Raw genomic sequence first — 60,951 nt, 5'->3', positions numbered from 1 at the left:
TGTGGGACACCCAGGTTCAAATCCCTCCTGTGCCTACTTTGGAGTAGGGACTTGAACCCGGTCTCCCATGTTTTAGGTAAGGTCCCTACCCACTAGACTATTGGCTATTCTAGGGTGGAGGGGTTCTCTCTTTCTCTCATTTTTTTTTCATGAAAAATTTCAAACATCTCAGTTTTGTCATGATGCAGAATGGGAACCGTTTTCAAGATCTCAAAAAAGTTTGCGATGGGAAAACCACTTCTTGCTCAGCTTTAAAGAGGAACATTGGCTGGCCCTACTGAATCTCACGATAATGGAACTTTTCCCAGTAAATACCTCTATCCGTTACTATAGAGACATGTCCATTTCCGTGCGGGAGTTTTGTTTTCGTTTTGTATCTGTAATTTAATGGATTGAAGAAGAAACAGGATCTTACATCAGTGTTTTGTTTTGCTCAATAGATTCTTGGCTTCTTCCTGCCTTTGAACTCTTCTGTCCATTGATCTGAATTGCCATGTAGAATTTTTCAGAGACGGGCTCATCTGTTAGGGCTGCTTGAAATTATTCATTGTGAATCACTCATCTGATAAATTCAACCCTTCCTTCTGCTGGAAAATATCTACAAACGGTAGTTATGATTGCCATGAATGTCTTCATTATACATGATTATTTGGCAAATGGACATATTTTACTCTGTGGGTTGATGATTGTGAATTGGTCTCTGTGAGTATTAGCTATTTGGGCTCTACAGGTGGTTGGTTAAATCACCTAGCTTCTGTGCACTTTTGTTTCTGGATGTATTAGCTGATGGGAAGAAGGATGGTCTAGTGAGTAGCACATTGGACTGGGCCTGGGTTTAACTCCTGGCTCAGACACATACTCAGTGTGTGACAATCTTGGGTAAATCACTTTATCTACCCTATGCCTCAGTTACCCATCAGTAAAATGGGGATAGTACTTCCCCACCTCAGAAGGGTGTTGGAAAGATAAACTCTATTGATGGGTGTATGGCTTTCAGAGATGAGTAGACAGGTGTTGACCTAAGCTCTGTAAATGGAAGGAGTCCACTTTTCTGTTTGCAAATGATCTGCAAAGATTCATAGTTGTCAGTCAGTCTGTCTAAATAATAAGACCTTTTCCCAATGGTGATGAGGACACTGCTGATGGGAACATTCTCACAACGATTTTTTTTTTTTATGATATCCTCATTCTCAATTGTGGATCTGTTGTAATAGCTGGGCCTACAAAATTATCCTGATGGTAAGATCAACTGTAAAAAGTATGTAAAAGTTCATAAAATGTCACAACCACCTATAACAGCAAATGTTGATGGAGAAAAGGTTAGACAGGGAGACCAATACTGAAATAGTCTAAACAAAAAGGCTTCCAGATATGATATTAACATAGATCTTGAGTTATGTTTGGTAAAAACAGAAGACATGGCTCTGCAAATTAAGGAACCCAAACTGGTGTGTCAGATATTAGGCCTTAGTGGTGGACAAAACAAGGGTTGGGCTATCCCACCCACCGTTCCCTTTGCAAGTCCTTAAAGAAAGAGTCTTTGAGAAGAACATATGGAAGAACAGACGGATACTACTGGAGCAAACTTCACCATCATGGCTGCCATCCCCACCATCTCCTGGGACCCACAACCTTCTTTGTCTTAATCTCGAGGGATGTCCTGACCAGCTCAGACCAGAGAGAGGGACTCAGATGACATCACTAACTACCAACTCCAGCTATGTCCCGAACACCACCTGTGATGCAACAGGATTGGACTTCAACAACAGCAGCAACAACAGTTCATCTCAACTAACTTCTCTCTTCCCCAAACAACAGGTATTACTATCCCAGATGCCATCTAAGAGACTGTCAAACAAGGGGTTTTGGTCTTCCTAAAATTCTCTCCTGCTAAAGGGAACAAGAGATGTTGTTAAAATGAAAACCTTATTTAATACTTTACATTTCAAACACTCTAACTGTTTTCCCTTCTTTTCTGTATCTTTAATAAAAGGTTAAAAGGATTTTGAATGGTGTATTTGCCATGATCCTAAGCAGTTTGAGGTCCCTGTATAACAAACCCCACACCTTGTTTAACTCTGTTTAATGTTGGACAGCGACTGCATTACGTTAACACGTTAGGCCCATATAGTCCATCTACATGAATACAACAGTAACTCAACCCCTTTTTAGGCACCTGAGTGAGAGTGACCTAACGCTTAGAGATGCTGGGCACTTTCCGCTCCCACAGAAGTCAGTGCAGTTTTATACCCAAGATTAATCTGGTCCCTCACATTCAACTCTCTGCATATGAGCTCCAGTATCACTGGTCCTTTTGACTAGACACTCATTTCAGAAGCAGTATTTAACACCATAGCCCTTAAAGCATATGAAATTATTCTGAATGTCTGAATGTGAAAGGCACTATGTGTGTCTCTAAATATGAATAAATGACTGCATTCTGTCTGTCTTGTCTGTCTGGGATGTGAGCAAACTAAAGAGCATTCCTGTCTTCATCGCTAATATATCAATCTAGGCTCACTGATGGCAAACAGCAAGAAGTGACAGGCTTACAGGGGAAGAAAAAAGCAACTGAATCAGATCTCATTACCTTGCCATCAGCATCATTGGCTCCCCTTGTCTGTGAGGTTGGGGTTTTTCATCAGGCTACTCAATAAAAACGGACCCTGTAATAGCGGACCTCTTCTATCGCTATAGCACATTTCAGCCCAAAGCTCTATAGAATCCAAACTATACCCAGGGATCACTTCCTCCACCATTGAAACTGCACACTGGGAATGACATCATCTGGTTTAATGAGTTTGTAGGTCACTCTCTGTGACGAGAGCTGCTGTACAAATGTCACATTAATTGTAGCAAGAGAAGGAATCCAGCAACAAACCCTTTCGGTGACACAGTCCACTCTCCACATCCTCCCTGTTGAAATTACTCCTCAGAAACTCTTCCAGGGAAGCCTATGAATGTAATTAATAAGCTCAAATTGGGTCAGTGGCATACTGAAAGCAATGTTTAAGGTGTGATGCGTTCGGCTATGTAGCTGTTGTGATTGTGTTTTCTGTGTACTGCACCTTTAAAGTTCTAGAAGTTGGCTATCTCAGGGAATAGCTGCCCTTCTGCATTCACATGAACTATGTTGCTGAGGGAGAGACACTGTGCTCTCTCCAGGAAACTTTTCTTTTTCACTTTCAATTAAGGGAAAATCAATATAACAAGCACATTAAAAAGATTTTCAAAGGGGAAATTATATGTATAGAAAAACATACCATTGGTTAATTATGTAAAACCAAAGCCTCAGAAGTGTTGAGGTCCCATCAGTGTCAGTGGTGTCCCAGTATCTCTCAGAAAAGGACCCTTTGCGTTCAGAAGAAGCCGTTTGGCTGATGAGAACAGCCAGTATCCTCTGTAAATCTTTCAGTGACCTGCTGAATTCCTAAGATACTGCTGATGCAAGAGGCAAAAGCCAAGGATTCCTCTGGCATTGCATGTCCACATTTGTTCTCTTCCTGTAGGCTTGCCAGCCTTTTATTCTTCAGGAGTACATCACAGAGATGAGGGAGGGAGCGGGCAGAGCTCTCGACTCTGATTAGGAACAGGGCCTAGACAAAGCAGGAACTGCCTCTTCTCTCTGGGCATGTGGCCAGCCCATCGCTGAGATTTCCCACTTGCTGCATCTCTAACTCACCGCAGCCTCTGTCAAGGATGAGTGATTTCTGAGCTTGGGTTCTGGCCAAACCACCCTAGGCAGCTCACTACACTAATTCAAAACTGTAATTGGGAGGCAGGTGGGGGCAGCAGGGGGAATATTTTATCCTCATCATAGACCTGAGTTTTTGTTAACCTAAGATTATAAGAATAATGAACAAAAGCAGAAGCCTGGGTTTTTTTTTTAATTTATTTATTGTTGTGGTTGTAGCTAGTAATCCATTATTGTCTCCTTCATGTATTCCCAGTCCAGCAATTTATCTGAGGTGCTTTGCTATGCAGCCAACATAGGAGTGCCCAAGGGTATTGCTACAGAGATTCCCAGCACATCTATTGTGTTTTATATTCCTTGCAATTAGCTTTAACTTTATCTCTTGTGCGCTTACCTAACTGCCTGCATGCCGGGGAGGGGAAACCAGAGCAACAATGGGAGGAGATCAGAAGACCTGTTTGAAAGGAGGGGAGAGCAATTTGCATTCCGAGTAATAAGACCCAGGACGTTATCCTGTGGAGATTGATGAGGGAGAGAGGGGATGAGCTACCTCAACCCCATTCAGGATTGGGATCATGATTACTAAATAATGGGAGCTCAGTGGTCTCTAAATTAAGCCGAGCTTGGAGTGAGATGACAGGAGTGCAGGATGAGCAATGGGGTGTAGACACACCCTGCCATTGCCTGATGTGATGGGAAGATCTGTGGACCAGGAGGTGAAGGTTCCACTGCGTGCTAGGGAGAGGGGTATGGTTGTTATACCAGCTGCTGGCCAATGCAGAGCACTAGATGGGGCATTTCAATCTACTTTGGCTGAACATCTCACAGTCATAATGCAGTGTGTCTCTGTTATACTCAGAGTCCAGTCCACAATGGGCCATGGACAGTTTTCAGAGGGCTCAGCGGCAGCCAGGGAGGGCAGCACATCAATCATGATGTATTGTGTCAGCACCAGCTCTTTCTGCAGGGACATTGCGGAGTTCATCTCTGACCTGGATTCTCTCCCCCAGTCACATACGCACCCAGGTGAGGTACTAGCTGCGGCTCTGATCTTTGTTCTCCCACAGCACGTTCTTTGCTGTGAGCCCTCCACCCACAAGTTCTCTTTCCCTCTGCATGGGTGTACTCTCAAGGGCACAGCCAGCCCAGTCATGGGCTCTAGCCCATGCTGCTTGTGCACTTACCATGCACTCTCCATATGCATCCTATCCCATCAACCTGTCTCATGCTTTCTGGGCGAGAGCTCCCCAACAACACAGATGAATGCACTTGGTGTCACTCCACAGAATCCAGACCATGCCTTTCCTTTGGAGAGTCCGTATCTAGTGGCAGGGCCTGCAGCACAGCCAGTCTCTGGGCATGCTAACAGGCACAGCTAGTCTGTAGTAGGCTACCTAACTGGCTACACCGCCTGATTGGTGGGAAGGGTCTTAAGCACAGGAGCAGCAGTAGTTCAGTGGCTGCTTAAAGCATTTGCCCATAGCTGTGATAGCTCCTGCCTTAGACCCAAACTTGTCCCTGTGTCGCCTCACTCCGGGGAACCTAGTTCTGAGCCGCAGCTTGGATTCTCTGACTTTGACCCTGGACTTCAATTCCTGACTATCGACTCCTGCTCTGACATCTAAGCAGGATGGACCAGGTCCTGGTCACTGACAGTCAGATTCTTACCTTATTTACACTGTTGTAGATCCAGCATCTCTCTAATAGCTGGTGTAATACCACATAGCTCCACTGGCTTCAATGGAGCCATCCTGTTTTATCCAAGCAGAGGATCAGACAGCTGCAGCGGCACAGGAGCTAGCAAACAGAGCTCTAAACAGGGGAGTTTGAGTGGGAGTTTGTATTGTGCTTGTTTGGGGTTTGCTTTTGCTGGGGGGGTGGTCTTTTTGGTGTGGCTTGTGTTTCCCAGATTAACAGGATTTAGGTGGGAAGGAGATGACAGATACAGAGGAAGCTGTGGGAGTGACTCCTGCAGTGAAAGACACATTGAGGATGACTGGATGTGGAAGCTGTGGTATGTACATGATCCTGGAGGGGGGAACCGGTAAGAGTTTTGTCTGCATGAAATGCCGTCTGATAGAGCTGATGGAGGAAAAGATCCGAGGTTTGGAGATGCAGGTGGAAAGTCTGGTTGAGTTTAGGAAGGGGTTTGAGCAGATGATGGAGCAAAGATATGAGGTATCTGAAGGGAAAAGCTCAGACTCACGGATGGAAGCAGGGCTGGGGAATTTTGAGGAGAGACTGGATGAGGAAAGTGGTCAGTGGAAACATGTGACTCAAAGAACCAGGCAGAGAAAAAGACGGGCTAGTGAAGGAGAAATAGAGCTTAGGAACAGGTTTGCAGAGTTGGAAAATGAAGAAGGGGCTCAGCAGGTAGTCGCTGAAGGTGGAAGGGTAAGGAAGAAGAGAAGAGAGGCTAGCCCTATAGAAAAAGGGGAAGAGTCAAGGGAGACTACACCAAATATGAGCCCCAGGAGGATACAGGATGGGTTGAAGAGAATTGTAAGGGAAAATAGGAATGGAAAGAACTTGCAGCCAGAGGGAGCAGGGGAGAGACTGGAGAATAGCACTGTCACCAGGAAAAGGCAGGTCTATGTGATCGGGGACTCTTTATTGAGAAGAATAGACAGGCCTGTAACTAGAGCTGATCCTGAGAATAGAAGGGTGTGCTGTCTTCCGGGTGCTAAGATACGGGATGTAGACCTGAGGTTGAAAAGGATCCTCAAGGGAGCGGGAAAGAATCCCCTAATTATCCTTCATGTGGGAACAAATGATACAGCCAGATTCTCGCTGGAAAGTATCAAGGGAGACTATGCTAGGCTGGGGAAGACGCTTAAGGAAATTGAGGCTCAGGTGATCTTTAGCGGGATCCTTCCTGTTCCTAGAGAAGGGCAACAAAGGTGTGACAAGATTATGACTGTCAACAGATGGCTTAGGCAGTGGTGCTATAAGGAGGCTTTGGGATGTATGGCCACTGGGAGGCATTCACGGACAGAGGTCAGTTCTCTCGGGATGGACTTCATCTGAGTAGGGAAGGAAATAGACTTCTAGGATCGAGGCTGGCACAACTGATAAAGAGAGCTTTAAACTAGGAATTGGGGGGAGATGGATGGGAGATGTCCAGAAAATCTCCACGCCAGATTTTAGCTTTGAGAGGGAAGAAGATGAAGTAAGAAAGGATACAGCCATGGGTAGGAGAATGTATATAAGGAGCGAGGGCGGTGTGGATACTAGTCTAATAGGTTATACTGGCTGTAGAATGACTGTGCCTAATAGGGTACAAAATGTGAGCGAGGCCAAACAGCAAAAATTAAGATGTTTATACACCAATGCGAGGAGTCTAGGTAACAAAATGGAGGAACTAGAGCTACTGGTGCAGGAAGTGAAACCAGATATTATAGGGATAACAGAAACATGGTGGAATAGTAGTCATGACTGGACTACAGGTATTGAAGGGTATGTGCTGTTTAGGAAAGACAGAAACAAAGGTAAAGGGGGTGGAGTAGCATTGTATATCAACGATGAGTTAGAATGTAAAGAAATAAGAAGCGATGCAATGGATAAGACAGAGTCTGTCTGGGCAAAAATTACATTGGGGAAGAAAACTAGTAAAGCCTCTCCTGCGATAGTGCTTGGGGTGTGCTATAGACCTCCGGGATCTAATTTGGTTATGGATAGAGCCCTTTTTAATGTCTTTAATAAAGTAAATACTAATGGAAACTGCGTGATCATGGGAGACTTTAACTTCCCAGATATAGACTGGAGGACCAGTGCTAGTAATAATAATAGGGCTCAGATTTTCCTAGATGCGATAGCTGATGGATTCCTTCATCAAGTAGTTGCTGAACCGACTAGAGGGGATGCCATTTTAGATTTAATTTTGGTGAGTAGCGAGGACCTCATAGAAGAAATGGTTGTAGGGGACAATCTTGGCTCAAGTGATCATGAGCTAATTCAGTTCAAACTAAATGGAAGGATTAACAAAAATAAATCTGCAACTAGGGTTTTTGATTTCAAAAGGGCTGACTTTCAAAAATTAAGGCAATTAGTTAGGGAAGTGGATTGGACTGAAGAACTTATGGATCTAAAGGCAGTTGAGGCCTGGGATTACTTTAAATCAAAACTGCAGAAGCTATCGGAAGCCTGTATCCCAAGAAAGGGGAAAAAATTCATAGGAAGGAGTTGTAGACCAAGCTGGATGAGCAAGCATCTTAGAGAGGTGATTACGAAGAAGCAGAAAGCATACAGGGAGTGGAAGATGGGAGGGATCAGCAAGGAAAGCTACCTAATTGAGGTCAGAAGATGTAGGGATAAAGTCAGAGAGGCTAAAAGTCGAGTAGAGTTGGACCTTGCAAAGGGAATTAAAACCAATAGTAAAAGGTTCTATAGCCATATAAATAAGAAGAAAACTAAGAAGGAAGAAGTGGGGCCGCTTAACACTGAGGATGGAGCGGAGGTTAAAGATAATCTAGGCATGGCCCAATATCTAAACAAATACTTTGCCTCAGTCTTTAAGGCTAAAGAGGATCTTGGGGATAATGGTAGCATGACAAATGGGAAGGAGGATATAGAGGTAGATATTACCATATCAGAGGTAGAAGCAAAACTGAAACAGCTTAATGGGACTAAATCGGGGGGCCCAGATAATCTTCATCCAAGAATATTAAAGGAATTGGCACCTGAAATTGCAAGCCCATTAGCGAGAATTTTTAATGAATCTGTAAACTCAGGAATAGTACCGAATGATTGGAGAATTGCTAATATAGTTCCTATTTTTAAGAAAGGAAAAAAAAGTGATCCAGGTAACTACAGGAGAGTTAGTTTGACATCTGTAGTATGCAAGGTCCTGGAAAAAATTTTGAAGGAGAAATTAGTTAATTACATTGAAGTCAATGGTAAATGGGACAAAATACAACATGGTTTTACAAAAGGTAGATCGTGCCAAACCAACCTAATCTCCTTTTTTGAAAAAGTAACAGATTTTTTAGATAAAGGAAATGCAGTGGATCTAATTTACCTAGATTTCAGTAAGGCATTTGATACCGTGCCACAAGGGGAATTATTAGTTAAATTGGAGAAGATGGGGATCAATATGAACATCAGAAGGTGGATAAGGAATTGGTTAAAGGGGAGACTGCAACGGGTCCTACTGAAAGGCGAACTGTCAGGTTGGAGGGAGGTTACCAGTGGAGTTCCTCAGGGATCGGTTTTGGGACCAATCTTATTTAATCTTTTTGTTACTGACCTTGGCACAAAAAGTGGGAGTGTGCTAATAAAGTTTGCAGATGATACAAAGCTGGGAGGTATTGCCAATTCGGAGAAGGATCAGGATATTATACAGGAGGATCTGGATGACCTTGTAAACTGGAGTAATAGTAATAGGATGAAATTTAATAGTGAGAAGTGTAAGGTTATGCATTTAGGGATTAATAACAAGAATTTTAGTTATAAGTTGGGGACGCATCAATTAGAAGTAACGGAAGAGGAGAAGGACCTTGGAGTATTGGTTGATCATAGGATGACTATGAGCTGCCAATGTGATATGGCTGTGAAAAAAGCTAATGCGGTTTTGGGATGCATCAGGAGAGGCATTTCCAGTAGGGATAAGGAGGTTTTAGTACCGTTATACAAGGCACTGGTGAGACCTCACCTAGAATACTGTGTGCAGTTCTGGTCTCCCATGTTTAAAAAGGATGAATTCAAACTGGAGCAGGTACAGAGAAGGGCTACTAGGATGATGCGAGGAATGGAAAACTTGTCTTATGAAAGGAGACTTAAGGAGCTTGGCTTGTTTAGCCTAACTAAAAGAAGGTTGAGGGGAGATATGATTGCTCTCTATAAATATATCAGAGGGATAAATATAGGAGAGGGAGAGGAATTATTTAAGCTCAGCACCAATGTGGACACAAGAACAAATGGGTATAAACTGGCCACCAGGAAGTTTAGACTTGAAATCAGACGAAGGTTTTTGACCATCAGAGGAGTGAAGTTTTGGAATAACCTTCCAAGGGAAGCAGTGGGGGCAAAAGATCTATCTGGTTTTAAGATTCTACTCGATAAGTTTATGGAGGAGATGGTATGATGGGATAATGGGATTTTGGTAAGTAATTGATCTTTAAATATTCAGGGTAAATAGGCCAAATCCCCTGAGATGGGATATTAGATGGATGGGATCTGATTTACTATAGAAAATTCTTTCCTGGGTATCTGGCTGGTGAATCTTGCCCATGTGCTCAGGATTTGGCTGATTGCCATGTTTGGGGTCGGGAGGGAGTTTTCCTCCAGGGCAGATTGGAGAGGCCCTGGAGGTTTTTTTGCCTTCCTCTGTAGCATGGGGCATGGTTGACTGGAGGGAGGCTTCTCTGCTCCTTGAAGTTTTGAACCATGATTTGAAGACTTCAATAGCTCAGACATGGGTGAGGTTTTTCATAGGAGTGGTGGGTGACATTCTGTGGCCTGCGCTGTGCAGGAGGTCGGACTAGATGATCAGAGTGGTCCCTTCTGACCTTAGTATCTATGAATCTATGAATCTATGATCTGGCCCCCAGAATGGAGCCCACTGTCTACAACATTCCCTGATTTGCTCAAGTGCCTCCTGCCCTGTACTTAGCAGCAAATTTATTATGAACTGTATCTCCATGTTATTTGGCCATTTCTGCTTATCCCTGTCACCCATTCCCAGCTTCTGGCAAACAGAAGCCATTTGGCCATTTCTGACACCATCCCTGCCCATCCTGGCTAATAGCCATTGATGGAGCTATCCTCCATGAATTTATTTAGTTCTTTTTTGAACCCAGTTATAGGCTTGCCCTTCACAATCTCCTCGGGCAAAGAGTTTCACAGGTTGACTGTGCATTGTGTGAAGAAATACTTTTTTGTTTGTTTTTAAACCTGCTGCCTATTAATTTCATTTGATGACCCGTAGTTCTTGTGTTATGAGAAGGAGTAAATAACACTTATTTATCAGAGGGGTAGCTGTGTTAGTCTGTATCCACAAAAACAACGAGGAGTCCGATGGCACCTCAAAGACTACCAGATTTATTTGGGCATAAGCTTTTGTGGCTAAAGAACCCACTTCTTCAGATGCATGGAGTGAAAATTACAGATACAGGCATAAATATACTGACACATGAAGAGAAGGGAGTTACCTTACAAGTGGAGAACCAGTGCTGACAGGGCCAATTCAATCAGGGTGGATGTGGTCCACTCCCAATAATTGATGAGGAGGTGTCAGTACCAAGAGAGGGAAAATTGCTTTTGTAGTGAGCCAGCCACTCCCAGTCCCTATTCAAGCCCACATTAGTGGTGTTAAATTTGCAAATGAATTGTAGCTTTGCAGTTTCTCTTTGAAGTTTGTTTTTGAAGTTTTTTTTATTGAAGTATGGCTACTTTTAAATCTGTTATAGAATGTCCAGGGAGATTGAAGTGTTCTCCTACTGGCTTTTGTATGTTACCATTCCTGATGTCTGATTTATGTCCATTTATTTTTTTACGTAGAGACTGTCTGGTTTGGCCAATGTACATTGCAGAGGGGCGTTGCTGGCACATGATGGCATATATCACATTAGTAGATGTGCAGATGAATGAGCCCCTGATGGTGTGGCTCATGTGGTTGGGTCCTCTGATGGTGTCACTAGAGTAGATATGGGGACAGAGTAGGCAGCGGAGTTTGTTACAGGGATTGGTTCCTGGATTAGTGTTTCTGTGATGTGGTGTGTAGTTGCTGGTGAGTATTTGCTTCTGGTTGGGGGGCTGTCTGTAAGTGAGGACTGGCCTACCTCACAAGGTCTGTGAGAGTGAGGGATTGTTTTCCAGGATAGGTTGTAGATTGTTGATGATGTGCTGGAGAGGTTTTAGCTGGGGGCTGTACATGATGGCCAGTCATGCTGTTTTCCTTGTTGGGCCTGGCCTATAGTAGGTGACTTCTGGTACCCATCTCACTCTGTCAATCTGTTTCTTCACTTCCCCAGGTGGGTATTTTAGTTTTAAGAATGCTTGATGAAGATCTTGTTAGGTGTTTGTCTCTGTCTGAGGGATTGGAGCAAATGCGGTTGTATCTTAGGGCTTGGCTGTAGACAATGGATTGTGTGATGTGACCTGGATGGAAGCTGGAGGCATGTAGGTAAATATAGTGGTCAGTAGGTTTCTGGTATAGGGTGGTATTTATGTGACCATCACTTATTTGCACTATAGTGTCCAGGAAATGGATCTCTTGTGTAGACTGGTCCAGGCTGAGGTTGATGGTGGAGTGGAAATTGTTGAAATCCAGGTGGAATTCTTCAAGGGCCTCCTTCCCGTGGGTCCATATTGATGAAGATGTCATCAATGTAGCACAAGTAGAGGAGGGGCACTAGTGGACAAGAGCTGAGGAAGCGTTGTTCTAAGTCAGCCATAAAAATGTTGGCATACTGTGGGGCCATGCGGGTACCCATAGTAGTACCACTGATTTGAAGGTATAAATTGTCCCCAAATCTGAAATGGTTGTGAGTGAGGACAAAGTCCAGCCACCAGGTGTGGCGTGGCCTCAGCAGGGACACTGTTCCTGACAGCTTGTAGTCCATCCTCATGTGGAATATTGATATAAAGAACTTCTACATCCAGGGTGTCCAGGATGGTGTTTTCAGGAAGCTCACCAATGCATTGTAGTTTCCTCAGGAAGTTGGTGGCGTCTTGAAGATAGCTAGGAGTGCTGGTAGTATAGGGTCTGAGGAGAGAGTCCAAATAGCCAGATAATCCTGCTGTAAGATTGCCAATGCCTGAGATGATGGGGTGTCCAGGGTTTCCAGCTTTATGGATCTTGGGTAGCAGATAGAATACCCCTGGTTGGGGCTCTACGGGTGTGTCTGTGTGGATTTGTTCCTGTGCTATAGCAGGGAGTTTATTGAGCAGATGGTGTAGTTTCTTTTGTTACCCCTCAGTGAGATTGGAGGATAGTGGTCTGTAGAATGTGGTGTTGGAGAGTTTCCTGGCAGGCTCCTGTTCATAATCTGACCTGTTCATTATGACTACAGCACCTCCTTTGTCAGCTCCTTTGATTATAATGAGTTGTTTCTGAGGCTGTGGATGGTGTTGCATTCTGTACGGATGAGGTTATGGGGCAAGTGATGCTGTTTATTCACAATTTCAGTCTGTGCACGTCTGCGGAAGCACTCTGTGTAGAAGTCCAGTCTGTTATTTCAACCATCAGGAGGAGTCCATACAGAATTCTTCTACTTGTAGTGTTGGTAGGAGGGTTCCTGTGGGTCAGTACATTGTTCAGTGGTGTGCTGAAAACATTCCTTGAGTCAGAGTTGGCGAAAGTAAGCTTCCAGATCACTGCAGAACTGTATCATGTTTGTGGGGGTGGTGGGGCAGAAAGAGAGTCCCCAAGATAGGACAGACTCTTCCACTGGGCTAATTGTGTGGTTGGATAGATTAACAATGTTGTTGGGTAAGTTAAGGGTACCACTGTTGTAGCCCCCGGTGGCATATAGGAGTTTAGATAGTTTACTGTCCTTTTTCCTCTGTAGAGAAGTAAAGTGTGTGTTGTAAAGGGCTTGTCTCTTTTTTGTAAAGTCCAGCCACGTGGAAGTTTGTGTGGAAGATTGGCTTTGTATGAGAGTCTCCAATTTTGAGAGCTCATTCTTGATCTCCTGTCTGCTGTACAGGATGCTGATCAGGTGGTTCCTCAGTTTCTTTGAGAGTTTGTGGCACAATCTCTCCCCATAGTCAGTGTAGGATGTCAATTGCAATGAATTTTTTACCTTCAGTCCATGTGGTATGATGTCCATCTGTTTGCACTTGGAGAGGAAGATGATGTCTGTCTGTATCTATGAGAGTTTTTTGATGAGGTTGATGGATTTCTACTTCATACGGCTAAATTCAGTGTCTTGTATGGGACCAAGTATCAGAGGGGTAGCCGTGTTAGTCTGTATCCACAAAAACAACGAGGGGTCCGGTGGCACTTTAAAGACTACCAGATTTATTTGGGCATAAACTTTCATGAGTAAAAAAGCTTATGCACAAATAAATCTGTTAGTCTTTAAGGTGCCACTGGACTCCTCACTTCCTTATTTACTTTCTTTACACTGAGCATGATTGTAGAGACTTCTTTCATATACCACCACCCCCACCCAATCATCTCTTTTGCAAGCTGAAATCTTATTATTCTCTCCTCATATGGAAGATGTTCCATATCCCTAATAATGTTTGTTTGCCCTTTTCTGAACCTTTTCAGATTCCAAAATATCTTTTTTAAGATGGGGTGACCACATCTGCATGCAGAATTCAAGATGTGGGAGTACCATGAACTTATATAAAGGCAATATGATATTTTATGTCTTATTATCTATCCCTTTCCTAATGATTCCCAATATTCTGTTAACGTTTTTGACTGCCGCTGTACGGCATGTTTTCAGAGAACTATCCACAATGACTCCAAGATCTCTCTCTTGAGTGGTAAGGCTCAGATGTTCAATATTCCTAAGGGTTATGGATGCCTGACTCCTATAGGGTCCTGGGCCTTGGCTAAGGCTCCTAGGCATTATGATCCTATAGTAAAAATAGGGCAACCAAATCCCCTATCTGGCTTTGAAAAAGCTCAGCCTAATTAAACTCTGTGAGCCAGATGTTGAACCAATTGGGTTAGTAAGGATGGGCCAGAGGTTGGGGTGCTAGCCTGCCCCTTGGAGAACTGAAATTCATGTATCTGCTTAACCACAGACTTCCTGTGTGACCTTGGGAAAGGCATTTAATCTTTCTGTGCCTCTCTTCCCTAACTGCACAATAGCACTGCCCTACCTCAGAGTGGTGTTGTTTGGATAATTACATTAAAACTTGCGAGGTGCTCAGAGACTAAAGTGATGGGAACCTTAGCTGGGTTTCTGGAGTGCAGCAAGAAAAGCATTACATTCACAGGAGGTATCTCTTTGTCTGAATCTCTTTTTGTGTCACCAATGCATATTTTTACATTGCCAAAACCTCATTTAAATATGATTGTAAGATGTCAAGGCCCAGAGAAAAAGGCATCTCAGCAGAGCTAATTAAAAGGAAATTAACAAAATGCAAGCTATTATATTCAGGAGACACTTTAAAGTTTCCAACTTGAGGTCTGACAACCAAGTTAATGCTTGCTGGTGGTTCCTGTCTTCTCCAAAGGTATTGTTGAAAGGAATATTTAATCCATAAAGCCACAGCTGACTTCAAAAGTCTAGTTGACAAATATTTATATGTAAAGAAACTTGGTTTATTATTTCACTTAAAGAAAAAATGCAGCTTCCTAATGGCCTGGAATACTGGAGAACTTTGTACTCAGATCTGAACGTTGCACTGCTAGTCTGTGAAAACAGGCTCATGTTGTTACCTTGTCCTCCTTTTCCCTAAACGAGGGGTTCTCTACCTTTTTCTTTCTGAGCCTCCCCCTCCACCCTGCATGGTATAAAAACTCCACAGCTTACCTGTACCACAACAATTGTTTTTCTGCATATAAAAGCCAGGGCCAGAGTTAGGGGATAGCAAGCAGGGCAATTGCTTGGGGCCCCACACCACAGGGGGCACTGCAAAGCTAAGTTGCTCAGGCTTTGACATCAGCCCCCGGTGGTGGGGCTTGGTACCCCAGGCTGTAATCCAGTGCAGCGGGACTTCATCCTTCTGCCCTGAGCCCTACTGAGTCTAATGGCCATGCTTGGTGGACCCCCTGAAACCTGTTCATCCCTGGTTGAGAACCACTGCCCTAAACCACCATACGCATTTCTTTGTTTCATCCACATATTCAGTAGTCATTAACCTGGGCCCTGATCCAGCCAATAGAACTTTGCCTGGTGCCTGTGTTGCTCCCCACTGAATTAAGTGGCACTCCATGAAGGTCCACGCATGTGGATCTAACTGTAGGACCATGATTCTTGATTGTAAACTCTTTGGGGGCAGGGACTGTCTTTGGATTACATGTGTATACCAAGCCCAGAACAGTGCAACCCTGATCCTTACTGAGGCCTCTAGGCAGTACTGTAGTATAAATAATACAATCAGGACCTATTGCAGTTAGGCACACGGTCTGATTATTATTTACACTTAAGCCCCTTTACATCACTCGAGCAGCGTATAGGGCTTTACAGGATGTGGGAATTAGTTTTACACACTTTCAGCCCCCTTTTCCCTGCCAGAGTGGTGTGAAAAAGAGACAGTGTAAATGAGAATCAGGCCCTCTGTGTTTTACCTAGAAAATGGAGGATTTATGATCCACATAATAATTTGTGAGGGAAAGAACAAAATACTTAGGAGGTTAGCTGTGAGAGAGAGCTGAGAAAATGGTTTATGAGAAAGGGGAAAAGGAAGCTGGCTTTGAAGGAAGACAGTAAGATAAGGGGCTTCTAAGGAATTTGTCATGTAGAAAGACAATTTTACAAAATCTAATCTGAATTTTTTTCACAATTCATGGAACATCTCAGTGACAACTGCCGATGGGTTTAGACAGAAGTGGTTTGGAGTCATCCCAATCATTACTTTTTGCTTGACCAATGGTCCTTAGTTTTGGATTCACAGCTGATAGGACTGTGACAAATTTGACATTTCCCAAGTTTTCACAGCTCACTGACATTATCGAGCTGATATCAATCTCATTGTTGCCCTTTAAAATTTCTTGCTTTGCTTCTAGGACTAGGAAGGGAATAAAATTAGTGTAAAAACTGCCAGGCTCCATATTACACGTCTACATACTGTAGCCAGCCTCCTTTGAGGTGTTGGTTGTGTATTTTACCAGGGGGCAGTGGGCTCATTTGGATGCTGGTCAGAAAACTCTCTAATGGGACATTGTGCAGGAGAATTGTGGGACTGTGGCCTTTCTAGGTTAGAATTCCTGTCCCCTTGGGTACTAGAGCCTGGGGAGTCTGAGGTGCCCATGTCGCCTTCTGCTCAGGGTTCTTGCCTGGTCCTTGAATCTTGAGAATCAGATCCATTGTCCCCAGAACCAATGTGGGAGACTGTTCCTTCCATTGCCCCTACCATGGGAGAGGAGATTCAGAGGCACAGTGGAGATGCTGGTCCATCCCCAGAGCTTCCAGGGGGAGCAGATGGGTTGTATGTACATCTTCAGATTTGGACACGAGTGAATGCTCACACACACAGAGGGATTGTGTGTTCCTCCCTTCCCATGACTGGCTCCCTACCTGGAAAGGGCTCTGGTCTCAGCAGGTTTGGGAAGGGGCAGGAGGTTGCACACCTGTACTGAGCCAGTTCCCAAGCCTGGGGTGATCTGTTGGCTGGAGCAAGGGGAGAAGCTGTGGGTCTCAGATCTCTGGGGAAAGAGATCCTGAGGGATAGCTGCACAAGTCAGGAATGGGTTGAATGGATGCAGAGGCCATCAGTCATTGATGCAGATGGCAGGGATTCCTGTGGGTGCTCCCCCAGTCCTGTCTCACATCACCCAGGTCAGGATTGTCCCCAGCGGAGGTCATTGGTCTCATAGCAGCCATTTCTCATAGATTCCCATCCATCCTGGCTGACATGGCCCTGGTTCCCTTTCCCCAGAACTTTCAGATGAAATGTGGGGATGTAGGTGGTCCCTCCTCTCTCTCCTCTGGGGAGGAGCTTTGGGGGGTATTCAGCCCCTGAGTATTGAACCTCCCCTTTGGTTATCTTGTCACCCCCCATTTCCCATTCTTCTTTCTGAGGTTGCCTTTCCCCTTACATGGGGTATGGCATGTGTCTGGATTCTCTCCCTCTATCCCAGTGGGCAACAGGATAGTGAGTGAGAACTAGGAGGAGTATCCTCAGCTGGAAGGTCCTGAGCAATTGGAACCATGACCTATGAGGAAAGGTTAAAAAAAAACTGGGTATGTTTAGTCTTGAGAAAAGACGACTGGGGGTGGGGGAGAACCTGATAATAGTTTTCAAATATGTTAAGGGCCGTTATCAAGAAGACAGTGATCAATTTCCACTGATGGTAGGGCAAGAAGTAATGGGCTTAATCTGCAGCAAGGGAAATTTAGGTTAAATATTAGGAAAACTTTCTATCTGTAAGGATAGTTAAGCTCTGGAACAGATTATCATGGGAGGCTGTGGAATCCCCAACACTGGAGGGTTTTTTTTTGAATGGTTTAGTTTGACAAGCACCTCTCAAGGATGGTCTAGGCTTACTTAGTCCAGTCTCAGCTTCGGGAACTGGACTAGATGATGTCTTGAGGTCCCTTCCATCCCTATGTTTCTACCATTTCTGTGATAGAAACCTCTAGCATTACCAACATTAATATTGAAGCATGGGGTAAATAATTTTCTAGCATTTCCCAAATTAATGGAGGACTATGCAATTAGCTGTCATGTGACTTTTTTATAGCTGTGATGGGTTAGATCACAGAAACTCCCTTGGGAACTGCCAACTGATGTGCCAAGACTACTTCTGCCCCTGCTTTCCCTACCAGTTTGGAACTCTAGCACCCTGTCTTGCTGAGCCAGACACACCAGTCTGCTCCAACACAGACCCAGGGTCTGAACCATGTGCCCCAAAGTTTCAGACTTAACCGAAAGCAACTTAGGAAGTGTTCCTTTCTTTAACACTCAGATGCCCAACTCCTAATGGGGTCCAAACCCCAATAAATCCATTTTACCCTGTATAAAGCTTATACAGGGTAAACTCATAAATTGTTCACTCTCTATAACACTGATGGAGAGATATACGCAGCCCTTGTTTGCCACCACCCCAGGTATTAATACATACTCTGGGTTAATTAATAAGTAAAAAGTGATTTTAATAAATACAGAAAGTAGGATTTAAGTGGTTCCAAGTAATAACAGACAGAACGAAGTGAATTACCAATCAAAATAAAATAGAACACGCAAGTCTATGTCTAAGAAAACGGAATACAGATAAAACCTCACCAGTTCCAGTAAGCTTCCTTTTACAGACTAGTCTCCTTCTAGTCTGGGTCCAGCAATCACTCACACTCCCTGTAGTTACTGTCCTTTGTTCCAGTTTCTTTTAGGTATCGTTGGGGGTGGAGAGGCTCTCTCTTTAGCCAGCTGAAGACAAAACAGAAGGGTCTCCCATGGGCTTAAATAGACTTTCGCTTGTGGATGGAGACCCCCTGCTCTCTCCTATGTAAAGCCCAGCTCAAGATGGAGTTTTGGAGTCACATGGGCAAGTCACACGTCCATGCATGACTCAGAACCTACAGGTGGCAGCCATGGTTCACATGCTGCCTTGAATGTCTTCAGGTAGACTTTTTATGTGGATTGGAGTTTTACAAGATTCATTGTCCTTTAAGTGTTTCTTGATTGGGCACCTAATTTGCACATTCCTTTCTCAAGGAACTGACCAAATGCTCTACTAAGGTTACTGAGAAATCAAGCCAGTACACAGACAATATTCATAACTTTGAATACAGAAATGATACATGCATACAAATAGGATTAATAGATTCAGTAGATCATAACCTTTACATAGATATGTTACATAGCATATGTAGAATAAAACATATTCCAGTTATGTCATATATATATATATATAAGCATATTTCCATAATCCTTATGGGGGGCCCATCGCAATAGTATTGGTAGTAAGCTTGTAAGGAGAATGATTGGAAATCTGGTGAAAAAACCTGAGGTTCCCAGCCTCATTTTGCTGACCTAAAAAGTTTAGATACACTTTTGGGTTCTTATCTGAACCAACGCTCCAGATTTCTGTGGTTCAACAAGACTAGAGAGGCTGTGTAGCTTAGTGACCTGATCACTGGCATGTGAGGTAGGAGCTTCTGAGCAGAGCTGGGTGAATTTTTTTTTTTTTTTGGACTAATAGTTTATTTACTGAAAAATGCAGTTTCAGGTCAACTGAAACTATTTGAAAATTCAGGTGGAATCTGGCAAATACTTTTGACCAAACAAAACAACAACAAATCAAATAAAGCCAACTTGAGTCAGAAAGTTTCACTTTGATATTTTCATAATGTCAAAATGTAAATTTTATTTATTTTGTTTTGAAAAGACATTTCATTTCCAAATTTAGCTAGGTTTATTTTAATAATATACAACCAAAAAAAAAAAAAAGAAGAAGAAGAAGGATTAAAAGCATCCCAAAATGACTGACAAAGATAAAGAAAAAAACAAAAACAAAAATCATTCTGAGTTGATTTTAGATGAACCTCCCCCCTTTTCTGCCCCCTCCATAACACCAGCTGATGTCTTACTCATATCTGCCCTGGTGTGGCCTACTCTCATTCAGTCCATGGCTTCTCTCCTCAGACTGCCAAGAAAGAGGCCAATTAGTTTTCATGTGGTGGTAATTTTTGTTTCACGGGACACCTATCTACTGGGAAGTGAATGGAGACTCACCAACTCATTTCACACAGGCCACCAACTTTCATTCACTTCCAGTCTGGGCCTGTAGCTGCCTAGAAGAGAAAAACTCCACATTTCATAAGCAGTCCCTTATCCTAGCTAACTCCCCGAGTCAACAAAGTAATCTTTACTCTTCCTGAGATATTTATGGCATAGCCCAGACTCCCTGAGCATAGATTCCACATTGTGGAGCTGTTCTTCACTTGCTGCTATTTAAAGGCATTTCCAATAGGGATTTTTGCACACCATTTTCCCCATGAAGCCACCTTGTTCCTCCTCATGACCTCCCATTATCTTTCAGTCTTAGCATGGACAGTAGGAGGAAAAGTATTCCCTGAAGCTCATCCAATCTCTAATGAGTCTCCAGTTTCAGGCTGTCACTTGATAATTATACCCACGTATTGGAACCTCATTGCTGGGAGTGAGTTGTGCAGATAATGTTAACCAGACTCATGAATGTGACCTCCGCATGAGGAAACTAACTCAAGAAAGTGCCCATAGGGTAGAGTAAAAGGGTGGAAAGTGCTTGAGATGGAGAGCTCGGGAGGGCTTGTGCAGAGACTGCAGCGGAAAAGAGTGCATATGTGGAGAGCATGTCCTCCCAGTGACTGGGAGATTCTGGAGAAGGCCTATATTTGCTGAGCATCCACCACTCCCATAGAAGTCAATGGCAGAATGCTAGGCACATCCCTAAGAGAGGCTGAAGAACAGGGGCCAAGGAGGAAATGGAGGAGTGCCTGAAAGAAATGCATTTCTTACTGTTCTGAGGGATCTGTACCTGGGAACAGCACTGATTCAACAGTTGGTGTAGCTGCACTGGTTCTTACCCTGAAGTGCAGACTAAGGCAAGCAAGACTACGCATCCACTGAAGTAACAGAGGTTGCTCCCATTGAGCTACATGAGGTTTACTTCTGCATGTCCTTTTCTACATTGGAGCTTTATACTGATGTAGGTACACCAATTGCTGAATCAGGACTATTCCAGAATGTGGACAACAACTGGAGGTCCTTTATAACGCACAGGATTGTTGAGGTTAGAATTCAACCCACTGCAGTGGTGTTTTTTAGTCCTGTATCGGATGGACAAGATCCAAGCTGCTTATCCATTTGGAGCTTTTCTGTGATTCCAAAAGTTTGCTCTCTTTGTTCTCTGAAAAATTAGCAGGGAGTTTTTGCTGAGGAGTCAGACCATTTTCAGCACTTAAATTCCAGAGTTACTGAGCTGTGACAATTTAAATGAGTGAGATTTTAACTGTCTCATTGAAACAAGTTACCAAATCTTCCTTAAAGCTGCCTGCATGACTGTTGTTTGTCTTTGCAGCTGTACTGGCATTGATTTCATTATAAGGAACCATATTAATTCCCAATAGCAGTGGCCTTCTGTTCACAGTGGCCATATATTATAATTAGGACTGACTGGAAAACAACAATTCCATTTTGTGAAAGGTTTTGGTTTCAACAAAACAGCATCTTTTTGTCAGAAAAGTTTCAAAGAATTTTTTTTGGCCAGGTTTATAATGGCTCTTCCATGGCACATGTTTCAGAGTAGCAGCCGTGTTAGTCTGTATTTGCAAAAAGAAAAGGAGTACTTGTGGCACCTTAGAGACTAACAAATTTATTTGAGCATAAGCTTTCGTAGTGAGCTGTAGCTCACGAAAGCTTATGCTCAAATAAATTTGTTAGTCTCTAAGGTGCCACAAGTACTCCTTTTCTTTTTCCATGGCACATGCTATCCATGGCATTTATAGATTTGCATTTTAGATGGGTTCAAATCACAAAACCTGGGTCCATATTTCAAACATCCCTTAAGTCTGAGCTGTGCAGGTGTGGTGGCTTAGATTGGTTTATTATTATTTTTTCATTGTTTGTATTTCACTAGTCCCTAGAGACCCCAGCTTTGATCAGGGCCGCCTTGTGCAAGGTGCTGTACACAACGTCTGAGAATCTCTACCCCAAAGAGCTTATAATCTAAATGGATAAGACACAGGGTGGAAGGAAGGCAGTACTATTATCCCCATTTTAACAAGTGCAAAACTGAGCTCAGAGATTAAGTGTCTTGTTTAAGGTCATTCAAAAAGCCTGTGTCAGAGCCAAGAACTGAAACCAGATTTCCTGAGTTCCATTCCAGTACCTTTTCTGAAGGCAAATGCCAGAAACAAAATTCAGCTCTGAATCTGGGTTCAGATTTGGTGTGTGCATGGGAGCTACCATACATGCCCTCTACATCCTTACTCCTTATTGTACCTCTCTCTACTCATTCATTCCCATCCCCTCAGAGTAACCTCTCCTTTTGCCCCCACTTGCCCCAGGATATCTTCTTGTCCACCTTTGCTCTTCCTGCCATGTCAGTCTCCTGCTCCCCACATGCTCCTTCCTACTCACTTGTCCCCCATCACTCTCTTGCCTCTATATTCCCCTACCTCTGACTACTCCCCTCCAGACTCACAGGCTTTTCCTCCTCCCACCGCATTTTCATCTTCTCTGTCTCCTGCTCTCTTATAGACATCCCACTTGTGTCCTCATTGAGGGTCAGGAAGGAGGGAGCAGGTTAGCACTGTGTCCCTGAGTAAAAGAAAGCACAAAGCTAGCTGCATGTGCCAATTATAAGGCTTAATAGTTGTAGGTCTGGGCCACCTGTGATGAGTTAAGTACTAGCCCCCTACACCCCCAGACTAACCCCCAACTCCAGGTTTAAAGGGAATGGCAGGGAGAAACTTTCTATCAGCTTCAAACTTTGACCGTATAAGACTGTGATGGTGTGTCTACTCCAGCACAGGGGAGAGCAAAGGATTAATTGGACTCTGCAAGCTCAGTTAGCCCACTTTGCTGCACCTGGAGGGTGTGTCTTGTTATTAGGTCTAGCTGGGGAGGATTTGGGCCTTCTTGAAAGAAGGAAATCAAAAGCTGTAGGGTAGGCTGAGAAGATAGACCTAGGAGAGAGGAGGTAGGGAGTTTCCTATCTCTAAGAGGGCCTGGGGAAGGTAGACTGAAGAAGGTCTTTGAGTGGGAATTAATCCCTGTGGTGGGCCTTGGGAAGGCACAGAGAGGCAGTCCTAAGGGGTGGTGTTTCAGCAGGGAGGATCTAGGGAGAAGCTAGAGGCTGGGGAATCAGAGGAGAGACTGTGTTAAGCATAGACTGCAGGGAAGCAGCACAAGGGAGGCTGGAAATGGAAATAGCCCAAAGAAACAGTAGCATATTTGAAGGAATAAACCTAGCTTCTTAACATAGGGGTCCTGGGCTAGACCCTAGAGCAGTATAGGGTTGCCATTTCTGAGGTCCAAAAGCCAGGAACATTGAGGTGATCCTCAACCTATAAGATCACACAGCTAGCAGTGTGTAACTGAGCACCCTTACAGATTTCCTAGGACATCTACCTTGAAAAGGGGATGATCTTGAGGAAAACCTGAATAGATAATAACTCTAGAGGAATAGGTGAGCCTCGGTTCCCTACCAGCCCTCAGTAAGGGGGTACAAGCCTGATGTATGCACTCTTGAGCCCAGGATGGGACTGAAGACCGAGCCTCAGGGATAGGCTGAGGAACAGACTAAGATGGGGCAGAAGTATCTTTGCTGTTGGGACATTTTGAGCTTTTAGTTGGACCTTTGTTACCCTAGAAGGGGTAGAAACAAATTGTGACCTGACTGGAGGGCTGAGTTGTGAGAAGAGAGACCCCTGCAGGTCAGGGCCATAGTGATTGTTGGCAGGGGATACTAGATGAAGAAAGAGCTGCTATGCCGTAAAGGTGTGTTCTAGGGATGAGTTCGCTCTTCCACAAAGGACTTTTTTAGACACATAATTGTGGAAAGTTGCTGGGTCCTCCTATGTCTGGACTGGGAAACCTTGGTCATATACTTGTTGACAGTTTGCATAATCTTTTCATCTCCCTCTCTTTGTCACGTGTCCCTTCCCCAAAATGTTACTTCTGATCAGGGCTGGATTGAGCTGATAAGGGGCCTGTCAGGGTTCATTCCCCACTCTGAACTCTAGGATACAGATGTGGGGACCCACATGAAAGACCCCCTAAGCTTATTCTTACCAGCTTAGATTAAAAACTTCCCCAAGTACAAACTTTGCCTTGTCCTTGAACAGTATGCTGCCACCACCAAGCATTTTAAACAAAGAACAGGGAAAGAGACCACTTGGAGACATGTTCCCCCAAAAAATATCCCCCCAAGCCCTATACCCCCTTTCCTGCGGGAGGCTTGATAATAATCCTCACCAATTGGTACAGGTGAACACAGACCCAAACCCTTGGATCTTAAGATCCATGAAAAATGAATCAGGTTCTTAAAAGAAGAATTTTAATTAAAAGAAAGGGTAAAAGAATCGCCTCTGTAAAATCAGGATGGAAAATACTTTACAGGGTATTCAGATTCAAAACACAGAGGATCCCCCTCTGGGCAAAACCTTAAAGTTACAGAAAACAAGAATAAACCTCCCTCTTAACACTGGGAAAATTCACATAAAACAAAAGATAAACTAATCTGCTTTGCCTGGCTTACCTATACTGGTTGCAATATTGGAGACTTCGATTAGGATGGGTAGGAGAAGATGGATTTCTGTCTGGCCTCTCTCTCAGTCCCAAGAGAGAACAACCACGTAAACAAAGAGCACAAACAAAAGCCTTCCCCCCACAAGATTTGAAAGTATCTTGTTCCCTTATTGGTCCTTTGGGTCAGGTGCCCGCCAAGTTAGCTGAGCTTCTTAACCCTTTACAGGTAACAGGATGTTGCCTCTGGCCAGGAGGGATTTTTTAGCACTGTATACAGAAAGGTGGTTACCCTTCCCTTTATATTTATGACAGGGTCCATCAAAGGATGTGATTCTTCTCTCACTGCATTATGGTGAGCTAGAGGAATGCTGTGCTCATGACACCCAAATCTGTAGCTATGGGTTCATCAATTTTCTTTTTCTTTTTAAAAAAACTACAACCCTTGTCATAAACAAAATGGCAGACTCAGCAGTGTCTGCTTATGATTTCTCTGTTGGCAGAAGTGTCAAAACCAATGAGCTTGCTGGGACTTTTCTGTCAAGATGCCCTTGTGATGGAATGTGGCTTCTGCAAAATTGAGCTCTTTCTTCGGGGACTGGTGCTGAGCTACCATTGTGCATCATGGGAGTTCTGTGGCTATAGTGCATTCTGGGAGATGTAGTCCAGCCAGCAAACCTAGCCCAAACAGGAGAATGGGGTGAACGAGGGACTGGAATGACATCTCCCATGAGGCACCAGGGTAGGTCAAGAAGATGCAGTTTAATGCCAAACTGACTAGAAACAAAATGTTTGTGTTTCCAAATATAAACTTTTCAGACTGTGTGTTATTCTTCAAAATGTTTGTGTTTTTACATTTTTATTTAGGATGAAAAGAAATATTGACGTATCAGAATGTTCCAGGGGGGCAGGAATTCTGGCTTAGGAGTGAGCGTAACATCTCTTTGGTACCTTCCAGACCCAGCTTTTCTGGTTCAAGCCCTGCTGAGTGTCCAGCCAGATATCTAGGAAGTGTTCCTTTGTCCCTTGGTATCCAGGGCATTTAATTCCTCCTAGTAGATTATCCTGATGATAAAATCTTGTGGACAAGGATTGTCCTTCTTGCCTATCTACAATGGGCCTGGCACTGTAGATGCTATACCCAGTCTCTTTACTTAGTAATAAATGATGAAGGCATGGTGAAGCTACTCATTTATTTTCTCTTCTCTATAATTAGAAGCCGTATAGTTTGGAGTAACGACTAGTGGTGTGTGGAGAATGGTAGTTACTGTGCATGGGTGGTGGCCCCAGACCTGCAGGCCCTGGGAACCTGAGAGCTTTAGAGCCAGCACTCCCAGGGCTTCCAGGATGCCTGCTCCCCATTTGTCCAGCCAGTGGCTGCTGAAGAGCTGCGAGTGAGGAAGCCCAGACTCCCTCCAAGTAAACTGCTGAACTGTGTGGGGAGCTGGCAGGAAAACAGACAGTTTCCCTCAGACCTGCACTGAAATTTGGACCATCACCAAAATCCAACTGTCTCTATGGACATTCCATCAGAATTTCTGACCGGCGCTAGTAATGAGCAAGGTGCTGGGAGTGTGGAGATGCGGAGTTCTCCCTGTTTTGCCACTGACTTTCTGATCTCAGGCAAGTCACATCACTTCTGTTTGTTTCCTCTTCTGTTCACAGGGATATTACTTACTAACCTACCTTGCTGTGCTGTTGTGAGGAGTTAATGGCTTTGGGTAATGTTTTGAAAAGTGCCAATGTGATTATGAGCCTAAGGCCCAGGTCCTCAAAGAGTATTTGACATCAATGGCAGTTAGGTATCAATTGATCCCCAACGCACCTAAGTTTCATTGACTTTTAATGTGACTTAGGCATTCTTGAAAATTCATCTCTTCGCCATATGGGAAAAGGTAGCAACCATTTAAAGTGTAATTTTTAAACTGTGAGTTCGAAACCAGTGCAACCCGCAGTGTAGGCATATGATTTGATTTAAACCAAACTTATTTCAGTTTAGTTTAAGTAATTTAGAAATTAGTTTTAGTTAAATTGCAATAAATCACTCTTACAGTCAGTCTAATTAGTTTAACAAAGAAGGTAAAGGGGTGACTTGACTGATCTATAAATACCTACATGTGGAACAAATATTTAATATTGGGCTCTTCAGTCTAGCAGAGAAAAGTATAATATGACCCAATGGCTTGAAGTTGAAACTAGATACATTCAGACTGAAAATAAGGCATAAATTTTTAAGTGAGAAGAATTAACTTAACAAGGGTCACTGACCATTTTTAAATTCATTCAGGATGTTTTTCTAACAGATCTGCTCTAGGAATTATTTTGGGGAAGTTCTGTGGCTTCATTATACAAGAGGTCAGACTAGATGATCACAGTGGACCCATTTAGCCTTGGAATCTATGAAAATGAGTATTCACATAGGAGTTTGCACCAGTTTAACTACATTGATTTAACATGAATCAGTCATCAAACCAGTGCCAATTTTGTCATGTAGATGAAGCCACTGCCTGTACAGTGCTTTGTATGTTTAAAGTGCTATATAAATACCAGGTGATGTTAGGTAATTCACAGTGAATAATTAATTAGATGAATTCCAGCTCTTACTTTCTTTCTGTTCCTGAACTGCTCAAACAACCTATTGTTACTTCAAATTTATTCCTGGTTCAAAATTATTTGCTGAGTGTTTTCTGCAGATAACACTTGCTTTCTCTTCTCCATGAGTAGATTGCTAGTAACACATGATCACTGAGCTCTGTTGGTTGGCTTGATTGGCCAGATGCCATGCTACATGGCCATTCCTACCTCCCTCCTGTGAACTAGTTGGTGGGACAGGAAAGCACAGCAGTTGAAGCAAATTCATTCTATTCGTGTTTCTATTACAGTAGCACTTCAAGGCCCTAATTAAGATCAGGGCCTCCTGGAGCTAGGTGCTGTATGTACACAGAGACAATCCCTGCCCCAAAGAGCTTTCAGCCTAAGCTCCTAAATCATTTGGGACAGGACAAATGGTGGGAGAAGTATTATAATCCTTATTTTACATATGGCGGTGCTGAGGACTTGAGATTAAAGGGTTTGTCCAAGGTCATACTGTGAATCTGTGTCAGAGTACCAGTCTGGTGCCTTAACCACTAGACTTCTCCCATAACATCCATGACGAACAGTGGTGGACTATTGTTTTGAAGTATGCGCTCAGCTATAACCATAGCCAGAGAGGGAGAAAGAAGGCCAGTCAAAGAAACTGAAGCTAGTAGCAGACACAAGCCGTTGCAGAAAGTACTGCAGCATGGGGAGAGAGAGAAAGATGAGGCCCAGCTGGGACCAACCATGCCCTCCAGCATCTTCTAGGCCCAATACTGTGCAGGAGTGACCTTTCTCTTGGCCCAGCCCACACAGTCCTGGGGGAACTGTGCTGGGAAAGAACCAGCCTCGGGGACCAATGAAAATGAACCTGGCAGGAGCAGTCTTAGCAGCAGAGCTAGGTGAGTGTTCCAGCAGAATAATTTTCTGATGGAAAATGTCCTTTTTGCAAAATCAAAATTTTCCTTGTGAAAATGTCAGTGTTGCTGAAAAAAATTCCATTTGCTGTTAAGGGAAAATCCAACAGGTCTTTGCTCTTTCTGAGCGTGTGTATGAACACCAGAGAGAACTCCTCTGGACGGGTGGTGTAGCACTATCCCGGGAGGGCTCATTCCATCAAAGGCCGGAAATTAGTTTCACCTTCCTTTCAGTGTGCTGGCAGGATTTTAGTGAGTGGCTCTTAAGCCCCCGAGGGTATATTTACACTGCAATTAAAGCCCCTTCCCCTTCCCCCTGCACTGGTCTGTGCCAGCAGACTCGGGCTTAGAGGCTGTTTAACTGTGGTGTAGATCTGTGGTTCTAAACCAGGGATCTGGGGCCCCCTAGGGGGCTGCAAGCACGTTTTAGGGGGTCCTCCAAACAGGGCCAGCATTAGACTAGCTGGGGCCCAGGGCAGAAAGCCAAAGCCGAGCTGCATGGAGCTGAAGCCTACGGCTCTGAGGCTGAAGCCAAAGCCTGAGCAACTTAGCTTCGTGGGGGCCCTGTGGAATGGGGCCCCAGGAATTGCCCTGCTTGCTATCCCCTAACGCTGGCCCAGGCTTTTATATGCAGAAAACCAGTTGTTGTCGCACAGGTGGGCCATGGAGTTTTAAATCTTATTAGGGGACCTCATAAAGAAAAAGGTTGAGAACCCCTGGTTTAGGTGTTAGAGCCTAGGATCCAGCCTGAGCCCAGGGACTCTGCGAGGGGGGAGGATTCTAAAGCTCAGGCTCCAGTCTGAAGGTCTATACTGCAACTAAAATGCCCCTGAGCCTTGGGAGCATGAGTCAGCTGTCACTGGCCAGTCATGGGTTTTTAATTGCAGACTGTAGAGTTCCACTGAGAGCCCCCTCTGGCACAATGCTGGTTATTAGTCAGGAAGGCTTCACTTTCTCCTCCTGTTGAATGGCTGATTATATCTGCAGCGTTTGAATGAAGATGTTCTGTGTCTTCCCTGCACACAGGGTGGGAATGCATTAGTCTGCTCTTTGATGTATTCCTTTAAATTACATTTCTGACTGAGTTTTGTGCTCCTGAAGGGGAGCATTGGCTAGAGCCAGAATCACTACAGGTAGGTGCTGGACAAGCTTTCTCCATAGAACTGCCTCGGTACATCAGTCCTGCTCTGTACTTTCACACTGCTGCAGCTGTGTCAATACACCTGATTTCTGTAGTGCAGTCAGTGGTCTTTTCCAGGAATGCTTAGTCCAGGCTCACAGAGACCTTCTGTGGTGACACTAGGCAGGACAAGCTGTCTAGACAAGGATCTAGACAGAGTGGGGATAACCACAGGGTCTGGCTGTGTCCAGCAGCCCTGATAAAGGAGCTGAATCCTGCATCCCCTATTCTATGAAAGGTGCTACACATTCTAACCTGCAGCATCCATTGCTATGCCTCTCAGGCCGCTCTTGAGAAGAACCTGTCAAGCAGTGTAGTACAAGTAAGGACAAGCTTGAGATCTCCCCCTGCAACTCATAAACGTGGGTGACACGTGACGTGTCAGGATTTGAACCTCAGTTTCCAGGAGGGAAACCCTACTGCAGTAACTGGGCCGGCCTGTCAAGGCTCCTCTGGCTGCCCTCTCTCTAGCCTCCCCATTACTTCCTCCACTTCTCCCCTCCAGTAGAAGTCCTTGCAGCAGTGGCTTCATTATTCTCCTAACATACAGGCAAATATAATTTGTGGAGTGAGTCACTTTGGTTCATGTGCTGATCACTGTCTTATCGCAGGCTCCAGTAAGACCCATTTTAATGATACTCAAACAGCTGAGTTATTAAAACAAACCTGGAGGCAGCCACTTGGAAGGAATCTTGAATCATCTGAAGAGATTTCCCCCAGCCCTGGTACATAATGCTGCTGTGGACAGCTTGTTTTAGCTCAGAAAGGTTAGGCTAACCCTAGGTGACTGTGCAAAGGGCAAAGAGCCTTTAGAAGATGAGGGAGCAGTGCTCATACCTTGACATTAAATTATGTGTTAGGAGTCATTAGGGTGGGCTCTGATCCCTAATGGGGGGGGGGCTCTAGATGCTACAGCAGTCCAAATATTTACATGTTGTCCTACGCCCCTTAAAGTCAATAGGATAGCCCCGTGCTGAGGGCTTGCAGATCCAGCCATTGTTACCCATTACCACAATTGGAGAAGTTGACTCCGATATCAGAACAGGTCTTAAGTGGAACATAGGCCTTGTGCTGGCCTGCTGCACAGAAGTGAGTTTGACTCTTTAAGTACTAAATTAAACTGCGTATGCAGGAAAACTAGTGTTATGGTTAAGTTCCAGAACTTAACATGTGCGCACACAATACCACTCCGTTACCACCTTTGAAATGCAACTCCCCCCCAAATAAAAGCCTAGCATCTTCCCCCCCACAAGGCAAGCCCACTGGAACCCCAACCACAAGGCAACTCTGCGACCCTCCCCTTCAACAACCACTTAGAGTATCTAGAAAGAGAACACACAGTTGATTGATAACATCAGGTCTCCTCACTCTTGCATGACTCCAACTCTCTCTCTCTCTCTCTCTCACACACCCACACAAACACACCCACACACACATGCAGTGTGCTAACGGGTTGGTGGGTAGAAAGCTGCTGGATTTTCAACTGTTTTGATCTGTAGTCACTTAAACTGCAGAAGTAGGAACACTGCAGCACCTTTAGCTGGATACAGGAACTTCTAACATTTCATATCCCAGTGCATTGTGATAACTCAAATCTTTAGACCCACATAAAAAAACCCAGCAGATTAAATTATTTTTCTGGCAACTGGCAAATCCTTAAAAACCCGGCCAGCCTGGTCAAATACCAGCCAGGTGTCAAACCTACTCCAGGATAGTCAATGACAACACTCCCAGCTAATGAACCACTACACAGAAACACTATGTTGTTGGAACAATTCTGACTGGCTGAGAATAGGGGACAGCCTCATAGCTGAGTTACTGATGACCCATTTTGTAGGTATCCCAGACAGTCAGCACCAGGAAACAGGGCAGCTTTGCATGTAAGCTTGTTGAAGGGACATAGGAAGGAAAGCAAAATCTAAGCACTGGATCCCACAGAACATGAAGCATCTTGTGTCAGTGTAAGAGTGGCTCATGATCCTGGTATTCTTAGAAAATAACCCTCCATGACAATGGTGATTCACACAAGTGACATGAAGCCAGTCTGGAATTTAAGCCTCGGCTCCTTCCAAGCCCATTTTGTCATTTATCAAAGTAAGTGATAGAACATACTTACCCATACCGTAGGTGCACAGGGTTCATGCTGTATGAGCCCCATGAAAGGCAAGACAGGGTGAAGTAGGGGTGGCCAGTTCCCACCCCACGCAAGTCTCTGAAAATGTGGTGGCTTGAATGAAACTGAAGCCCTGGAGCTATATGGGAAAATCCTGTCTGTCCCCTTTTAAAATACCACACTGCTCAGCTTGCTAAATCTTCTAACTCTCTCTTCAGGTTTAAGTCCCTTTGTAAGACACAGAGAATTCTTTCCCTTTCTAATCTCCTTGCTGCCCTACAGGTAATTGGACAGCAGATCCACACAGTAAAGCCTTCAAAAAGAATTACAAGGAATTACAGGTCTCATATTCACCTCGCTTTGCCCTTTGCAGATGTAGAATGTGTGGCATATGTATCTTAATAATCCATATGGCTGAGAAATTTGGGGTTTTCTGCTTAGAAGTCTGCTCTTCTTTCCCCCCTCTTCCTCTTTCTATCAGCCAGACATCTTGCTGCCTTTTTAGGGAAGGACTTTGGCTGCACTTGAAAGCATGAAGAAAGCTCAACTTGAAAAGGAGACCTGACTATTTTGCAGGCTATGAGGAGGCAAAATCACGGCATTGTTTCATTTAATAAATGAAGAGAAAAGAAAGTAAGTGGAAAGAGTGCAGAGATGAGCCTTGGAGTGAGTGATTTATGAAGGAAGATCAAGGGCCTGATCCAAAGCCCACTGAAGTCCTGGAATGATTCTCATTAACATCAGTGTATTTGGATCAGGCTTTAATCTCTGTGTGTGTGTGTGAGTGTGTATACACACACACACAATAGACACACATTGTTAGTTAACAGACAACAAAACTGGGAAAGAGGGGGGCTACTACACATGCGATGAGTGTGAATACCAGAGAGAGCAATGAATTGAATTACTGAAGGTGGCTCACAGAGGTACAGCTAGAAATGAAGAGGTTAAATTGATAGGTGAAAGAGCAGTGAGTTACTAGAAATGGGTGGCATACATCATAGAGGAACAACAATGAAATGGGTGACCAGCTAACAAAATAAACCATCTCTGTTGAAATGAGCTGGTAGGCCATAGGACTGGGGGCTAGGACCTCTTTATCTATTTTTGAAAGAGGTACCTATTTTACCCACTTGTATATAGAGCCACAGAGTTTTCTATACTGCACAAGGACAGCAAAGCTTCCAGTTAAATGAATGGAACATGAGGGCATGCCTGCACTGTCCAGAAGCACAGCAGATGTATCTTGAAGCTTGGACAGTGCTTCAAATATGTTCTCCCCAAATGTGTTCAGCAGCACCACAGGGGCACTGCATACTCCTCATAGCTCAGCTGAAGTGAAGAGAGTTATAACATTTGATACTGGCTGAAGATCTGGCCCCTGGGTGGGCCAGGAATGTTTGGTGGGAGTCAAACAGAAAAAAGGCAGTGTATAGTGCTTGACCACACAGGTAGTTGAACTAGGCTGAGTAAAATTTTCAAGAACCGAAGGCCCAGATTTTTAAAAATAGTTGGGTATGGCTGCACTCGCCCTCACCACACCTAATTGACAGAGAAGCCTAAATCTCATTTTCAAAGGTTGTATGTCTTCAAAAGGGATTTAGACACTGAATCCCATGGGCTTTGGACTCCTAAGTACCTGAATCTCATTTTCTAAAGGGATGTAGGCTTCTAAATCAGTTAGGTGTAGACACTGAACGCAGCAATGACAAAATACCTTTCAATAATCTGGGTCCAAATTATTTATGTGCGTAAGTACCATTTTAAAAAGTGACTTAGGAATTTGGGAGTCTAATTGTCACTGAAAGTCAGTGGTAGACACTAAATGCCCAAATCACTTTTGAAAATAACTTAGACTCCTAAGCTACTGAAGTGCTTTTGAAAATTTTCTCCACTCTGAATTCACACCAGGGAAATCTGTAGGGATTTTCCAAATATTTTATGTCAACAAATGTTTCTTTCCAACTCTCTCTCATTCCCGGTCTCCTTTCTCTGTCATGTCAGTCTATTTTCTTATGCTAGCCAGGGAAATCTTATTTGCCCCATAGTGCTTATGTTTGCAGTGAACTACTGAGCCTCTTTTCATCCTGACAAATGCAGATTATAGCCACTTTGCCCTCAATTCACTCTGATGCTATCAATTACCTGTTTATACAGTTGCTGTCAAGCTACACTAAATAGTTAATATTCATGGCAGGAACTGGGGAAGGAGAGAGAACCGTGCCCTGGTCTGGTCAGATTTGGCTATTGTTTGCTGAAATAAGGGGACAATAAACTCTTACGTTCAGAGAGCTACTGGGTAAGACATTCTTCAGCATGCATCAAACTACTGGTAAGGCGAAGGTGCTCTGTGTGTAGAGGGGGCTGGGGGGTGGAAGCGTGGCCCTTGATGTATATCACACAGCCTGAAGCACTGATCATTTTAATGTTCACTTTTATGGCTCTATGTATTGTGTACATTCTAAAGGAGGGCTGGATGAAACTCCCTTCAGAACTTGTCAGTATCCTTGCCGCTGGCCAAAATTAAGAAGCTCCTTGTTTTCAGGAGACACCACTAAAACCTTACTGCAATTTGCTGACTTTGGAGACGTCTTGTGGATCAGAGTTCAATGTGTTAGCCAATTATGGGCTCTCTCTTCTGGTTCTGAGTCTCTGTAATTGAATCTACACTGGGGTATAAAATGGCATCATATTGACACCCACAAGGTCATCAGCAAGTCTGGAAAATATAGGGTATGTCTACACTTGGAGCCGGTACTTGGTGCTCCGGTAGACAAACTAGCACTAGCTCTAGGAGAGCTGAGAATAGTAGTATGTCTGCAGTAGCTCAGGCAGCAACCTGGACTAGCTGCCTGAGTACGTACTTGTGGGGTCGAGTGGGTTTGTACTCAGAGAAGCTAGCGCCTCCCGTCTCTCGCCACTACCCTTGCTACCATGGCTAGGCTACTATTTTTAGTGTGTTGGACCAATGAGAACTAGCTTGATTATGTCTCCTCAAGATGGGAATCACACCCCCAGCTCCAGATGTAGACAGATCTATTGCACAGAGCTCTGCTACTAGAGCTAACAGAGTAACTGACAGCTGTAGTAAGTTGTCATCCTATATGTGGACCAGTACTTTGGGACACTCTACCAGAGGATTAAACAGCTATTTGCTGATGACAGAAGAATGGTGAGACTCAGGAATTCTGGTTTCAATTTCAGGTTCAGAAGGAGAGTGTACTCTACTGGGCACATATTCTTCTGCCCATTTCCCCCCCACACTTGAGCCCTTCTATCCTGTTGGGTGACTTCCCCCCTTCTGGCTCCCTGTTCTACTTCAGTTCTCCTCACTGAGCTAATCCCAGTCTCCACTCCTTAGGCTTCTCATTCCAGTCCCAGTCTTTGCCCAGCTGTTACCAGTTCTCCCCCAATCCACTGCCACCTTGTCCCCAGTTCTGCTCAGCCCAGCCAGGTTCATGCCCAGAGTGGACAGAATCTTTAGAGAATATAGGTGCTAAAATAAAAGTCTCTTCTGAGCATGTGCAAACTGATTCCCCCCTCCCCCCAACACTTACGGTTTGGGAGAATTTTCACAGTGATGGGCAAAAGGCACAGCCCTGCCACACAGGCTACCCACCTGCCAAATTTCAACTCCCTGTCCCAAAGCATGAGGGTGCTGCACTATTCAAAGAAAATGTGCCAGGATTTTTTAACATGGGCAAACCAATGTATTTTCCCTAACCTTGTTCAGAATTGGCTTAACCATTTCGGCTGAAATTTTCCAAAAAAGTTTAATGAGTGTTGCTGCCAGCCGCACCCATAATATATGCAGTCTACGTGATTTTTCAGGGTCCCTTGCAGCCAAATGGGTATACTGGGCAGTTGAGAGAGAGAGAGAGTGTGTGTGTGTGTGTGTGTGTGTGTGTGTGTGTAAAAATTTCCTCCCCTTTCAGGCCCATGGCTGGAGGGGTTATTGAGCCCACGAAGTGCAGGTCTACAAGGGGCTTCCAAATACACAGGATCCCATGCACATATTTCCATTTCTTGTGTTTAAGGCAAGTTTTGGGTCTGTGATCATTTCATGCCAGATGGGATGCAGCAGCCAGTTTTCCAGACTCTCAGCACTTAGTGCAAACACATGTGCTGTGATAAGATTTCACATCCATACATCATAGCAATTGTCACTTTTATGTAGTAGCAGTTGGCATTTATACAAATGTGAGGCTTCACCCATTAACAACAGCTCTGTGCGGTAGGCAGATAATTTTACCGCTCTTACCTCGCTCCACTTTACAGATGAGGAATCTGAGGCACTGAGATATTAGGTGACCTGGCTAAGGCGGCACCGAGTAAGTGGCAGAGACTAGCTCACAACTCTATGGCCCCTAACAGTTAGGAAGATAGGCTCAAGTATTCTAGGTTTACATATCTGTGCTCCATCCACTAGACATTGCAAGGGATATAGAGAGCATCTCTGAAATGCAACCACTCCTGGGGCAAAAAGCAGCCACCAACTAGTATATAGCATGATACATGAAAGTGGAGGAGGGACAGTTTTGCTCAAAGATGCTGAGCCCCTATTCTTACAAACTCTTTGCAAAGTGACCGAGTAAACATGACTTAGTTGTCTGGTCTCAATGTTTGTATCTCAGGCTACAGTCTACACTATGAGCTGGGGGTGCGATTCCCAGCTCATGTACACTGATTTGGGTACAAGTATAAATAGTAGTATTGCTGCAGTAGCATGGGCAGTTTAGCCATGCCGCGTACAAACCCACCTGAACCTGATGAGTATGTACTTGGCACAGCTAAGCCATGCTGCTGCTGTCCAAGCTACTGTGGCCTACACTGCTATTTATACTCAGGCTAGTGATCATTGAACTAGTGTGAGAACGTGTATGCTAGCTGGGAATTACACCCCTAGCTTTTAGTGTAGACATAGCCTTCATGACTTCAATATCAGATGTACTCAGATTATATGTTACCCAGCAGTATTCTAAATGCCAGTACTGAAACCTCACTCTGGGATTTGACTGGCCAGCTGGGTTCTTTCTGACTCAGACATCATGACTAGTAATGAGATTCCAGAAGTGGAGCTTCATTAACACTTCTCTTAATGAGGCATGAACTGGAATGGAATCCAGTTTCCCCCTCTCATTGCTGTCTGGGCTCTGTAGGGCTAAAAAAGGTAAAACTTAATATAATGTTGTTTTAGAGTCAGTGGATGTGACTGTGGCTACACAAAGCCAGCAGAACATTTTAGAAAGAAGATGCCATTTTTTACATAATGTCTATAGAGGGCTGATAGGAACATGGTTATGAAGAACTTGACCCTGCTTCTATAAGGTTCTTTCCATTCATTTCCATGGGAGCAGGATCAGACCTTGTGTCTCATGTAAAAGAATTGTGTGGTACTCCAACGTTGCCTGTCTTGGAAGGATGGTTGTTTGCAGCCATGTCAGTGCCAGGTTATGAGGTAATATTTTTTATTGGACAAACTTCTGTTAGTGAAAGGGACAAGCTTTTGAGCTACACAGAGCTCTTCTTCAGGTCTAGGAAAGTTCCTCAGTGTCACAGCTAAATACAAGGTGGAACAGAATTCGTATAAGTAGTTAACACATTCTCAGGGACTGTTCAAGATGAAGTGGCCCGATAATACTTCTGCGGTCATAGGACAGAAAAAGGGGGGTTACACATTGTTGTAATAAGCCACAAATCTAGTGTCTTTATTAAGACCATGATTTGTAGTGTGTTAGCAAAGTTACAAATTTAAGCTCCTCAGCTCATCTTTTGAAGGTGTTGTGCAGGTTTCCTTTGAGGACAAGGACAGAATGGTCAGATATCCAGTGATCGTTTTGTGACAAGTGTTCGCCCACAGGTGATATGGTGTTTTTGTCTTATTTTTATTTTCATGTGAGTTCATTCAAGAGCGTAGGGATTGTCTGGTTTCACCCATGTATCTGTTTTTGGGGCAGTTAGGCAACTAGATGAGTACACTGCATGTTGTCAGAGACATTTGTCTAGGACCCATAGATTTTGAAAGGTGTTGTATGGGGATTATTGATCCTAACAGTGGAGATGTGTCCACTGGTGCCATTTTGAAAGATGAGTTAACCTTGTTGGCATGTGAAGCTTTATATTGTCTTTTCTGCAGTGCAGAATCCAAAACACTTTATGATAGAAGGTAAATATCACTCTCCCTATTTTGGAGGTGGGGAAACAGAGATACAGAGAGGTGAAGAGCTTTGCATTCACACAGCAGGTCAATGACAGAATCAGGAAGGGACCATAGGTCTCCTGTTCCTAGCCCACTGTGACATCTACTGGGCCCTGCTGCCTTCCTGCAGTTCTAGGGGACCTCGATGTTCTAACACATTTGCACATATATGGGTGTATTCTGCATGCAAGTCAAAGTAAAAGAATACAAATCCATTTGAAGGGGCCCCCTCCACACACAACATGCATGTTGTTATCTGGTGGTCAGTAGTCTAACATGTCAGCTTTAAAAACAAATCCACCATGAGAAGAATGAAGTAGTTCACCCATGGGACAGACCTGCCTTGCTTGAGTCTCTCCTGTTCATAAGAAAGCTAGGGAGATGGATCTGTCTACATGGAAAGACCTGGCACGGGGTGTGAGTTGGAAAATAAAACTGAAGGAAGAAGGGAAGATGGAGTGGAGGACAAGGAAAGGAAAATGACCGGAATCAAAAAGCCATTAGGAAGGTGTGACTGATACACTAACATAGTATTACAGTGCTCATAAGAAAGCGTTCTTGGAGTGGAGATTATTTATCACTCCAGAGCTGTATAATTTTAATATGTGAAATCGGAGCTACCACAAAAGGGAAATCACTGACTATTCCAGTAACTAAAGCCAAATTATATATCACGAGTCTGTTTAAGAGAGAAAGTTTCCATTGTCCAGATTGGGTGGCTATAATTCTCCCAGCTTAATGAACATGGGCTGGGTGCTCAGAAATCAATAGTGATGTTAAAAACGGACCCTGTCAAGTGCTTTTTATGGATTTTAATCTCTTTTTCTTACTCTCCATTATTTGTAATAGCCCTTAGGAATACGAGAATAAAACATACTTCCCTGATGAGATTCCTCTCCCGTATAGCACATGGAGCAACTGAGCCCTATGTCTCCCTCATCCACATTGGATGTTGGGATCCACATGGCTTGTTTACTCCCTTTGTGATGCAAGAGTATTATTAATGATGTCAGCAGTACTACAGCCTCCAGCAATCACTTGTTAAATTTTCAAATAAGCACCTTTCATGCTATCTCCCCTGCTGACGACATGCTTGGGAGGAGCTTGCTGTGAACATCCACAAAGGTACCTCGTTATCCTACTTCCAGACTTTCCTTAAAACTCTCTACCACAATGTGTCTGTCCTTCCCACCCCACAAAAAAAGGCTTGACAAACCTAGGCTGTTTTTGCACTGAGACCACTGCCTATTGTGCTCACCAATATTGTTTTCTTGTACAAGTTCATCTATAATTGTGTTTAATGGAGGATTTCAAGATTTCTAAGTTTGCTTTCATTTCAGTTTGGAACAAAACCAAATACTTCCAAGTGCTCAACAAAACAAAATTACTGTTCTTCACCCAGCAATCCTGGGAGCCTGGAGTGCCAAGAAGCCGCTAATCTGGGAGCTGGGGCTCTCAGGACTTCATAGAATCATAGAATCATAGAATATCAGGGTTGGAAGGGACCCCAGAAGGTCATCTAGTCCAACCCCCTGCTCAAAGCAGGACCAAGTCCCAGTTAAATCATCCCAGCCAGGGCTTTGTCAAGCCTGACCTTAAAAACCTCTAAGGAAGGAGATTCTACCACCTCCCTAGGTAACGCATTCCAGTGTTTCACCACCCTCTTAGTGAAAAAGTTTTTCCTAATATCCAATCTAAACCTCCCCCATTGCAACTTGAGACCATTACTCCTCGTTCTGTCATCTGCTACCATTGAGAACAGTCTAGAGCCATCCTCTTTGAAACCCCCTTTCAGGTAGTTGAAAGCAGCTATCAAATCCCCCCTCATTCTTCTCTTCTGCAGACTAAACAATCCCAGCTCCCTCAGCTCTCCTCATAAGTCATGTGCTCTAGACCCCTAATCATTTTCGTTGCCCTTCGTTGTACTCTTTCCAATTTATCCACATCCTTCCTGTAGTGTGGGGCCCAAAACTGGACACAGTACTCCAGATGAGGCCTCACCAGTGTCGAATAGAGGGGAACGATCACGTCCCTCGATCTGCTCGCTATGCCCCTACTTATACATCCCAAAATGCCATTGGCCTTCTTGGCAACAAGGGCACACTGCTGACTCATATCCAGCTTCTCGTCCACTGTCACCCCTAGGTCCTTTTCCGCGGAACTGCTGCCGAGCCATTCGGTCCCTAGTCTGTAGCGGTGCATTGGATTCTTCCATCCTAAGTGCAGGACCCTGCACTTATCCTTATTGAACCTCATTAGATTTCTTTTGGCCCAATCCTCCAATTTGTCTAGGTCCTTCTGTATCCTATCCCTCCCCTCCAGCGTATCTACCACTCCTCCCAGTTTAGTATCATCCGCAAATTTGCTGAGAGTGCAATCCACACCATCTTCCAGATCATTTATGAAGATATTGAACAAAACGGGCCCCAGGACCGACCCCTGGGGCACTCCACTTGACACCGGCTGCCAACTAGACATGGAGCCATTGATCACTACCCGTTGAGCCCGACAATCTAGCCAGCTTTCTACCCACCTTATAGTGCATTCATCCAGCCCATACTTCCTTAACTTGCTGACAAGAATGCAGTGGGAGACCGTGTCAAAAGCTTTGCTAAAGTCAAGAAACAATACATCCACTGCTTTCCCTTCATCCACAGAACCAGTAATCTCATCATAAAAGGCGATTAGATTAGTCAGGCATGACCTTCCCTTGGTGAATCCATGCTGACTGTTCCTGATCACTTTCCTCTCCTCTAAGTGCTTCAGGATTGATTCTTTGAGGACCTGCTCCATGATTTTTCCAGGGACTGAGGTGAGGCTGACCGGCCTGTAGTTCCCAGGATCCTCCTTCTTCCCTTTTTTAAAGATGGGCACTACATTAGCCTTTTTCCAGTCATCCGGGACTTCCCCCGTTCGCCACGAGTTTTCAAAGATAATGGCCAAGGGCTCTGCAATCACAGCCGCCAATTCCTTCAGCACTCTCGGATGCAATTCGTCCGGCCCCATGGACTTGTGCACGTCCAGCTTTTCTAAATAGTCCCTAACCACCTCTATCTCTACAGAGGGCTGGCCATCTCTTCCCCATTTTGTGTTGCCCAGCACAGCAGTCTGGGAGCTGACCTTGTTAGTGAAAACAGAGGCAAAAAAAGCATTGAGTACATTAGCTTTTTCCACATCCTCTGTCACTAGCTTGCCTCCCTCATTCAGTAAGGGGCCCACACTTTCCTTGGCTTTCTTCTTGTTGCCAACATACCTGAAGAAACCCTTCTTGTTACTCTTGACATCTCTTGCTAGCTGCAGCTCCAGGTGCGATTTGGCCCTCCTGATATCTTTCCTACATGCCCGAGCAATATTTTTATACTCTTCCCTGGTCATATGTCCAACCTTCCACTTCTTGTAAGCTTCTTTTTTATGTTTAAGATCCGCTAGGATTTCACCATTAAGCCAAGCTGGTCGCCTGCCATATTTACTATTCTTTCGACTCATCGGGATGGTTTGTCCCTGTAACCTCAACAGGGATTCCTTGAAATACAGCCAGCTCTCCTGGACTCCCTTCCCTTTCATGTTAGTCCCCCAGGGGATCCTGGCCATCTGTTCCCTGAGGGAGTCAAAGTCTGCTTTCCTGAAGTCCAGGGTCCGTATCCTGCTGCTTACCTTTCTTCCCTGCGTCAGGATCCTGAACTCAACCAACTCATGGTCACTGCCTCCCAGATTCCCATCCACTTTTGCTTCCCCCACTAATTCTACCCGGTTTGTGAGCAGCAGGTCAAGAAAAGCGCTCCCCCCAGTTGGCTCCCCTAGCACTTGCACCAGGAAATTGTCCCCTACGCTTTCCAAAAACTTCCTGGATTGTCTATGCACCGCTGTATTGCTCTCCCAGCAGATATCAAGAAAATTAAAGTCACCCATGAGAATCAGGGCATGCGATCTAGTAGCTTCCGTGAGTTGCCGGAAGAAAGCCTCATCCACCTCATCCCCCTGGTCCGGTGGTCTATAGCAGACTCCCACCATGACATCACTCTTGTTGCACACACTTCTAAACTTAATCCAGAGACACTCAGGTTTTTCCACAGTTTCATACCCGAGCTCTGAGCAGTCATACTGCTCCCTTACATACAGTGCTACTCCCCCACCTTTTCTGCCCTGCCTGTCCTTCCTGAACAGTTTATAACCATCCATGACTGTACTCCAGTCATGTGAGTTATCCCACCAAGTCTCTGTTATTCCAATCACGTCATAATTCCTTGACATCACCAGGACCTCCAGTTCTCCCTGCTTGTTTCCAAGGCTTTGTGCATTTGTATATAAGCACTTGAGATAACCTGTTGATCGCCCCTCATTCCCAGTATGAGGCAGGAGCCCTCCCCTCTCAGACATTCCTGCCTGTGCTTCCTCCCGGTATCCCGCTTTCCCACTTACCTCAGGGCTTTGGTCTCCTTCCCCCGGTGAACCTAGTTTAAAGCCCTCCTCACTAGGTTAGCCAGCCTGCTGGCAAAGATGTTCTTCCCTCTCTTCGTAAGATGGAGCCCGTCTCTGCCCAGCACTCCTCCTTCATGGAACACCATCCCATGGTCAAAGAATCCAAAGCCTTCTCTCCGACACCACCTGCGTAGCCATTCGTTGACCTCCACGATTCGACGGTCCCTACCCAGGCCTTTTCCTTCCACGGGGAGGATGGACGAGAACACCACTTGCGCCTCCAACTCCTTTATCCTTCTTCCCAGAGCCACGTAGTCCGCAGTGATCCGCTCAAGGTCATTCTTGGCAGTGTCATTGGTGCCCACGTGGAGAAGCAGGAAGGGGTAGCGATCCGAGGGCTTGATGAGTCTCGGCAGTCTCTCCGTCACATCACGAATCTTAGCCCCTGGCAAGCAGCAGACTTCTCGGTTTTCCCGGTCAGGGCGGCAGATAGATGACTCAGTCCCCCGGAGGAGAGAGTCCCCGACCACCACCACCCGCCTTCTCCTCTTGGGAGTGGTGGTCGTGGAACCCCCAACCTCAGGACATCGCATCTCATGCCTCCCAACCAGCGGGGTCTCCTTCTGCTTTCTCCCCCCAGACATATCATCTGGTCCACTCTCCGCATTGGTACCTGTGGAGAGACATGAAAGCGGTTAGTTACCTGTGTCTGTGTTACTGGAACCCGGACATTCCGCTTACCTCTTCTGGAGGTCACATGTTGCCAAGCTTCTTCACTGGCCTCTTGGCTCCTCTGTGCAACCTGCTCTATATCTTTAGAGCTTTGTGCCCCTAGAAGGCTATCCTGAGTTTGGTCCAGAAAATCCTCAGTCTCTCGTATACAACGCAGGGTCGTTACCTGTTGCTCCAGACCTTCAATCTTCTCTTCCAATATGGAGACCAGCTTGCACTTTGTACAGACAAAGTCGCTTCTGTCCTGTGGAAGAAAGACAAACATGGCACATCCAGTGCAGGTCACAATAGCTGAACCCCCCCCTTCCATATCACCTACCTACTATGAGCTTCCTCAGAGACGTTGGCAAGATGTAAGCCTCAATGGGCTCACTCCAGGCGAACTCCCAGGCAAACTCCTGCTGTGAGCTGCTCTGCTGTCCCCGCTGCTCAGCTGGTTCGCGAGGCTCTGGCTATTTTCAAACAGCCAGGCTTCCCTGACGCAAACACACAGACACCCTAATGCCCGCCCCCTGCAGGCTAGCAGCCAATCAGACACTCACTCAGGCTCTCTCCCTGCCCTCCCAGCAAACACACCTCGGATACTTCCTCAGCAAGCAAACACACACACTCGGATACTTACCAGTCCCAGGCAAACTCCTGCTGTGAGCTGCTCTGCTGTCCCCGCTGCTCCGCTGGTTCGCTGCCGCTCAGCTGGTTCGCGAGGCTCTGGCTATTTTCAAATATTTTCAAACTTCGTCTCCTTATTTAGCACCCCATCAGCCTGCCAGACAGGCCGCTGAGAAATGGGATGGGAAACCAGGCAAGTTTCTGATGGAAGCCTGCCTAATCTCTTATGGAATGTTATTGACATGGCCAAGATCTCATTCTCACAAAATATTTCACTTCAGTGAATCAGCAAATTTTAATGAAAAAAATTTATCCTTTAAACTTTTCTGACCAGTTGTAATGATACTGATATTACTTCTGCTGCTGAAGCAGCACAGAGGTCATTGGTAAATCTGTGTCTGGGGTTTGAAATACCATCCTGTTGTTCGCAAAAAGAAAAGGAGTACTTGTGGCACCTTAGAGATTTTATTAGATCTACAGCTCACTTCATCGGATGCTGTAGCTCACGAAAGCTTATGCTCTAATAAATTTGTTAGTCTCTAAGGTGCCACAAGTCCTCCTTTTCTTTTTGCGAATACAGACTAACACGGCTGCTACTCTGAAACCTGTCATCCTGTTGTTGTTAGGTGTAGCTCAGGCTTTGGACATGGTACAAGTATAGTGCCTTGGACACTGCAGCATGTAGTGGGGATTTCTGGGATCATGATGATGATTTGTATTACCTAGTAGTGCCTAGAGGCCTCAGCTGAGATTGGGGCCCCACCGCACTACATATGTGTGGTAAGAGACAGTCAACACTCCAAAGGCCTACAATTGCCCTAGATGAGTGAAACAAAGTGTGGCAGGATCTTCTGGTTAAGGCACTGGAGTGGTACTCAGGAGATCTGTGTTCAATTCTTGGTCTTACCACACATTTCCTGTGTGACAAATCATTTATACTATCTTTACATACCCCAGGCTGGCATGTATACCCCAGGAATGGCTCAAATTCATACGGCTGCATACCAGCCAAATCCACCCTGAGAGTCTGCATGTGCTGTGCTGGACTGTCACATTCTGGGCTGCAATCCAGACCAGTGAAGGGTTACCACCTGCCCTGTAATCTTGGGTGCTTCACAATGATTAGCTGTGTAGCTCCCAATCTGGGCTTCTCACAACCAGATGATCAGCATACAGGTCACGTGCTGAGTGTCTGTGTGCTAGACAGCCCTGGTTCAGCAGCTCTGACCCCGTCTACAGTCACGCTCTAGCTTCCACCAGCATTGTTTGCTACTTGCAGAGTGACCCCAACATATGCCCAGTCCTGAATTTTCCAAAAACCATGTGCTCTGCAATGTCCAGCCCTCTTCCGGACAGTTCAGAGAAATAACATGGGTTTCTTTGTTCCTATAAAGACACCCACACATACCACAGCTTATTAACTTAACTGGGGGTAAATACACCCTTCCCTTTACACACAGCAATGAGTTGGTTTATGGTAAAAATGAAATAAATTTATTAATCCTAGGTGTATTTTGTTAAGTGACTTCAAGCATAAGGAATGAAGATAGTTACAAGTAAAATAAAATACGCTTGTAAAGGTCTAAAACTTAATCTAGCTAGATAGTTCCTGTCACCAGTCGTTCTTCTTCCGATTCATGGCTGACTTTTCCTCGGTCAGGACCTTCTACAAAAGTACAAAGTGCTCGCTTCCCTTGTCGTCGTAAGAGAAAGATCTTTGCCTAGGCAGGTTTCTCATCTATATTCAGTTCCAGAGGCTTCACACCCCCACCCCCTTTGCCCATCTTTCTCAGCTTGCAAGAACCCTGGCCTCTTTCTATCTAGTGGTGGATGCCAAAGATGGCTTCTGTCCTTGAATTTGTTTCAAGAGTCAGGATGGCCTCATGCTGTTCTTCCCTTTCTGTGGCCTCCCATCCCCCACATGCATCCGATGAAGTGAGCTGTAGCTCACAAAAGCTTATGCTCAAATAAATTTGTTAGTCTCTAAGGTGCCACAAGTACTCCTTTTCTTTTTGTGGATACAGACTAACAGGGATGCTACTCTGAAACCCATCCCCCTTTATGATTTTTATGTAAATAGGTCTTTATTGTTTCTGATTATACCACACTTAATTTACAAAGGAGACAGGTAAATAGCTGTTTCCCCTCCCCCCTGTCTGAGTGGGAAATTATTAGTTCCTTCCTTTGTTTGGCCACATACTTTAAAACATATCCATGAGTATTCATTATTCCTTCTATAGTGTAATAACTTTTACAATTATATTAATCACCAGTGTGTCTTTAGCTTTCAGAAAAAACCTCACTCTACACACTATATACTACAGTAATATTGTATACAATCAGCTGATTTAGTTGCATATCACTGGAGGATCAGCCCCAGTCTTTATAGAATAATAACCTTTGAACCTTTGAAATTGATTATTCTGTAATGCAAAACTCAAAACAAGCTCCTCTCTCCAGCTGGTTGTAGATGCCATGCTGTCTTTCCCCTCACTTGTCAGTGTGAGGTTTGCCTCCACTCCTTGTTAGTTTGATGGGTCAGTTTACTGCTTGAATGTAAATTGAGGTAGGCAATCATTCCTTTATTTAGGATAGACCTGTTTTAACAACTCCACCTGACATACCTGGTTCACACACACTTTAGTTATAATTCCAGCAGCATATATTCATCATTCTTTATACTGGTCATGTACATACATCACACGACAATATTAATGATCAGTGAGTTTTTAAATGATACCACAGAAGGCATATATTGTATCAAGATTATTACAATAGTGTGTAAGGTGGGAATATGGGGTGCTTTTAGTGTCACATGGACACATATAGAACACAGTGTACACGCATCTACCCAGATCCATGCTGCTGCTGTAGGCACACAAGTTAGCACTATCTTTACAAGGGTTATATCTCAGGGTTGTTTGCATCACACGGAGACACTCTAGGCTAGGACTGCTTGCCAGATGGTGTTGGTACTATTCCCTGCCTTCACACGTTTGTCGATGGTACTTCCAGATTAAGTTGCCTCTCCCTTTTACATGTGCTAAAGTGCATCACAATCATGGGTCAATTGGCTGAGGTGACCCTGTTCCTTCTTATGGGACAAATATTTATGCAATGAAGTACACGTTAGGCAAAATGCTGAATGGCATTTTGACAGAAATTTCTGACCCTTTGAAGGCAGGTGGCCTTGAGGGATGATGAAAATTCATTTGTCACACTGGACAGTTACACTGAATGCTGCTATCACCATGTAATCCATTATGGTGCACCATTGCTTCTGATGCAGGAGAGCTAGCCTGGAATGATAGGAAAAACCTCATCTTGGAGACCTAGGATGGCCAGCAGTGGCTGCAGAGCTCCCACAGGAGGAAACAGAACTTCATGGAATTACATGAGGTGCTTGCACCAATCATCCAGCACCAGAATACTAGCTTGAGGGAAGCTATGCTGATTCAGATGTGATTTGCTATTGTCTGTGGAAGCTGGCTGCCCTGGACAGCTATAGGTCCATTGCAAACCACATTGGGATTGGAAAGCCCACTGTTGGTGTCATGGTTGTAGAGGTTTGTGAAGCAATTAACACTGTGGCTTACCCTTGGGTGGTTGGCATAATAAATGTTCCAGAAATAATAGCTGGTTTTCAGCGGCTGGGATTCCCAAAGTGATCAGGGGCTATTGCTGGTGCTTGTTTGCTTACTACAAGCAGCAAGTATGTGAACAGCAAAAGATACCAGTCCATTGTCCTGCAAGGTTTGGTGGACTATAGAGGCAGGTTTATGAATACTAATATGGAAATCATGGGAAAGGTTCATAATGACAGGATGCTGAAGAGATCAGGCTTGTATTTGAAGGGGACAGCAGGGCTTTTGTTTCCCAGAGACAATACGGTTATAATGGTATATCTGCACCAACTGTTAGTTTGGTGGACCCCACATACTCACTCCTGCCTTGGCTCATGAAACCATTATGGCGCCCGGAAAAGGGGAATTCAGTTTCAAACTCAGCAGTTGCAGGATGGTGGTCAAATGCGTGTTTGGTAGGCTAAAGTCTTGTTGGCATTGTTTACAAACCCATCAGGTTGCCAGTGTTGCAAATGCTGTTTGTATGATCATATCCTACAGCATAACACTTGGGAAGGTGAGTATTTCCATCCCAAGTGGGCGCTGGACAATTCAAATTTGCAAGCTCTGTAGAGGTAGCTGGATCCTACACACATGCATACTAGTCCTGGGTCCAGGCAGGCTAGAGAAATTAGGGATGCAATTGTCATAAATATAAAGGGAAGGGTAACCACCTTTCTGTATACAGAACTATAAAATCCCTCCTGGTCAGAGGCAAAACCCTATCACCTGTAAAGTGTTAAGAAGCTAAGATAACCTCGCTGGCACCTGACCAAAATGACCAAAGAGGAGACAAGTTACTTTCAAAGATGGAGAGGGGGGGAACAAAGGGTCTGTCTGTCTGTGTGATGCTTTTGCAGGGAACAGATCAGGAATGCTCTTCAGAACTCCTGTAAAAAGTTAGTAAGCAATCTAGCTAGAAATGCGTTAGATTTTCTTTTGTTTAATGGCTGGTAAAATAGCTGTGCTGAATGGAATGTATATTCCTGTTTTTGTGTCTTTTTGTAACTTAAGGTTTTGCCTAGAGGGATTCTCTGAGATTTGAATCTGATTACCGTGTAAGGTATTTACCATCCTGATTTTACAGAGGTGATTCTTTTACTTTTTCTTCAATTAAAATTCTTCTTTTAAGAACCTGATTGTTTTTTCATTGTTCTTAAGATCCAAGGGTTTGGGTCTGTGTTCACCTATGCAAATTGGTGAGGATTTTTATCAAGCCTTTCCCAGGAAAGGCGGTGTAGGGCTTGGGGGGATATTTTTTGGGGAAAACGTCTCCAAGTGGGCTCTTTCCCTGTTCTTTCTTAACATGCTTGGTGGTGGCAGCATAGGGTTCAAGGACAAGGCAAAGTTTGTACCTTGGGGAAGTTTTTAACCTAAGCTGGTAAGAATAAGCTTAGGGGGTCTTTCATGCAGGTCACCACATCTGTACCCTAGAGTTCAGAGTGGGGAAGGATCCTTGACAGCAATATATTCACATCTCCTGGAAGGAGGCAGAGGATGACATCTGCCAAGTGCTTCTCATAAGGGTCACCTTTAAAGCCTTCGTGTGAAGCTGATTTAACTGTACATGATAGAAAATACAGACATACAAATGGGGCAAAATTGCCTTAAAAGGGTTTTGTTCTCTGATTTGCATTTGCTGAAGTTCTGTGTCCATTTATGCATATCACACTGCACATCTATTTTAAAGGCAGTCATTACAGGGTACCAAGATTGTGGTTTACAACTTGGGGTGGGGATTCACTGTTGACAGTTGTGACTCTGGTATGATGCATGCATTCATTGTTCAATGTGCTTATACTTGTCACTGTTGATACCTGTATGTATCCCATCCCATCTGCTGTGATTAACTGTCCATAAGGGCTAGTTTGCACTTAAAAAATTAGATCAACTGAGCTACATTGATCAGGCTGAGGAAAATTTTTGTGTCCTGAGTACTGTAGTTAGGTTGACCTGGTGTAGAAACAGCTATGGTCGATGGAAGGATTCTTCCATTGACCTAGCTACCACCTCTGGGAGAGATGGATTAACTACATTGAGAGATGCCTCCTATATCAAAAAAAGGAGTTGTCTACACTATGGTGTTATAGCAGCATAGCTGTGCTGCTGAAGCAGCTTGCAGTGCAGAGCTGCCCTAAGTCTTGACAGTGACAGTGACATAATTGAAGACACTGCAATATTGAATAGGTTGTCACTTTATATTTTCATCCCAGTTTACAACTGTATGGGGAGTGCCACTTAGCACTATTTTATACAACACTTTTATGTGTCGCTTACTGGCTGCTAGGGATGGTTGGAATTTTATCTGCTACCTAGTGAGGCTTGAAGTACTTCGCTGAATAATGCAATTAATGGCAGACTCGATCCCTTCCTCTCAGCTTCTCTGGAATCTATTTACTGTGTGGGATTTTTCTAGTGATGGCATCAAGTGCAGCCCTTGTCTGCCTGGATTTGTCTTAAGTGCCTGCCACAACTTACACCTGTTCAGAGATCCCTGTTGTCAGATCTACCTGCACACTTTCAAGACATGGAGAGGGATTGCTGGGTAGGAAGAATACATCTGTACTGAGCCAGTTAACCAATCATTCTCCCCAGTTCCAATTGTAATTAAAGACTGTTTTGAGACCCCTCTTCGCGGGGCAGTTGCACAATGGCTAATAAGGTGGTGGGGTTGTAACTTACCAGACTGGGGGGTCAGACTTGCTGAGGCACCCAGTCTCTCTTCAGGCTCATCATTGCGGGGCTTCTATGACCTTGGGGGCCTCTGGGTACAGGTGCAGAATTGCCTCTTCCTCACTTTCCTGGTATTCTGATAGTCCCTCCAGCCTCCTCCTCCTAACACTCCTGTTGGACAATTAGACCATCTGTGTTCAGCAGGACATAGTGAGCAGGCTCAGTAGACAGCACATGATGAAGCTCCTTGTAGAAGGGTCATCTTGTACAACCCCCCCCCCCCCCCCCCGCAACTGACTATTAGAGTCTCTGGCTCTCCTGTACAGCCATTTCAAGTGTTTCATCCATTCCCTGCACTGAAATGGGGTCCAGTGAATACCCAACTCTGACAGCTTCTGTGAAATTTCCCAGTACAGGTGTATGTTCCTGCTGCTTTGGCCCAAATTGTGAAGGATGATGTGGTCTACCCAAAGGTTTATCAGACTCTGGTATGATTGGTGGGCTATGCTGCTGCTCTTGGTTTTATAGAGTGCAGCAGAAAGGTGATCGGATGTGGTCAATGCACCATGCTATTCTTGGAACATGCATGGGGAAAGGGACTTTTTGTAGATTGTGTAAGGGTAGAAAAGGGTCCATTGCATTGTGGGAATGTTGATGGAAGACTATGAAAACTCGAGACCTGGTACCTGCTCCTTACCTGTCTCTGCACTGCAGAGTGGGCTGTGTAGGGGGCCATTCTACAACTAATTGGTACTTACCCACACCCCTCAGGCATGCTAGCTAACTCAGCATCTGCTTGTTCTGAGACACACCCTTCAGGGGTTTCTGGGTGGATGATAGGGTGGTTATGGCACAATGGTGCACCTGGATATGTGTAGAGTCCACAGATTAGGCATGGCCTTAATCTCGCTGAGCCTTAGTTTCCCATCTATGAAATGGGAATAATACTTCTCTGTTTTTCAGGTGGTGTGAGGATGAGTGTATTAATGTTAGTGAGGTATACTGATTATGTGATGAATGGGGACCATGTGAGTATCTCCATAGCTAAGCCAGCACCTCCTTTCCTTCTGACTATTGCCTAGGAATTCTGATTTTCCGCACCAAAGAGGGCAAGGATAATGATTAGAGGTGGCTGAATACAACCAGCTGAAAATATTCTTGGCTTTCTAAATGGATTCACTTAGGCCACATTCATGCCGCTTTCAAACATCCATCATCTTGTTTAAGATGGTTAGATTTAATTGTTGAAATGCCCATGAAGGAAAGTTAATTTGAAGCTTGCTCAAGGTGCTCAAGAACTTGTGGAAAGAGAATGTTAGATTTGTTTTCCACAAACAGTGGCCCTGGAATCCTGATGCTAAGGGTTACTATATTCCTGCAGTCAGGGAGCAGAAATGGTGCCACTTAGCATAATGAAACCACAATGCTCTCATCTCAGACTGTAGGTAGCAAGTTGCAGATTTAATGGACCCTAATGAAAATGCCATCAAATAAAGAAATTGGAGACAATCAGTCTGTTAGTGGATTTTTCTATAAAACAGAGGCAAAATCCATCAGACAAATGCATAACTGGTAATCAATCAATCAGCTTTATCAAGAGATAATCTCAGTTACTGAAGCTCAGCATGGCATTGCTCCATTCTCCACCCTTGGTACTACAGCTACTCAATCCTTTTGTCCCCCTCAAATCCTTAAGGCAGTTACTCTTCAATCACAGCTATGCTTTTATTTTAAAGCTGCTATTATTATTTCTTTGTATTACAGGGATGCCTAGAAGTCCCAGCCACGATCAGGGCCCCATTGTGCAAAGTGCTGATAATAAGAGACAAACCCTACCCTGAAGCGCTTTAGTCATAATAGACAAAACAGACCCAGGGTTTTACCCTCTTCCTCCCCCCCCCATTTTGCAGATCTCCACCCAAAGAGTAAATGACTTGCCCCAGGTCACATGATAAATCTGAGGAAACTGGGAAAAGAACCCACATCTGCTGAAGTCCAGTGCCTATGCAACAAGACCACACTTCTTTTTAAATGGCCTGTCATCAATATAAAGGGAAGGGTAAACACCTTTAAAATCCCTCCTGGCCAGAGGAAAAACCCTTTCACCTGTAAAGGGTTAAAAAGCTAGGATAACCTCGCTGGCGCCTGACCAAAATGACCAATGAGGAGACAAGATACTTTCAAAGCTGGAGTGGGGAGAAACAAAGATTCTCTCTGTCTGTATGAGGCTTTTGCCGGGAACAGAAAAGGAATGCAGGTTAGAACTCCTGTAAAGGGCAAATAAGCAATCTAGTTAAATATGCATTAGATTCTGTTTTGTTTAAATAGCTGATAAAATAAGTTGTGCTGAATGGAATGTATATTCCTGTTTTTGTGTCTTTTTGTAACTTAAGGTTTTGCCTAGAGGGATTCTCTGAGATTTGAATCTGATTACCCTGTAATGTAGTTACCATCCTGATTTTACAGAGGTGATTCTTTTACTTTTTCTTCAATTAAAATTCTTCTTTTAAGAGCCTGATTGCTTTTTCATTGTTCTTAAGATCCAAGGGTTTGGGTCTGTGTTCACCTATGCAAATTGGTGAGGATTTTTATCAAGCCTTCCCCAGGAAAGGGTTTGTAGAGTTTGGGAGGATTTTGGGGGGAAAGACATTTCCAAGCGGACTCTTTCCCTGTTATATATTTGTTAGATGCTTGGTGGTGGCAGCAATAAAGTCCCAGGGCAAAAGGTAAAATAGTTTGTACCTTGGGGAAGTTTTAACCTAAGCTGGTAAAAATAAGCTTAGCGGGTTTTTCATGCAGGTCCCCATATCTGTACCCTAGAGTTCAGAGTGGGGAAGGAACCTTGACATGGCCTAATTCCCCACCCCCTACCAAACAAAAAATCTAATGCATTTATCACCACTTCCTCCTCACAGAGAACTGTTATATTATTACATGAATATAAGACAATACAACTTTCTTTTCTATAACATCTTCCCATAAAAGCTCTGTCATCCCAAGACATACTGTGCAGAGTTAAGGAACGAATAACAGCTCAGGGAAGAAATGGTGGGGCTGAGGCAAAAGAGAAAAGAGTGGTTTTCAGCTGAGATTTGAAAAGAAACAGAGACTGAATGAAGTGAAGAGATACAGGGAGACTGTTTCATAACCCTTTCAGACAGGCACAAGTACGCAACTCTGGGGCACAGGAAGCCAAGACCAAAGGGCAACAGGTGCTGAAAACAAGACCCCAGGTGCTGGGAATGAGAGTGAGTTCTGTTATCTGCACCTTGGTCCGTCTTCCATCCAACGGGAGCAAATGTTTTAAATGAGAGGAGCGACGCGTTCTCAGCAAACACCAGCCACCTTTCAGAAGCTTTTCAATATGCCATTCTGCTCTCTTCATAGAGCTAGATGTCTACGCAGGCCTGAGAGAAATGATTGTGCCAGATAGAGGATGACTGGAGGAAAGCAAAGGTCAGCACAAGTGCACCCCACTGCTAATTAGAACCAGCCTCACGCCCTCTAGCAAATGCCAGTTCCTTGCCTGTACATCATTTGTGTGCTTGTTAGCATCTCATTTTGGAATCTTAGTGGTGCTTCAGAGGCTCCTTGCCTGAGCAGCGAGGGCTGTGAACAGAGCAACACAGGAGAGAGACAGCGTCAGTCACTGGTCTCAGGTGGCCAGCCATTTTAGTTATCCGACTGAGTTTTTTTGCTACTTTTTAGTCCCTGTGATTGAGCTCATAATGCCCTAATTAATTATGATTAGGAACGCACTGCAAACTAATTGAATATTCTGCTGCAGATACTTACAAGCCACAGCTGATTTATTACTGATTGGTGTTTCTGAGGGAAAACAAATCCATTTACCTACCAAATCTCAACATATGGTTACAGGAACTGTAAGTGACGGAGCAGTGTGGACCAGCCAAGCCGAGAGTTTATAGCAACTCATGGGTTACCTGCCTAGCTGAAGATGCTGATGTGAGGATGATCGTGCTGGCTCCTGAATAACACCAAGTCCCACCGGCTGACCGTACTGTTGGAACTAAGTCATTGCAGCTGTTAGCTCTAAACATCCAATACAACTATAGGCGAGTGAGTTGGATTCCATTGTGCTCACTGCATCCGCATCCAAATTGTGAATTCTGAACTGCCTACAGCAGTGGTTCCTAAACTTTTCGGCATCACACCCCCTTTTTAATTTTCAAGAAACCCTCACAGCCCCACCTCTCCTTTACCATCATCCAACCCCCCTGTTCCTTGTCCCCTGACTGCCCACTCCCAGGACCCCTCCCCTTATCCAACCCTCTCCCTGTCTCCTGACTGCCCTGACCCCTAGCCACACCCCCATACCCTGACAGGTCCCCTGGGACTCCCACACCTATCCAACCTGCCCTGCTCCCTGTCTCCTGACTGCCCCCCTCCCAGAATCTCCGCCCCATCGAACTGTTCCATGTCCCCTGCCTGCCCCCCAGAACCTCCGCCCCCTCCAACCACTCCCTGTCCCCTGACTGCCCCCCCAGGACCTCCTGCCCCTTATCCAACCCCCCCTCCCCACTCCCTGCCCCCTTGAGGATGTTCAGAGCGGCAGGACTGGCTTATTGGAAAGCCTGGGAGGTGGGCTGGTGCAAGCTGTGCTGCCCGGGGGGGAGGGTGGACAGTAGGGGAGGGGCCAGCTGAGAGCTCAAGGGCTGGACAGTCTCGTGCCCCCCTTGGAATTTCTTCATGCCCCCCCGGGGGGGGCGCCCCCAATTTGGGAACCAGTGGCCTACAGAATCCTTTACTGCTGGTGATGTTGTTAGAGGTTTGGCAATGGGGGGGGGGTGGGGTTTGCAGGGCCATTAGTTAAGTTAAAAAAGTAATCTTTTTCTTGTAAAAATTGAGCAAGTTGCACCTGAAAGCTGTGGGGGGTGGGATTTAAACAAAGAATCCCATGTTGTTTTAACAATAATTTTCAGGGTGTAGCTGTGAGTGAACCATGCCTGCGTACATACAGATGGTATGGGTTGTCCGTGAAGATCAAACTCTGGTCCTTTAGTACTGAAAATGAAAGCCCTCCCTCAGAGAGCTCCTTTAGCTGTGAGTCACCAGAAGGTTATAACACTTGCTGTGGCCAGCCATTAGAGGGCAACATAGTCACATTTCACAGTGACTTATTTCTGATGGTCTCCATGAGGTCCTAGGATTGTCACAATTGCAATAAACATTTTCATTGCCCTGTGTACCACCTTTCATCTGAGGATCTCAAAATGATCTACAAACAGCAATAAGTTAAACCTCCCACAGCTCTTCCGAGTCTGTCTAGCTTTCCTTTACTTAGCTAAACCACTCTGCTGGAATGAGTGGAGTTACTCCAAGTTTACACTGATGTGACTGCAACCTGAATTTGTCCTGGTGTCTTTTCTATTGTTTGCAAATACATGTCTTCTCTGTGGCCATACAGCTGTTGAAATGCCTGTCATAAACTCTGTGTGGATATTAATGTAACTCTTTCGTTCTGCAGACAGAATGTAAATCTGTCCTTGACTGTACTGAGAGTAATGGTGAGCCATGGTCTGTAACTGAAAACCCCGGTGGGAATGGCATTAATTTCATTTGAGGTGGCTGGATAATAGCAGTGGCTCAGAACAGGTAGAGCAGCTCAGTAGAATGTTTCTCATTCAGGAAACCTGTGGCATCGTTTATTTCTGGCATTTCCAGATTGTGCCCGGCAGATGTGCAAGAGGAGGGGCAAGTGCAAGAAACTTTCCCAATTGCACCCTCTGTGGAAGAGACAGCCACAGCTGCAGTTCTCATGATCACCTGAGTGCAAGAACTGCCCCCAGCTAACACTACTGGCCTCCCCAAAAGGGGCAGAAGGGCAGAGAAAGACAAGCATGGCCCTGCTTCTCCCACTTGATTGCAAGTTGAGAGGGCCTATATAAGGGTTAGCTGTGTGTGTCTGCCTTACCTGAGATAACAAAATGTGCTTTCAGAGTAGCAGCCATGTTAGTCTGTATCCGAAAAAAAAAAAAAAGAGGACTTGTGGCATTTTAGAGACTAACAAATTTATTTGAGCATAAGCTTTCGTGAGCTACAGCTCACTTCATCGGATGCATGCAGTGGAAAATACAGTGGGGAGATTTTATGTGCTTTGAAGCCCTATGCAGTGATCTCTCCCTTTAATAAGAACTGAAAGGTTTAGGGAAATAAAAGGCAAGAAAAGAATCTGTGAGGGAAAACACATCATGTTCATGGATTTGACAAAGCTTGAAAGGAAGTGCAGGCTTGACAATGGTATTAATCAGACAGTGCCGAGCCCTGTTGCAGATGGTGTTCTAAGTGGAGCTGAAATGGTTAGCACTCCGCCATGAGCAGCTGGTCTCTGACAGAGGAGGAGAGTGTAATCTGATTCTGTTAGCCTGGCTCCCAAAGCAGAGAAGTGAATTGGAGACAGGGCTGAAACCAGGCCAGCATTAGCAGACAGCTGAGTTGGATGGTCTAAGAGGTATTTTCTGTCATTCACTCCAATGATCCTATGAATCTGTGATTTCGTTCATCCAGCATAAAGTGAAGAGTGTTTATATCTGAGGCTCTTCATGTGCCATCCTCTACAGGGAATGATGCTGCTTCCTTGGAGCTTTTATAGCCTCTATCTTATTTAAGGAGGGTAAAAAAAACGTAGGGAGGGGAGTGGCTGTGTTATAGTCACATGGGAAGCCTGAATTTTTTCAGATTTAGGTGCCTATATTTGGTGCCTACATCCCATGTGAAATTCCCGGCTGGAAAGTTGATCTGGGATGGGGGGACTAAGGGCTGATATTCTGGCTCCGCTCCACTCCAAATTGTCACTGATGTGAGAATAGAAAATGGCTTATTTTTCTCTTCAGTTGGATGGGAGAGGACCACCTCCCAGATTCATCACACTACAGTGATGGGAGCCTTATACGAGGAAGGCAGGTAGAGAGACTTCCCATTCTTTAATGCTCATTCACAAAGGCCTTGCATGACTCACCTGCCCCTTAGAGGAGTTGCTTGAGTGCCTCTTGCTAGGGACAGTGAGGAGTTCGTTGCCTATTCCATGAGGTTCTGGTGAGGCAAAGGATGAGTAGAAGGTTAAACCAACAGAAGGCATTTTATTGGGTCATAACCAGCTGTTAATGAGGCTCTAAGGGACCTCATTAACAGCTGGTTATGATGACCCAATAAAAGAAACTCTCTCATTCATCCTCTCTTTATTCCCAGGACCCTTTACCTTCTCTTCCTCTTACTGCCTTTTCCCTTGCAAGGAGCACTACCTCACTCCGAATGCTGCTTAGTCACACAGGTTCTCATTGATTCAGCAGGAGGGGTACAGGAAATTCTCCCTTCCTGGAATTGTATGTGCTGCCTCGACTGTATTTTCAGCCCCTGTGGACTGACCCCTTCCCCCTTTCTCTTAATTACACTTCTGGTGCCTTATGCAACACCTTTCCTGTGAGAATTGGAAAGCCCCTCACAAACCTTAAGCTAATCTCCAACTACTCTAGTGAGGTAATTGGGTATCATTTAGAGCTGCGTGGAAATTGTTTCCCCATCCCTTGAATATTAGAGGGTTCAAAAAATTTTACTGGCCCAATTCAGAATGAAAAGTCAAAAATGTTCACGAATTGGAAAACCAAAAATGTTTTGTTTGGGTCAACCAGAATGTTTAGTTCTGAGTGTTTCAAAGTGTCTCATTTTTATTTCAATCTTTTTTCTTTTATTTAACCCTTTTTCAGTATAATTAGCTGAAATTTTTAATTGAAAAAGTGTTTTGAGTCAAAGCTGGAATTTTTCCTTTTGAAAATGTCAAAGCAAAACACTGACAATTTAAAAAGTGTTTTTCAACCTTTTTTTTTTTAAGTTCAAAACTGCCCTGTTTCGCAACAGTGTTGGTTTCAGCAAACTGGCAATTTCTGACAGGAAATTTGTCAAAATGTTCTAGGCCAGCTCTAATATATTATCCCCCAGGACACAAATGGGTAAAATGAGGCACAGAGGGGTTCAAATGACATATTCCAGGCCGCAAATCCGTGGCAGAGCTGAGAATAGAACCCAAGAGTGCTGATTCCTGGTCCCTGCACAAGGCCATAGTCTCTTACTTCCATACCGTTCTCGGCTCTACCAAACAGGGGATTAGAGCAAGTGGAAAGAGAAGGAAGGATTTTGGTGAATGAAGCAGCGCTATAACTTAGCTGGGCTGGCACAAATGTGAGACAGAACTGTCAGAAGACTACATGGTCACTTTCCCTTAGGTCAGGGCTGATTGTGCTGGCAGGACAACGTGGCCATAATCTCAGTGCAGTCACCCTGCTTTCTTCCGTATTTGTGCTTACCAGATAGATAAGCCCAGTTTAAAAGAAAAATTCTGGTTTGCTCTCAAATCTATAATAAATAAGAGTCAGAGTCTGATCTAAATCTTCCCATCCTCTCCTGGTAGAAGAAGGAGGGATAGATTATTAATAATTATTTCAGTAAGGCGTTTGATACTGTGCCACATGGGGAATTATTAGTTAAATTGGAAAAGATGGGGATCAATATGAACATCAAAAGGTGGATAAGGAATTGGTTAAAGGGGAGACTACAACGGGTCCTACTGAAAGGCGAACTGTCAGGCTGGAGGGAGGTTACCGGTGGAGTTCCTCAGGGATCAGTTTTGGGACCACTCTTATTTAATCTTTTTATTACTGACCTCGGCACAAAAAGTGGGAGTGTGCTAATAAAGTTTGCAGATGATACAAAGCTGGGAGGTATTGCCAATTCAGAGAAGGATGGGGATATTATACAGCGGGATCTGGATGACCTTGTAAACTGGAGTAATAGTAATAGGATGAAATTTAATAGTGAGAAGTGTAAGGTTATGCATTTGGGGATTAATAACAAGCACTTTAGTTATAAGCTGGGGATGCATCAATTAGAAGTAACGGAGGAGGAGAAGGACCTTGGAGTATTGGTTGATCATAGGATGACTATGAGCTGCCAGTGTGATATGGCTGTGAAAAAGCTAATGCGGTTTTGGGATGCGTCAGGAGAGGCATTTCCATTAGGGATAAGGAGGTTTTAGTACCATTATACAAGGCACTGGTGAGACCTCACCTAGAATACTGTGTGCAGTTCTGGTCTCCCATGTTTAAAAAGGATGAATTCAAACTGGAGCAGGTACAGAGAAGGGCGACTAGGATGATCCGAGGAATGGAAAACTTGTCTTATGAAAGGAGACTTAAGGAGCTTGGCTTGTTTAGCCTAACTAAAAGAAGGTTGAGGGGAGATATGATTGCTCTCTATAAATATATCAGAAGGATAAATACAGGAGAGGGAGAGGAATTATTTAAGCTCAGCACCAATGTGGAGACAAGAACAAATGGGTATAAACTGGCCACCAGGAAGTTTAGACTTGAAATCAGACGAAGGTTTCTAACCATCAGAGGAGTGAAGTTTTGAAATAGCCTTCCAAGGGAAGCAGTGGGGGCAAAAGATCTATCTGGCTTTAAGATTCTACTCGATAAGTTTATGGAGGAGATGGTATGATGGGATAATGTGATTTTGGTAATTAATTGATCTTTAATTATTCAGGGTAAATAGGCCTAATCCCCTGAGATGGGATATTAGATGGATGGGATCTGAGTTACTCAGGAAAGAATTTTCTGTAGTATCTGGCTGGTGAATCTTGCCCATATGCTCAGGGTTTAGCTGATCGCCATATTTGGGGTTGGGAAGGAATTTTCCTCCAGGGCAGATTGGAAGAGGCCCTGGCAGTTTTTCGCCTTCCTCTGTAGCATGGGGCACGGGTCACTTGAGGGAGGCTTCTCTGCTCCTTGAAGTCTTTAAACCACGATTTGAGGACTTCAATAGCTCAGACATAGGTGAGGTTTTTCGTAGGAGTGGGTGGGTGAGATTCTGTGGCCTGCGTTGGGCAGGAGGTCGGACTAGATGATCAGAATGGTCCCTTCTGACCTTAGTATCTATAATTTTAGTATCCGTGTTTATTTCTATGGTCTATTATTTAACTCACAAGGGGGTGACAAAGATAAGTGCTCCCCTGAAAGCAGAGGACTTAAGGTGTATAGCTCCCTCTCTCTCTGCTGTGTATTTGTCATCCAAAGACTTCAAAATCCCAGTGTGCCCTCCTGGATGTCTCTGGGCTAGATTTTAGAGTAGCAGCCGTGTTAGTCTGTATCCGCAAAAAGAAAAGGAGTACTTGTGGCACCTTAGAGACTAACAAATTTATTTGAGCATAAGCTTTCGTGAGCTACAGCTCACTTCATCGGATGCCAATACTGGGCTAGAGTATATGTGGTATTGCTGCCTGTACTGGAAGGTAAGGGGCAGTGAGAACTCCCACTCCAGCCCCTATGTGGGTGCGCAGAGATATGGAGTGCTATGCACCTGCTTAACCTCTTGCTGAAGCAGGTGGGTGGAGGATAAGCTGTGCCGTCCCAGTGCATCAACCAGCTGAGCCAACGTAGTGAGGAGGTAATCACGTAAACCACAGCAAATGTTTCCCTCTAGAGCAAGGAGTAAACAGGGAGGGAACTGTCTCCGAGGGCCACGGTTCCTTCCCCACAATGCTCCTGGGGTAATGGAGCCACTCATTGCCCCTCACTATGGACTGTGTCCTAGGGATTTCATATGGGTTCACATCTGTGTCTCGTGGATGTCTTTTAAAGACACTCTTGAAAATTTTGGTGCAAATTATTTAGTTACAATAAAGCTTTCAGAAAACCCAGGAGACTGTGGCAAGTGACAGCTGCAGCCAACCAACTGTACTGTGCTGTCCTGCCCGACGCGCCTCTGAGACTTTAAGTGACTTAAATATGCCATAGGACCCTGCCCTTCTTTTCAGAGGCTTGTCACTTCTTTCCTCCCGCACCGCTGCACAGTGAATGAAGTTAAAAGATGCTTAAGAAGGATGATATGCCACAGCCCTCCACTGCCTGTATTTCTAATCCCTTTAACTATACACTGCTATATCTGCTTCACCTCCAAGCTACTCCATAGCCCAAAGTTCCTGCTGGGTTTCTAGTCCATGACAGGTTTCAGAGTAGCAGCCGTGTTAGTCTGTATTCGCAAAAAGAACAACAGAACGCCACTAGCCATCACCTTCAGCCCCCAACTAAAACCTCTCCAACGCATCATCAAGGATCTACAACCTATCCTGAAGGACGAGCCATCGCTCTCTCAGATCTTGGGAGACAGACCAGTCCTTGCTTACAGACAGCCCGCCAATCTGAAGCAAATACTCACCAGCAACCACACACCACACAACAGAACCACTAACCCAGGAACCTATCCTTGCAACAAAGCCCGTTGCCAACTCTGTCCACATATCTATTCAGGGGATACCATCATAGGGCCTAATCACATCAGCCACACTATCAGAGGCTCGTTCACCTGCGCATCTACCAATGTGATATATGCCATCATGTGCCAGCAA

General features: G+C 44.6%; 1 long non-coding RNA gene across 1 annotated transcript; it reads left to right on the top strand.

Annotated features, from left to right (window-relative positions):
- The first annotated feature begins 22,753 nt into the window (after positions 1-22,753).
- Positions 22,754-53,816, top strand: LOC122459113. The gene is made up of 3 exons (XR_006279580.1): positions 22,754-22,943; positions 52,920-52,988; positions 53,320-53,816. It is a non-coding gene; the product is annotated as an uncharacterized LOC122459113 (long non-coding RNA).
- The last annotated feature ends 7,135 nt before the right edge of the window (positions 53,817-60,951 follow it).

The sequence above is a fragment of the Dermochelys coriacea genome, chromosome 3, assembly GCF_009764565.3.
Source record: "Dermochelys coriacea isolate rDerCor1 chromosome 3, rDerCor1.pri.v4, whole genome shotgun sequence".
In the NCBI taxonomy this organism is placed as follows: Eukaryota; Metazoa; Chordata; order Testudines; family Dermochelyidae; genus Dermochelys; species Dermochelys coriacea.
The sequence above is the reverse complement of the archived record's forward strand: the minus strand, read 5'-3'. Positions and strand labels throughout refer to the sequence as shown.